The following is a 60948-nucleotide window of genomic DNA, read 5'->3' on the forward strand; positions in this document are numbered from 1 at the left end:
CAAAACGGTGCATTTTGGTTCAGTAAACTTCAATGGAGATGCTGCAGAAATGTGTTTTTGATTTTGCCCAAGTCAGCAAAAAAAAAAATGCACCAAAAACGCGTGGGAAAAAAACACAAAACGCAGCACAAAAAATCAATGCAGAAACGGATGACACGCAAACTGTATAGGTGTCAACCTAGCCTTAGGGGTGCATGCAGAGATGCACTGAAGACCTCTGTCAGGACCTGAAGCACATCTGCGCATGCGTACGCAATGACAAGGTAAATATATATATATATAAACCTGCGCTAATGAGAACCACAATGAGTAGTGAATAATCAAAATGAAGTGTGTAACCTATAGCAGCTGAACACAAAACCCTGATACTAGACAATAAACAATAAACACATAGGAGTGCAGCGCTTAAAAAAGTGACAACTAATCATCGGAAGACAGTGAGAAGTGTGTCAAAAAATAGTCCATCCAAAAATACAAAAAAAAGTCCCAGAGGCTGTGATACAACCAAAGAAATCCAAGGATAGTTGTTGTGTCATCAACCACTACTACAGAAGGCTCACCAGAAAGGCATGACCCCCTGTTAAGAGACCTCTTTCTGGTGAGCCTTCTGTAGTAGTGGTTGATGACACAACAACAGTCCTTGGATTTCTTTGGTTGTATCACAGCCTCTGGAACTTTTTTTTGTATTTTTGGATGGACTATTTTTTGACACCCTTCTCACTGTTTTCCTTTGATTATTTGTCACTTTTTTAAGCGCTGCACTTCTATGTTTTTTTGTAAATAAAAAGGTGCTTAAAAATGTATAGATCCAATTGTGGGAGAGGGAGGGGACTGGAACCCGGTGAAAACAACATTTTTTTGTGCGGGTGAAGGTCCATTTTTGGAAAATTCTCAGTAGTTGTTTCTAATTCTTGTAAACCCTTGGAAGCTCTATAAGGGGCGCACATGGCTGAGTTAGGTAGACTCATCTGCTTTTAGAAGCTCAGAAACATTTTATCCGGAATACATTCCACGAGGTGTAAAGCCTTCAGAAGCTACTATCAGCCCTATGGAGAGAATGGAGGTCATGTGACTAAGGGATGGACAGGACTTCACATCACGGATCACAGAGGAGAAAAGATCATCAGGGGGAGGATTTTCTTGTTATGGGGCTGTTTCTCACTCTGGAAGTGGTATTTCAGGGAAAGTCATCGGTTTCCCATCTGCAAAATAAAATATAAAAAAAATTAGTAAAGGTCTCATCTTCATCCAGACGTTCTCCATAAATGGAGCATTCATAAAACATAAATGAGTTTTGTAAGCCCTCCAATCCATTCTGGAGGACCAGAGGATGTTCCTTCCTATTTGCCACCATGAGGTTGGAGCTTGTACATAGAGCCCTGGTGACCTCACTCTCTGACCTTCAGGCAGAATATGGAGGAACCTATGAGAACATCTTAGGTGGTATCAAAAAGTTTCGGGACTAGTTTTGTAACACGCCAACAGATGGCAGCACCAGGCTGCAAGTCAGTGTATCAAAAGACATTGTCCTGAGTTACACAGGCTGTGTACATTGGGAGCTGTGCAACTGGTGCTAATCTGACTGTGTGCGTTACCATTAGTGATGGGCAGAACACCTCCATGTTCAGTTTGCGGTCAAACGTTCAAACCCAATGAAAGTTTGGCTGTGAACTTCAAACTCAATGCAAGTCTACGGGACATGATCATATCCCCCCTTATGTATCATACATGGAGATCATATCCCCCTTATGTATTATACATGGAGATCATATCCCCCCTTATGTATTATACATGGAGATCATATCCCCCCCTTATGTATTATACATGGAGATCATATCCCCCTTATGTATTATACATGGAGATCATATCCCCCCTTATGTATTATACATGGAGATCATATCCCCCCCCTTATGTATTATACATGGAGATCATATCCCCCTTATGTATTATACATGGAGATCATATCCCCCCTTATGTATTATACATGGAGATCATATCCCCCCCCCTATGTATTATACATGGAGATCATATCCCCCTTATGTATTATACATGGAGATCATGTCCCCCCTTATGTATTATACATGGAGATCATATCCCCCCTTATGTATTATACATGGAGATCATATCCCCCCCCTATGTATTATACATGGAGATCATATCCCCCTTATGTATTATACATGGAGATCATATCCCCCCTTATGTATTATACATGGAGATCATATCCCCCCTTATGTATTATACATGGAGATCACATCCCCCTTATGTATTATACATGGAGATCATATCCCCCCTTATGTATTATACATGGAGATCATATCCCCCTTATGTATTATACATGGAGATCATATCCCCCCTTATGTATTATACATGGAGATCATATCCCCCCTTATGTATTATACATGGAGATCATATCCCCCCTTATGTATTATACATGGAGATCATATCCCCCCTTATGTATTATACATGGAGATCATATCCCCCTTATGTATTATACATGGTGATCATATCCCCCCCTTATGTATTATACATGGAGATCATATCCCCCTTATGTATTATACATGGAGATCATATCCCCCCTTATGTATTATACATGGAGATCATATCCCCCCCTTATGTATTATACATGGAGATCATATCCCCCTTATGTATTATACATGGAGATCATATCCCTCCTTATGTATAATACATGGAGATCATACCCCCCCCCCTTATGTATTATACATGGAGATCATATCCCCCCCTTATGTATTATACATGGAGATCATATCCCCCCTTGTGTATTATACATGGAGATCAGATCCCCCCTTGTGTATTATACATGGAGATCATATCCCCCCTTATGTATTATACATGGAGATCATATCCCCCCTTATGTATTATACATGGAGATCATATCCCCCCTTATGTATTATATATGGAGATCATATCCCCCCTTATGTATTATACATGGAGATCATATCCCCACTTATGTATTATACATGGAGATCATATCCCCCCTTATGTATTATACATGGAGATCATATCCCCCCTTATGTATTATACATGGAGATCATATCCCCCTTATGTATTATACATGGTGATAATATCCCCCCTTATGTATTATACATGGAGATCATATCCCCCCTTATGCATTATACATGGAGATCACATCCCCCTTATGTATTATACATGGAGATCATATCCCCCTTATGTATTATACATGGAGATCATATCCCCCCTTATGTATTATACATGGAGATCATATCCCCCTTATGTATTATACATGGAGATCATATCCCCCCCTTATGTATTATACATGGTGATCATATCCCCCTTATGTATTATACATGGTGATAATATCCCCCCTTATGTATTATACATGGAGATCATATCCCCCCCTTATGTATTATACATGGAGATCATATCCCCCCTTATGTATTATACATGGTGATAATATCCCCCCTTATGCATTATACATGGAGATCATATCCCCCCCTTATGTATTATACATGGAGATCATATCCCCCCTTATGTATTATACATGGTGATCATATCGCCCCTTGTGTATTATACAGGGAGATCATACCCGCCTTATGTATTATACAGGGAGATAATAACCCCCCCCCTTATGTATTATACAGGGGGATCATATCCCCCTTATGTATTAAACATGGAGATCATATCCCCCCTTGTGTATTATATATGGAGATCATATCCCCCCTTATGTATTATACATGGAGATCATATCCCCACTTATGTATTATACATGGAGATCATATCCCCCCTTATGTATTATACATGGAGATCATATCCCCCCTTATGTATTATACATGGAGATCATATCCCCCCATGTGTATTATACATGGGGATCATATCCCCCCTTGTGTATTATACATGGAGATCATATCCCCCCTTATGTATTATACATGGAGATCATATCCCCCCTTATGTATTATACATGGAGATCATATCCCCCCTTGTGTATTATACATGGAGATCATATCCCCCTTATGTATTATACATGGAGATCATATCCCCCCTTATGTATTATACATGGAGATCATATCCCCCCTTATGTATTATACATGGAGATCATATCCCCTCTTATGTATTATATATGGAGATCATACCCCCCCCCCCTTATGTCTTATACATGGTGATCATATCCCCCCTTATGTCTTATACATGGTGATCATATCCCCCCTTATGTATTATACATGGAGATCAGATCCCCCCCTTATGTATTATACATGGAGATCAGATTCCCCCTTATGTATTATACATGTAGATCATATCCCCCCCCCCTTATGTATTATACATGGAGATCATATCCCCCCTTATGTATTATACATGGTGATCATACCCCCCCTTATGTATTATACATGGAGATCATACCCCCCCTTATGTATTATACATGGAGATCATATCCCCTCTTATGTATTATACATGGTGATCATATCCTCCCTTATGAATTATACATGGAGATCATATCCCCCCCTTATGTATTATACATGGAGATCATATCCCCCCTTATGTATTATACATGGTGATCATATCCCCCCTTATGTATTATACATGGAGATCATATCCCCCCTTATGTATTATACATGGAGATCATATCCCCCCTTATGTATTATACATGGAGATCATATCCCCCCCCAATGTATTATACATGGTGATCATATCCCCCTTATGTATTATACATGGTGATGATATCCCCCCTTAAGTATTATACATGGAGATCATATCCCCCCTTATGTATTATACATGGAGATCATATCCCCCCTATGTATTATACATGGAGATCATATCCCCCCCTATGTATTATACATGGTGATCATATCCCCCTTATGTATTATACATGGTGATCATATCCCCCCTTATGTATTATACATGGAGATCATATCCCCCCTTATGTATTATACATGGAGATCATATCCCCCCTTATGTATTATACATGGAGATCATATCCCCCCTATGTATTATACATGGAGATCATATCCCCCCCTATGTATTATACATGGTGATCATATCCCCCTTATGTATTATACATGGAGATCATATCCCCCCTTATGTATTATACATGGAGATCATATCCCCCCTTATGTATTATACATGGTGATCATACCCCCCCTTATGTATTATACATGGGGATCATATCCCCCCTTATGTATTATACATGGAGATCATACCCCCCCCCCCTTATGTCTTATACATGGAGATCATATCCCCCCTTATGTATTATACATGGAGATCATATCCCCCCCTTATGTATTATACATGGAGATCATATCCCCCCTTAAGTATTATACATGGAGATCATACCCCCCCCCCCCTTATGTCTTATACATGGAGATCATATCCCCCCCTTATGTATTATACATGGAGATCATATCCCCCCCCCCCCTTATGTATTATACATGGAGATCATATCCCCCTTATGTATTATACATGGTGATCATATCCCCCCCTATGTATTATACATGGTGATCATATCCCCCCTTATGTATTATACATGGAGATCATACCCCCCCCCCTTATGTCTTATACATGGAGATCATATCCCCCCCTTATGTATTATACATGGAGATCATATCCCCCCCTTATGTATTATACATGGAGATCATATCCCCCCTTAAGTATTATACATGGTGATCATATCCCCCCTTATGTATTATACATGGAGATCATATCCCCCCTTATGTATTATACATGGAGATCATATCCCCCTTATGTATTATACATGGAGATCATATCCCCCCTTATGTATTATACATGGAGATCATATCCCCCCTTATGTATTATACACGGAGATCATATCCCCCCTTATGTATTATACACGGAGATCATATCCCACCTTATGTATTATACATGGAGATCATATCCCCCCTTATGTATTATACATGGAGATCATATCCCCCTTAATCTCCTCTTCTCAGTAGAGAATACATTCAGTTCCTCTTATCTTATCATGGTGTCCCTTATCTCTACCCAACAGTGTCTAGTGTGAACCACAGCAGCAGGTCCTGATCACCACCACACAAGCGGGTCCTGATCACCGCCGCACCAGTAGGTCCTGATCACCACCACACAAGCGGGTCCTGATCACCGCCGCACCAGTAGGTCCTGATCACCACCACACAAGCGGGTCCTGATCACCGCCGCACCAGTAGGTCTGATCACCACCACACAAGCGGGTCCTGATCACCACCACACCAATAGGTCCTGATCGCCGCCTCACCAGTAGGTCCTGATCACTGCCACACCAGGGGGTCCTGATATCTGTGAAGGGGAAAATGAAACAGCCCTTTTATTTATAAATAAAATACATTAGTAATGAAGCAGATGGCCTAACATCCCCTCTTTCTGTATGAGAAAACCAGTTTCACACCAGTTGTCACCCCTTCATTTGCAGGATTGTTCTAACAGCCTTTGAAGACCTGTTAACCCAAAGAGCCACCAGAAGAGACAAGCATATGTGAACAATTACTCGCATCTCAAGGAGTTCACCAAAGACACAGATAGCTGGGTACCACCCACTCTAGAGCATATAAATTGTATTAGAACTCCCTAGTTAGTCAGAGCAGACATTTTTTTGAAAACAATTCTCTGTATTTCTTGCTGCTCTCCCTGCATGCTTGTATAATAAATATCTTCATTTTATTTAAAATTTGGCTTCACCGGTCAAAGTTACTGAAACCCATTGTGTTTTGGGTTTTCCCCAACAGCCGCCACATGAACGGGTCTTGATTGCCGCCACACCAACGGGTCCTGATCATTGCCACACCAGCAGTTCCTGATAGCCGCCACACCAGCGGATCTTGATCACCGCCACACCAGCGGGTCCTGATCGTCGCCACACCAGCGGGTCTTGATCTCCGCCACACCAGCGGGTCTTGATCTCCGCCACACCAGCGGGTCCTGATCGTCGCCACACCAGCGGGTCCGGATCACTGCCACACCAGCGGGTCCTGATCTCCGCCACACCAGCGGGTCTTGATCGCCACCACACTGGCGGATTCTGATCGCCACCACACCAGCAGGTCCTGATCGCCACCACACCAGCAGGTCCTGATCGCCACCACACCAGCAGGTCCTGATCGCCACCACACCAGCGGGTCCTGAAAACTGCCACACCAGGGGGTCCTGAAAACCACAATACCAGGGGTCTTGATCACCGCCATCATCTGGGACGAGAGTGATTTGAGCTAACAGTGAGTAATTTTTAGCCTTTGCAAACAGTTTACACACACAAAACATTGCCAGCCAGCTCAAGTTGTCCCTGATCTCTGCCCAACAGTGTCCAGTGTGAACCATACCAGCGGGTCCTCATCATCACCATACCAGGGGGTCCTGATCACTTCCATACCAGCCGGTCCTGATCACTGCCACACCAGTGGGCCCTGATCACTGCCACACCAGCAGGTCCTGATCACTGCCACACCAGCAGGTCCTGATCACCACCACACCAGCAGGTCCTGATCACCGCCATACCTGATCACCACCATCTTCTGTGACGAGAGAGAAAGATTACAGCTAACTGTGAGTAATTTTCAGCCTCTGCACACAATTTACACACACACAAATAATTGCTATCCAGCTCACGGTGTCCCTGATCTCTGCCCAACATTGTCCAGTGTGAACCATACCAAGGGGTCCTGATCACCACCACACCAGGGGGTCCTGATCACCACCACACCAGGGGGTCCTGATCACCACCACAGCAGGGGGTCCTGATCACCACCACACCAGGGGCTCCTGGTCATCACCATACCAGGGGGTCCTGATCACCACCACATTAGTGTCAACGCCATGTAAAAAAATCCTACACCAGCGAGGAGGTGTTCCAAATTCTGAGCATGATGGATGAGAGTAGCGGGGAACTCTCACTGTCAGACTCACATTCAGAATATGAACCTGTAGACGGCAGCAGTTCAGAATCTGATTGAGAAGAAGAAGAGCTTCCAACTACAAGAATGAGGTATTCCAAGGAGCATCAGGCAACAACCAGCAGCTCAATACCTCCCAGTGACATGGCTAGCACTAGTAGTGCAGTTCATCCACCACATCCACGTCAGCCACCAAGGATGAAGGTCCAAATTGGGCATGCTGGCTCCACTTTCACACCTGAGGACTCTATCCAGGAAATGAAAATCCCCCCATAGATAAATAGGGCAGTGGATGTCCCGACACATACACTCTCCGAGCCTCTGACAGAATACCTTCTTTTATTGGCAATCACACTCTGAAAGAAAAAACAACATAATGCATATGTAACGGAACCGGACCCCAGACCGCACTTGGGTATATTCCGTTATCCCGCAGCTTCCCTGTCCGAACACCATCCACGGACCACACCCCTGAAATCCCTCAGGAAATAGACAGCACCCGACTCTTCTTAAAACAGGAAGTCAAATGCTTTATTTTTACACACACAACAAGTTATATACACAGGGCGGGGAAACACAACCAGGAACAGGAAATACATCATCAGCTCGCCCCATCAGTGGGAAGGGCTACAGGAAATACATCATCAGCCTGCCCCATCAGTGGGAAGGGCTACAGCACATGGCAAAGGACAATGGACAGCCATGTGGCTGAGAACAAAGGACAACACACCAATACACAATACTAGGACATTCACATTCACACCCTGTACCCCTTAACAGGCACAGGGTGGTTAAACATAAGAATTTGGGAAGATGATACAGAGGTCCCCCCACCCCCAAACATCACTCCCGTCACAGCATACACTACATTTCTACATGATACCATATTACCCATACCTCTCCAACAATCATCCATACACTATTATTATCCCTGCTTCAGTCTATCCTGAACTCAGCGGCCAGACTCATCCATCTCACCAACCGCTCTGCTTCTGCCACCCCCCTCTGTCATTCCCTCCATTGGCCTCCACTCTGTGTCCTCCACCCCCCTCTGCCAATCCCGTCACTGGCCTCCATTCAGTGTCCTCCACCCCCCTCTGTCATTCCCTCCACTGGCTCCCGATTGCCCAACGCATTAAATTCAAATGACTAACACTGACATACAAAGCCATTCATAACGCCGCCCCAAACTACCTCACCGACCTGATACCCAAATACCACCCAACCCGTACTCTTCGCTCCTCACAGGACCTCCTACTCTCCAGCTCCCTGGTCTCCATCTCCCACGCCCGATTGCAGGACTTCTCCAGGACTTCCCCCATCCTCTGGAACTCACTACCCCAATCCATCAGACTGTCACCAACCCTCCTCACCTTTAGGTGCACCCTGAAAACCCATCTCTTCATCGAAGCCTACCCCACCCTCACCTAACAGCCGATCTCCTCCACTCCTCCTACCACTCCATCCCCCACAGCCACTTCCTCCTGTACCACTATCCCCTCCCTCCTAGATTGTAAGCTCCAAGAATCAGGGCCCTTGAACCCCTCGTGTATTGTATTGTTACTGTATTGTCTCATGTTCTGTCCCCACTATAATGTACAGCGCTGAGCACACCTTCTGCCGCTATATAAATACTGTGTAATAATAATAATAATAATAATTATAATATTATAAGACGACGTAAAGGTATGATGGCGTACCTATCAGATGCTAATAATAAATTCAGTAAACTCCAACCCCTAACCCCCCCCCCCCTTCCCATTTTTTTCTTATGGTGTCTCCAAGGCAAGAAACACAGGGAAATGTCCCCATGGGCACCCAGCAACAATAAAACCCACCATTCTCCAGCCTACTTTGAACAAGTTTTATACTGTATACAGTGACGGAAATGTGTATTTGCTCCCCGGCTGATGGTGAATGTTCGCCCCTCACACAGAAATGATCGGTCTAACAATGGAATGTTCGCCCCTCACACAGAAATGATCGGTCTAACAATGGAATGTTCGCTGTAACACTGAGAGACAGAATACAACAACAAATTCAGCAGAAATGCATCTAACAAATGATGACTGATCTGCATGTTCATGAGGGAAAGAAGGATTTGATCCCCTATCATTCAGCAGGATTTCTGGCTCCCAGGTGTCTCTCATACAGGTAACAAGCTGAGATTAGAAGCAGTCTCTTAAAGGGAGTGCTGCTAATCTCATTGTGTTACCTGTATAAAAGACACCTGTCCACAGGAGCCATCAAACCATCATATTCCAAACTCTCCACCATGGCAAACACCAAAGAGCTGTCCAAGGATTTCAGGGACAAGATGGTAGACCTACACAAGGCTGGACTGGGCTACCAAACTATGGCCAAGCAGCTTGGTGAGAAGGTGACAACAGTTGGTGCAATCATTCACAAATGGAAGAAACACAAAACAAGTGTCAGTCTCCCTAGGTCTGGTGCACCATGCAAGATCTCACCTCGTGGAGTGTCAATGATCATGAGAACAGTGAGGAATCATCCCAGAACTACACGTGAGGATCTTGTCAATGATCTCCAGGCAGCTGGGACCACAGTCACCAAGAAAACAATTGGTAACACACTACGCCGACAAGGACTGAAATCCTGCAGTGCCGCAAGGTCCCTCTGCTCAAGAAAGCCCATGTCCAGCCTGTCTGAAGTCTGCCACTGAACATCTGAATGATGCAGAGGAGGACTGGTGGGAAGTGTTGTGGTCAGAGGAGATCAAAATCCAGCTCTTTGGCATCAACTCAACTCGCCATGTTTGGAGGAGGAGGAATGCTGCCTATGACCCCAAGAACACCATCCCAACTGTGAAACATGTTGCTGGAAACATTCTGCTTTGGGGGTGTTTTTCTGCTAAGGGGACAGGACAACTGCACCGCATCAAAGGGACGATGGACAGGGCAATGTACCCTCAAATCTTGGGTGAGAACCTTCTTCCCTCAGCCAGGGCATTGAAAATGGGTGGTGGATGGGTGTTCCAGCATGACAATGACCCAAAACACACGGCCAAGGCAACAAAGGAGCGGCTCAAGAAGAAGCACATTAAGGTCCTGGAGTGGCCTAGCCAGTCTCCAGACCTTCATCCGATTGAAAATCTGTGGAGGAGCTGAAAGTTCGAGTTGCCAAACGTCAGCCACCGAACCTTAATGACTTGGAGAAGATCTGCCAAGAGGATTGGGCCAAAATCCCTCCTGAGATGTGTGCGAACCTGGGGGCCAACTCCAGGAAACATCTGACCTCTGTGATTGCCAACAAGGGATTGGCCACCAAGTACTAAGTCATGTTTTGTGAAGGGGATCAAATCCTTCTTTCCCTCATGAACATGCAGATCCGTCATCATTTGTTAGACGCATTTCTGCTGAATTTGTTGTTGTATTCTGTCTCTCAGTGTTACACCGAACATTCCATTGTTAGACCGATCGTTTCTGTGTGAGGGGCGAACATTCCATTGTTAGACCGATCATTTCTGTGTGAGGGGCGAACATTCCATTGTTAGACCGATCATTTCTGTGTGAGGGGCGAACATTCCATTGTTAGACCGATCATTTCTGTGTGAGGGGCGAACATTCAGCATCAGCCGGGGAGCAAATACGCATTTCCTTCACTGTACATATATATGGATCGTCAATTTGCACCCCAAGTTGTATCAGTCTTTTTCCTCTTCATACATCCTGTTACGAGGGGCATAATGCGATTGGTGGATTATATTTTCCTTAAAACGTCATATTATGGAAATTATGTGAACATGCAGATGGTGAATACAATACACTGCTCTGACCATGATGGGAAAGGGGGGTTGAGGAACTGTTCCAGGATGAATGTACCTACTTGAATACCTACCTAAGAGACACAAGCCACTCCTCTCATCCCATGCTGCGGGTCACAATAGTTAGGTCAGGCACTGGAACTCTAAAATAGCCATTGAGCGGATATCAATCCACCTGGTGGTACTCAGTGCTGGTGCCTATAAGGGGAACACCGATGTGTAGGCACTACTTTCTCCCCTGCAGGTATTGCATTGCAGTTGGAGAGGAAGTCAAGAGGAACATGTTTCCTCTATGGATTCCTGGGTCACTGGGGAAACTATCCAATTGGATGACTTTAGCAGCCATCTTGGATCAGGCATAGCCTATTTAAGTCCCTGGCTCCCAGGCTTGGCGTGCATTTTGCAGTGGGGAGAGTAGGAATAGGTACCCCACCTGGTATGTACAGAGCTAGTGGCAGAGAAAGGTTCCTGATGAGGAGGGAAAGCATAGAGCTTGCCTGGGTATGAGATGGCCAGGCCACAGTCTGCCCATCCTAATTGTCAGGTTGTCTACATGTTGGTGGACCTGTGAGTGTTCCCGGCTGGGTTGTCTTCCCACTCAGCTTATGGTGAACTGTCTGTTCATTATTCCAATACATGTTCTTTCCTCACACTACAACTGTGTGCGTCATTGCCCCCACACCACACCTACAGGTGCCACCACTGAGCAGATCTGAATCAGCTGCAATGGTGGCCAGCAGCACAACCTCTGGGGGTCTCTTGCGAACATCGGATGATGGCACCTAGGGGTTGACTTACTACAACTGGAGAGTACACAATCTGGTGCAGCTCTGCATAGGAACCAATCAGCTTCTAACTTCAGTTTGTTCAATCAGGCTTTGACAATAATACCTGGAAGCTGATTGGTTTCTATGCAGAGCCGCACCAGATTCTGCACTCTCTGGTTTTAGTAAATCAACCCCTATATGTCATTGATTTCCATCATTAAAGTGTATGTATAGACGATGTTCGTAGATTTGGGTGGAGTAAGTGAGGGTTAGAACCCCACCGAGTTATTTTCTTCTGACTTCCTGTCTTACTTTTCTGAAACACAACAGGTAGTTAGAGCAAAGTTAGTGATGGGATTCCCTCTCTTAGCCAGTTGTCCCCGTTACAAGTGCCCCCCTGTGAGATGTCCCCTCTCTTCTTGTTCTGGGGACAACTCTAACATTTTGGGTTCCCCGTCGCTTTCTTTCTTGTTGACAATCGTCACCAATACAAACAAAGGGGGTGAATCTTCCATATGGGAACACAGATAGGGATAAAAATCTAACAGACGGCTTTACCCTCCCCCCCTCTATCCAAAATCAAAACAAAAAGGTTTTTCCTAGAGATACACTGTCATATCTGCACTGGTGGTGTCCGGGTCTTCTAGTTGCTCCTCTGGCCTTTCTCTTTGTTTCTGTGTTGTGATTCCCCCATTACATCAGACTTTATTGGGTCATAATACCTGATATCACAGCTCGGGCGGTCCTCTTCAGTCTCCCCTCTTTCACCACACAGAAGTAATGTTTATTTGTTTCCACATCCATGTTCAGCACGGACTCCACCTTCTTCCGGCCATTACTGATGTCAGTTACATTACGTGTTCCATGTTGGGACAGATCCGTCTTCTGCTCATCGTACCACTTGACCCACGGATTCCTGAACACGCCAATATCCATACATTTCAGACGCTTCTTCCCATCAATGTGAATGACGGTAACTGTTGAATCAGCTGCATTTAAATCTAAAAATAAAAAAAACTTAACGTTACATTCGAACTTCAGATTTACATTTTGTTTAATCGATACGTTGATCAGTCATTTCAAGAATGAAACGTGGTTGCTGCAGTACCCAACATGTCTCCAGCACTGACCCCTTCAGAAAGTCCTCTCCAGTCCGGTCCTCCTTTGTGTCATTGAAAATAAAGCCCGAGGGGGGGGGGGGGGTACTCCAGGGGGAAAAGGGGGAAATTTGTTCTTACAATGGAGAAGGCAATCACATTAAAATAGTTGGCATTTATTAATTGCATATAATCAGTACTTAGTAGAACCAGCTTTGGTTGCAGTTTAAACTCTTTGGGGTCATTTGTCTTTGGGGTACCAGCTTTGCACATTTAGGATCTGATCCTTTTTTTTTTTTAACAGTTCTCCATATCCAAATAGCTAAAACTCTGTTGGGTTGGATGGAGGCCATTGATGAACTGCAACCTTCAGGTCTTAGTTTCTCAGATGGACTTAGGTCTTTGACTGGTTTCAATCCTAATATACTATGAGCTGTTTCCCCGAGTAAACTGAGGGGCCTTGGAAATGGTAGGAGCGAGCTTGTAGCACAAGGATTGAGCAAGTTGAGTCTGTTTGGACCCTATGAGAACCGTAGGTTGCATATTCTGGATGAGAATCCAACTGCATGGGGTTCCAGCATGATGGTGGTTGTGAAGTGGATTTGTACAAGCACATGTAGCACTATTTTGTGAGCATTGTATTTATAATTCATGTAATGTAACACCCTCCTAGTTATGCTATGTGGAGCAAGATTCACAATGGGTAGACAGGAGCTGATCAGCAGCCCAGGTGTAATAGTCAGAGGGGTCAAATTGTAGTCAGGGCTGAGAGGCTCTGCAGGCCAGCCCCTCTGGAATTTCCCCCTGCTCTGGGGCTTTTGCAAGGAAGGCCTTGGAGACAGTGGTTGGATCTGAGGAGTGGCCGGCTGCACTCTTAAGGAACCTCAGCCCATCCCCAACTGAAGGCTTGGCAAGGGGCTGGTCTCCCCTGAAAGTGTGAGAGCTTGCTTAGTGGCAGGAGTGTGAGAATATTCGGGTGGAAGTGTCAGGAAGTGAGAAAGATGTAGACTGTAAGGAAGGAGTCTCCCCAGGAGGCCTGATGGGATGGGGCCTGCCTGTGAGACTGGAGCTGGAGAGGAGGAAAACTTGGCCCCCTGAGACAGGACCACCTGTATGGCAGGAAATAAGAAGCCCAGCTGATAGACTTGGTAGCAGCAACCTACCCACCAGAGGTACAGGAATACACCTGCACCCCATGGGTGGATTGGGGAAGGAGCACTCTGGTGGGAAACCAGATTAGCCCTCTACTAGTGACTGTGCATTTTTAAAATGACAGGAGCCAGATCCCCTGCTCAGGAATAGCCCCCAGATTGCTGAAAGAAAAGAAGTTCATCTAGGGTTTGGGGTGGTACACTAAGGAGACTCTGGCTAGCTCTCCAACAGAGACTGTGCTGAGAAGGAAAAACTTGTAGATAGTTCAGGAGGATTGTCCTCAGTTTTCGGTATCCTTGTGCATCTTATACTTCCCCTTACCCTATCCAAGTTCTAATCCACCTAAATAAACATAAAAACAAAGCTCAAGGACTGATTTCTGACTCCGCATTCAAGCTTGTGTGGGAAAAACTGTTCCCCTGGCTGTGCTGGACTATAGGGGGACACAATTAATCGGTAACCCCTAAGGGGGTAGTGCTACAGACAGCATAATGTTTTGTATTACACTTGTTAATATGATATGCTACACTATGGATGCAATATGATACAAGGACAGTGGAATATATGGGGATTCTCAAGAAGAAAGAGGGGAACATCTGGAAGAGAGGAAGATATTTGTATCATGCCTGATTTCACCCATTCATACAAAAGGGTCATAATAATCTAATAAATGAATCTGCGATCTATTGTTCCACAGACATGAAAGGAAGACCATTACCTTGTAGTCCCACTGAATGAATGTCTGTTTCTATCTGTGTGCTGCATGGGGCTGAGAGCTGTGGTCACGTTGGGCCTTGCCTGATCATAAATGCAATCTGCTGTGTATCTGGCCTTCTCCCAACCTGGTAAGCTGATCCTTCATATGAGTTCTTCCCACTCCCACAACCATGACTGTGTAACAGCGTGTATTCCTGGCTCTGGGATTTACGAGTTCCCCAGAAAGTGTTTTGAGTTACCCCAAAAGTGTTCTGAATTACTCTGAAAGTATTCTGAGTTCCAAGTTACTCTGAGAGTGTTCTGAGTTATTCTGAGAGTATTCCAAGTTACCCCAAAGAGAATTCAGAGTTCCAAGTTACTTTGAGAGTGTTTCAAATTACCCCAAATGTGCTCCGAGTTACCTCAAGAGAATTCCAAGTTTCAGGTTACTCTGAGAGTGTTCTGTGTTAGCCCAAGAGAATTCCGAGTTCCAAATGACTCTGAGAGTGTTCCAAGCTATCCCAAAAGTGTTCTGAGTTACCCCAAGAGAATTCAGAGTTCCAAGTTACTCTGAAAGTGTCCTTAGTTATCCTAAGAGTGTTCCACTTTATTGTAAGAGTATTCTAAGCTACCCTGAGAGAGTTCTGAGTTACCCCAAGAGAATTCCGAGTTCCAAGTTACTCTGAAAGTGTTCCAAGTTACATCAAAAGTGTTCTGAGTTACTCCAAGAGAATCCAAAGTTCCAGGTTACTCTAAGAGTGTTCCAAGTTACCCTGAGTGTGTTCTGAGTTACTCCAGGAGAATTCCAAGCTCCAGGTTACTCTGAGAGTGTTCAGAGTTACCCCAAGAGAATTATGACTTACAAGTTACTCTGGAAGTGTTCCAAGTTACCCCGAATGTGTTCTGAGTTACTCTAAGAGAATGCAAAGTTCCAAGTTGTTATCAGAGTGTTGCATGTTTCCCTGAGTGTTCCAAGAGAAATCTGAGTTTCAAGTTACTCTAAAAGAGTGTTCCAAGTTACCCCAAGAGTGTTCTGAGTTATCCTGAGAGTATTCTCAGTTACCCCCAGAGTGCTCCAAGTTCCTCCAAGAGTCACCTAAGAGTGCCCCCAGTTCCTTGTGACCCCAAGTTCCAAGCTATACTATTTTCCATGTGACTCCAGAGTGACCCTTGTGTACTCCACTTGTCTCCAGCATTCCAGTCTTCTTGCATCTTCTGTGACATCTGTATCTTCTAAATGCCACTTTGTATGTCTTCAGTGACCTCCAGAGTTCTGTGACCCCCCCAGCACCTCTGTGTGCTCCGGTAGTACTGAGTGTCTCCCCGGTTTAAGCGAACCCTTACATTTTGTGTGCATGTCCAATTTCCTTCCATCCGTGAGGCCTGTACACTCCCAGAGAGCTTCCTGCAGTCCAGCAGGGTGTTTTGTATACTCTCTATGAGCTTCCAGCATTCCTGCACCGATGTGCCTTTGAACTTCTAGTGAGTTTTCTGTGTTCCGAGTATCTCACTGCTGCATGAGACTCGGATTCCTGCCTTCCTGTGATCCAACATCCCAGAGACCCTTGCACTCCTGCCTTTCCATGTGTTTAGCACCCCAGTGTTTTATGTACTGATATTCCTTAGTGCACTCCTGTGTGTTACCTCAGAACCTCCAAGAACCCCACTTCTTTTGTGATATCCATGCATTCCTGTATCGGGTCAGCTGTAACATACATGGGTGCAATGGAGGGCTGCAACCTGGGAGCTGTCCAGCAGATAGTCTGGTAAATACCCGAAGCTCATTAGACTCTGCGCCTTAAACACACATCTATCATACATGCAGGCTGCATGGTGGGCCCACAATTCCCAGCCATATATGACAGTATAGAGATGGTGAACCGGGAAAACAGAAAAGCTGTGTATGTAAGGCCATAGACTGGAACAGAACTTACTGCCTATGGTCAATTCCACCTTCTGGTCATCATGGCCTCTTCTATTGGCTGCTCTGCAGTAATACGTTCCTTCATCACTGAAGGTGACCTCTCGCAGTGTCAGGTCCAACGTTCCCTTAGAGACATCTTCAGACAAGGCTATGCGTCCTGTGTAGCGTAGATCTTGATCCTTGACATTATCCCGGCCATCTTTGTACTTGAGTGCGATAAAACCTCTTTTATCCGGACCAATCTTCTCCCAGACCACTACCAGACCTTCCAGCCCACGTATGAAGGGAAATGAGCAGCGGAGGATGACCGTGTCATAGAGGGAAGCAACCACTTTTGTCTGATCTGTGGAGGGGAGCAGAAATATTTGCTAAAAATGAATCCTTTGTACAATCAGCCTCATTCTGAATATATTTCACATGATCTCTGTTTGATACATTGTGTAATGATTAGTATTTGTTCCTTTATAACAATGATAAACATGTACATATACGATCATTTTCAATTTCCTATCAAACCTTAGTAGCTCAACCAACAAACCGCACAGAAAGCAACCAGGCAACAGAGAGGGATTCACATTCTGCCTGGCCAATCCTTGAAATCAGTGGGGGTTCAGGATACTGTTCTGTGGCCAGGAAGGATATTGTCTGGTGGCCAGAAATGATATTGTCCTGTGTCCACAAAGGATAGTTTCTGGCGGCCAAGAAATATATTGTCTGGTGGCCTGGAAGGATATTGTCTGGTGCCCAGGAAGGAAATTTTCTGGCAGCCAGGAAGGATATTGCTCAGTGGCCAGGAAGGATACTATCCTGTGGACAGAGAGAACATATTCAGTGGCCAGGAAAGATATTATCTGGTGACCAAAATGGATATTGCCTGTTGGCCAGGAAGGATATTGTCTTGCGGCCAGGAAGGATATTGCCTGGTGGAAAGGAGGGATATTGCATGGTCTGGAAAGGGTGTATGGTGGCCAGGAAGGAAGTTATCAGTTGGCCAGGAAGGATATTATCTCGTGGCCAGGAAGGCTATTGCAGAGTGTCCAGGAAGGATATTGCCTGGTGGCCAGGAAGGATATTGCCTGGTGGCCAGGAAGGATATTGCCTGGTGGCCAGGCGGGATATTGCCTGGTGGCCAGGAGGGATATTGCCTGGTGGCCAGGAGGGATATTGCCTGGTGGCCAGGAGGGATATTGCCTGGTGGCCAGGAAGGATATTGCCTGGTGGCCAGGAGGGATATTGCCTGGTGGCCAAGAGGGATATTGCCTGGCCTAGAAAGGGTGTATGGTGGCCAGGAAGGAAGTTATCAGTTGGCCAGGAAGACACTGTATAGTGGCCAGGAAGGATATTGCCCTGTGGCAGAGGTGGCATTGCAATGATGTCACTCCGTGCTCCATAATGTAGGGTAGTGCCTGTCTCCACTGTAGTTTGCAGCTGCAGAAGTGCGAACTATAAAAGAAATTTGACAAATGATATGAATCACAAGTTTATTACTATTATTGAGCGAACTTAAGAATGGAAGTAACTCTCTCTCTGGTCCCGCCCAGATGAAAAACAATCATCAATAAATCTTTTGTAAAGCAATAATTTGTTTTTATTATATTTAAAGACAAATTTATCCTCCCACTCAGCCATAAAGAGGTTGGCAATACTGGGCGCAAATCTCACACCCATTGCAACTCCCCCCTTCTGGGAGAAAACTTCATTTTGGTACCAAAAATAATTATGAGAAAGACAAAAATCAAGAGATTCAAGACATCCCTCTTACTCAATGCCCAATGTAAAGCTAATAAAGCCTCATTGTGCTGAGTAATGGTGTACAGGGATGAGACATCCTGTCAGGAACCATCACGACGCATGGGTCTACACATGCGTAGGTGTCTGCCGAGACGTATAGGTGGCAGGGCACTAGGACCCAGGCGCACCCGTCGTCTGGACAGTACTAGGCAGGCACTGGGACCCAGGCTACACCTGTCAGGTGCAGGGCGGGCTACTTAAGCCAGCCCTGCACAGACACTTGTTGCCGAATGGTCTTTGTATCCTGTTACCTGTGTGTGAGTACTTCTGATCTGGATTGTTTGACCTTGTTGCCTTCTCCCGTCCTGACCCCTTGGCTTGCCTGACTCTGCTCCTGGATGTTCCCGTTTAGATCTGACCTCCTGGTATTGACCCTGCGTGTGACCCGACTATCCTTTGCCTACCGTTTTGTACCTTACCGATCCGCTAGTTGCCGACCCGGCCTGCATGACTCTGATTTAGCTCATCCATCCACCCACCCCGCAGGGATCAGTAGGCTCCCTTACATCAGACTCCTAGCTCTCTGGAGCCCCTGTCAGACTCCTCTACCCCTGTTGGAGATACCTGGTAGTTGCGACCTGGTACCGGAGCGCTCCAAGTCCATCCCCACCATCAGGGGCCCTGGTGAACAAGTGCTCCGGTGCTTAGACTCCGCACTCTGGGGAGGCTCTACCAGGGGACTGATAGAGGTGCTGTCAGGCGGCCCGTTACACATCCGCTGTGACCACAAAAAATTCTGCTATACCATCCAATTGGACATCTTCCAAAAGTTGTAATACATTTTTTGTATCCTTCTAATAAGCTTTAGTTTGCAGAAAGACATCTAAATATTGACCTAATCTTGCTGATCCTGACCCGATACCGGGGACAACTGGTCTAGCCGCAAGGGTTCAAATGATCTTTATGTATCTTGGGAAATGTATATATAGTTGGTATCCTACAACTAATTGGAATGAAATATTTACTTTCTTTTTTGGTAATCACTTGAGTTTGATTTCTACTAATCCCCTAAGCTCTTCTTTATATTGCCTAGTGGGATCGTTAGCCAACTTTACATATGTTTTCTGATTGGATAACATCCCAGCTAACTAACCATGGTAAACGGATATATCCAAAACAACTACCCCACCCCCCCTTATCCGCAGTCTGGATTACTATGTCTTTTCTCTCCTCCAAAGACTGAATACCGTCCTGTATACACCTAGGGGTCACCCCTTTCTTTGGAACTACTGTTGATAAATCTCTCAATACTGGGTGTTTAAACACCTCCACATGCTGATTAGAAGAAATATCTGGATTCAATAGGGATTTGTTTTTTAAACCTCTGTTTAGGGTATTGCCAGCTGGCGGATGACTAGGTTGCGATCTAATTCCATCCCCCACAAAATATTTTTTTCATATTCAATTTCCATATAAATGTATGTGTATCTACTGTATATATACATCAGATTTATTGATTGGTATTTTTAATGCGCATTTAAAACCGGTATTTAATATATGAAGTTCCCTGTGTGTGAGATCTACACCATAAATACCATTTAATCTGTTCCCTTCTTCTTTTTTATGATATTGGACCCTTCTCCCCACCCTACATCCTCGTCCTCCCTTCTTGGGGTTCTTCCCTTATGTAGCCTTGTCTCCCTCCATATGGGGGTGCTTGCCGATTTTGTATTCTGGGGGGGGGTCGATGGTATAATGGTGGCCATTATACCCCCATATGACATATAATTGCGATGTCCCCAACCCCTTCCTCTTCCTTTCCTCAACTGCCTAAAAAAAGGCCTCGAAGAGTTATGGTATTGGGGAGGATCCCTATAATTGGTAATAAAGGTTCAAACCCGTTGTATGTAGGAACATATCATTTATAGATTTTATTTATTCTGACCTTTCATTATTATGTGTTTATTATTGTTATTATTGCAAGAAAATTATTATGGCTATGATAGGTGGAGCGCTGTTACTTGTGACTCATATCATTTGTCTTTTTTGTTTGTTGAAAACAGCAGCTCATTGGGTTAATATTTCATAGTCTTGAATTACCAGTACGTAAGCGCATAGTTTCCACTGATAGAGCGACAAATTGTGTATAATAGTCAATCATGTGATTCTGGTGTTCCAATCCCCTCTTAATCATGTGATTTAGGTGTTCCAATCCCCTTCATATCATGTGATTCAGGTGTTTCAATACCCTCAATATCATGTGATTCAGGTGTTCCAATCCCCTCCATATCATGTGATTCAGGTGTTCCAATCCCCTCAATATCATGTGATTCAGGTGTTCCAATCCCCTCCATATCATGTGATTCAGGTGTTCCAATCCCCTCCATATCATGTGATTCAGGTGTTCCAATCCCCTCCATATCATGTGATTCAGGTGTTCCAATCCCCTCCATATCATGTGATTCAGGTGTTCCAATCCCCTCCATATCATGTGATTCAGGTGTTCCAATCCCCTCCCAATCATGTGATTCAGGTGTTCCAATCCCCTCCATATCATGTGATTCAGGTGCTCCAATCCCCTCCATATCATGTGATTCAGGTGTTCCAATCCCCTCCATGGACACAGGTGTATACAATCAAGCCCATAGGCATGCAGACTGCTTCTACAAACATTGCTGAAAGAATGGGTCGCTCTCAGGAGCTCAGTGACTCCAAGCGTGGTCCCGTGATAGGTGGCCACCTGGGCAATAAGTCCATCCGTGACATTTCCTGGCTACTAAATATTCCACGCTCAGCTGTTAGTGGGATTATAACAAAATGGAAGCAACTGGGAACAACAGCCACTCAGCCACCAAGTGGTAGGCCACATCACATGACAGCGCATGCTGAAGTGCACAGTGTGCAGAAGTTGCCAACTGTCTGCAGAGTCAATAGCTGGTGGCAGAGACCAGCAAACCCAGTGTACAGCTGAATTTCTATCTATAGAAATGATCCTTGTCCTTCCTATTGGTATTGGAGAGATGGTTCCAGCCAGTGGTGTATTTAGGTTTTGTTCTGGCCTAGGCAACACAAAAAATCTGCGCTGCCCCCCTGAAAAATGCCACCCAAGGCAAACACTTTGTGCACACCCCTGGTTCCAGCAAACAACATACTTGGCCAGGACTAAGTCCCATTCAGCTGCCCAAAGATTTATTCCATGACATCAAGTTACAGCCCAGACTACCTCAGTGATGGGTATACTTGAGGATAGATATGACATCAAAGCATACTATTTGCTGTTCCTCTAGTTTCATCCCATGATCCCTGATAAACTCCTTCAGTTGTGAACGTGGTTGCATTTTTGTCTTGGTTTTGCTGGAGCAGAGGGCTGTCCTGTCACTGGCCAGGAATTTGCTTCAGCTTCTCTAATAACCCCTACCAGACTCAGTGCCAGATACTTCACAAGGCAAGGTAGGAGGGCTTAGCCGTGGCCTTCATGTTCCTTCAGTAATCCAGGAGGAGACCACAACTGGTTAAAGCTGTGCACCTGCCTGACACTTTATAGTGGAGGATGTAGTCAGAGGCAGTTGGTGTCTGATGGGGCCATGAGACATCGAGGTCCCAACTAGGCTTAGCTGGGAGGGCCTATTTGCAAGTTCAGGTCCAAGGATAAAGTTGGGTCAGGAAAAGCTCACAGGAGAAAGAACCAGGAGGACGTTGTAGGAGAGAACGCAAGCTGTCCTGTGGTGGTGTGAGTCTACATCTGCCTCACTAGGAAGAGCCTGGTGGATATCAGCAGGAGGCAACTGATGATACTGTGGCTAAGTGAGAACACGAACCAGTGCTGAGGAGTTTTGATATTGTGTAGCTTGGAAACTATGGAAGGAGTGCAGGTCACCATCAGCCTAGAGGTGGGGCATTTCTTGGTGCACATGAAGTCAGAAGTGGATCAGTCCTCAAGTTGTACAGTATTACAGTTTTGGGGTATCCCATGTTCCCCATATCTATCAAAGTTCTTTGTTCTCAATATCAAAGTTCTTTGTTTCCAATAAAACCCCTAGACTGTTCTTTGGAACCAGAGGAAGAGTGCAGTTGTCAGGGCCTGGACTTGAACCTGGGACCTCTACTGTGTCAGGCAGTAATTCTTCTCACTGAGCTACCTGGGATGCTGGACAATACTCTGCCTGATCTATTGGAAAATCCTACCTTGCGTCTTGTTTTCTGAAGAACCTTGAACTCCTTGCTCCTCCTATGAACTTCCTGATTTAAGCCATGTCTCTGCACTTCCTGGTTGCCAGATTATTGAGCCTTCCCAGCCAGTATCTCGCTTGTCTCTTCTGCTGCCGTCTATACCTTCACTACCGACCTTTGGCTTGTTCCTGGACTACGATTCTGCCTCGTCCCATCTACTACTGCTTGTTACCGACCCTTGGCTTGTTGACTGACTCTGCTTCTGCACGATCCCTACCTGCTCTATCTGCTATTCGATTCCGGCTTTCTCATTCCCTGGTGGGGTGATCCTGAGATCTGCGCCCTGGTACTAACACGCAGCCAAATCCATCTCCACCATTAGGAGCTCTGGGGAAAACTGGTTAGTGCTTAGACCCCGCACCTCAGGTGAGTCTGCGTACTTTCCCAGGGGGATCCGCTGGTGTACCTATCCTGCTGGTTTCAGGTAAGCCTTACACTGCTGTAGCAACTGGTCTCTGAACCTGACCCAGACCGTGACAGCAGTATGTCTGGCTGTGTGTGCTCCAAGGGGGAAATAGGACTCCATTTACCAGCGGTTCTTTAGGGGGTGCACGACATATACAGTGCAGGAAATGTGTATTTGCTCCCCTGCTGATGTTGAATGTTCGCCCCTCACACAGAAACGATCGGTCTAACAATGGAATGTTCGCCCCTCACACAGAAATGATCGGTCTAACAATGGAATGTTCGCCCCTCACACAGAAATGATCGGTCTAACAATGGAATGTTCGCCCCTCACACAGAAATGATCGGTCTAACAATGGAATGTTCGCCCCTCACACAGAAATGATCGGTCTAACAATGGAATGTTCGCCCCTCACACAGAAACGATCGGTCTAACAATGGAATGTTCGCTGTAACACTGAGAGACAGAATACAACAACAAATTCAGCAGAAATGCGTCTAACAAATGATGACGGATCTGCATGTTCATGAGGGAAAGAAGGATTTGATCCCCTATCATTCAGCAGGATTTCTGGCTCCCAGGTGTCTCTCATACAGGTAACAAGCTGAGATTAGAAGCAGTCTCTTAAAGGGAGTGCTGCTAATCTCATTGTGTTACCTGTATAAAAGACACCTGTCCACAGGAGCCATCAAACCATCAGATTCCAAACTCTCCACCATGGCAAAGACCAAAGAGCTGTCCAAGGATGTCAGGGACAAGATGGTAGACCTACACAAGGCTGGACTGGGCTACCAAACTATGGCCAAGCAGCTTGGTGAGAAGGTGACAACAGTTGGTGCAATCATTCACAAATGGAAGAAACACAAAACAAGTGTCAGTCTCCCTAGGTCTGGTGCACCATGCAAGATCTCCCCTCGTGGAGTGTCAATGATCATGAGAACAGTGAGGAATCATCCCAGAACTACACGTGAGGATCTTGTCAATGATCTCCAGGCAGCTGGGACCACAGTCACCAAGAAAACAATTGGTAACACACTACGCCGACAAGGACTGAAATCCTGCAGTGCCCGCACGGTCCCTCTGCTCAAGAAAGCCCATGTCCAGGCCCATCTGAAGTCTGCCACTGAACATCTGAATGATGCAGAGGAGGACTGGTGGGAAGTGTTGTGGTCAGATGGGACCAAAATCCAGCTCTTTGGCATCAACTCAACTCACCATGTTTGGAGGAGGAGGAATGCTCCCTATGACCCCAAGAACACCATCCCAACTGTGAAACATGGTGGTGGAAACATTCTGCTTTGGGGGGGGTTCTGCTAAGGGGACAGGACAACTGCACCGCATCAAAGGGACGATGGACGGGGCAATGTACCCTCAAATCTTGGGTGAGAACCTTCTTCCCTCAGCCAGGGCATTGAAAATGGGTGGTGGATGGGTGTTCCAGCATGACAATGACCCAAAACACACGGCCAAGGCAACAAAGGAGCGGCTCAAGAAGAAGCACATTAAGGTCCTGGAGTGGCCTAGCCAGTCTCCAGACCTTCATCCGATTGAAAATCTGTGGAGGGAGCTGAAAGTTTGAGTTGCCAACCGTCAGCCACCGAATCTTAATGACTTGGAGAGGATCTGCCAAGAGGAGTGGGCCAAAATCCCTCCTGAGATGTGTGCGAACCTGGGGACCAACTCCAGGAAACGTCTGACCTCTGTGATGGCCAACAAGGGATTGGCCACCAAGTACTAAGTCATGTTTTGTGAAGGAGATCAAATCCTTCTTTCCCTCATGAACATGCAGATCAGTCATCATTTGTTAGACGCATTTCTGCTGAATGTGTTGTTGTATTCTGTCTCTCAGTGTTACACCGAACATTCCATTGTTAGACCGATCATTTCTGTGTGAGGGGCGAACATTCCATTGTTAGACCGATCATTTCTGTGTGAGGGGCGAACATTCCATTGTTAGACCGATCATTTCTGTGTGAGGGGCGAACATTCCATTGTTAGACCGATCATTTCTGTGTGAGGGGCGAACATTCCATTGTTAGACCGATCATTTCTGTGTGAGGGGCGAACATTCCATTGTTAGACCGATCATTTCTGTGTGAGGGGCGAACATTCCATTGTTAGACCGATCGTTTCTGTGTGAGGGGCGAACATTCACCATCAGGGGGAGCAAATACACATTTCCTTCACTGTAGTTCACACCTAACAACACAGATGTAAGAGGTCAAGTAGTGGATACCACTTATGTTCATGTTCTTCTTTTCTGTCTGCCTGTACAAGTAGACTGACGTCTGGGTCTAGGTAGGAGCCATTAACAATACACCGGAACAGCGAGTTCCTTTACTGTCTGAGTGACACTGGGCCTATTTGGGTTGCTCCTCAATCCTCAAGATTTTGTTCCCTTCAGGATGTGTTACAACCTTCCCAAATCTTCTTCAGACCCTCAGTGAATGTTAATCACTGAGAAGCAGATAGCTGGGTAAAGCCTACAGCGGGTCGCTTCTCTAGTTCTGAATGCTTAAGCTATTGCATGGACTGGTAATAGGACCATCACCCCAAGGTTACTGCCATGCAAGACATGAAAGCGCTGCTACTGTGCACCACCTCTGACCAGTGACCTTCACGTCATTCCCACCTATCCCACTAAAGATGACAAAATGGCTTCAGTCCACATTTTCTATCATGCCTACTGAAGAGCGTACTTCCAACCATGGGTATGTATTGTCGTTTACCTCTTACACCCATCTGGTCTGTCTTCTTTAAGACCTCATGCATACTGGACATTTTTGAAGTTACGGCTAGGGGTGTCAGGTTCTCTTTTTTTCTGCCTCTAAACTCCCCTGACCCTTCAGAGTCCCGGTGCAAGAACCATGAAGGACTCCCCTGACCCCCAGCTGGGGCCCTTCCTTCCAAGCCCGGTGGTGTGATGCCAGGGCACAGTCACAAGTGTGTCCCTGGTAGTTCCACCACTGGTGTCAGTAGTTTTTTTTTTAAATATTATTTTTTACAATTTGTTTAGGAACCTTGTTGGGGGGGCTTAGGTGTGATGTCAGGGGTCTAAAAAGAAAGTAAGGAAGGAAAGAAAGAAAGAGAAAAGAGAGAAAAAAAAAAGAAAACGAGAAAAGAAAGAAAAGGAAAAACAAAGAAAAGAGTAGAGAAGAAAAAGAAAGAGAAGAATAAAGGAAGAGAAGAAAGAAAAGAGAAGAAAACAGAAAGAGAAGAAAAAAGAAAGGGAAAGGATGAAAGGAAAGAAAGGGAGGAAGTAAAGGAAAGGAAAAGGAATGGGCCCCCTGCAGCATGGGGCTGGGTCACAATTGCAACCCCTGCAACCCCTGTAGCTACGCCCCTGCCCCTGCATGCTATCCCGTGTCCATGCCCACATAGGATTTTAGCAGCATTTTGTGGCTGGAGGGTTTATTGGCAAAAAAAAACAAAACAAGCATAAAACATTAACTCAGTAAAAAAATAAAAAACATTATATACAGTCAGGTCAGAAACTATTATAGTATGAACACCCTGCTGACATGTAATGGAATGCTGCACATGTGAGGGAGCGCTCACACATCAACACACCAGTGAAAAGCAGTAAAGGTCATTTGGGAGTCCCGGAGGTAAAAGAAACAAAAAAAACCAGTCTTTTTGGTTTGCAATGTCAGTGGAAACCTGGCTGCCTCCTAGAATGGGCTGGGAACCCGCACACTGGAAATTGACGCTTGATGCTGGTAAATGCATGTAAACGCAGTACACACTTTAACAAGCGTCAGGCATTTTTTTGGCCAAAATTAAATTAAACGTCAACGTGCGACCCGACCTAAATATTATCCAAGTAGAATTCTAACTTTTGGCCTCACGACGCACCAAGTATTCTGTTTCCCAGGTATCTTAGAGAGTGGTCATCCACGGTGAGGAAGTGGTAAGACTCAGTGGATGGTCTCCAGATTACTCCCTTCATATATAATTTATATACAAGTTGTAAAGAGCTACACAAACTGTTGGCGCTATATAAATCCTGAATAATATGTGGAAGTTCCTGCGTTATGTAAAACTATTAGAATAGGTTTTTATATTTTAGAATGGAGGGGTGCCTCAAGACAGTCCAAAATTTTAGAGGGTGCCTCAGGACTGTCCATAATTTTAGAGGGTGCCTCAGGACTGTCCATAATTTTAGAGGGTGCCTCAAGACCATCCATAATTTTAGAAGGTGCCTCAAGACAGTCCATAATTTTAGAGGGTGCCTCAAGACAGTCCATAATTTTAGAGGGTGCCTCAAGACTGTCCATAATTTTAGAGGGTGCCTCAAGACAGTCCATAATTTTAGAGGGTGCCTCAAGACAGTCCATAATTTTAGAGGGTGCCTCAAGACTGTCCATAATTTTAGAGGGTGCCTTGAAATTGTCCATAATTTTAGAGGGTGGCTCAATACTGTCCATAATTTTAGAGGGCGCCTCAAGACTGTCCATAATTTTAGAGGGTGGCTCAAGACTGTCCATAATTTTAGAGGGTGCCTCAAGACTGTCCATAATTTTAGAGGGTGCTTCAAGACTGTCCATAATTTTAGAGGGTGCCTCAAGACTGTCCATAATTTTAGAGGGTGCCTTGAAATTGTCCATAATTTTAGAGGGTGCCTCGAAATTGTCCATAATTTTAGAGGGTGCCTTGAAATTGTCCATAATTTTAGAGGGTGCCTTGAAATTGTCCATAATTTTAGAGGGTGCCTTGAAATTGTCCATAATTTTAGAGGGTGCCTCAATACTGTCCATAATTTTAGAGGGTGGCTTGAAATTGTCCATAATTTTAGATGGTGCCTCAAGACTGTCCATAAATTTAGAGGGTGGCTCAATACTATCCATAATTTTAGAGGGCACCTCAAGACTGTCCATAATTTTAGAGGGTGCCTCAAGACCATAAATAATTTTAGAGGGTGGCTTGAAATTGTTCATAATTTTAGAGGGCGCCTCAAGACTGTCCATAATTTTAGAGGGTGCCTCAAGACTGTCCATAATTTTAGAGGGTGCCTCAAGACTGTCCATAATTTTAGAGGGTACCTCAAGACTGTCCATAATTTTAGAGGGTGCCTCAAGACTGTCCATAATTTTAGAGGGTGCCTCAAGACTGTCCATAATTTTAGAGGGTGCCTCAAGACCATAAATAATTTTAGAGGGTGCCTCAAGACTGTCCATAATTTTAGAGGGTACCTCAAGACTGTCCATAATTTTAGAGGGTGCCTCAAGACTGTCCATAATTTTAGAGGGTGCCTCAAGACTGTCCATAATTTTAGAGGGTGCCTCAAGACCATAAATAATTTTAGAGGGTGCCTTGGCTGAAGGAAGGTCGTGAAACACTGGTCTATTCTTTATCTGCAAATGTCAAAGTTTCACTTACCTGAGGTCTTCACAGACAGTAAAAGCAGGAATGCTACCAGTCCCACCTACAACATATAAATGTTTCTGCAGTCAGCACATTGATACTAAATAATGAATAAAGAATACAAAAACAGAAATACGGATCTCTTATTGTTTGGCTTTTACACAGTATATGGTGTCATGGAGATAAATCAGAACAAGGACCACAGAGTCCACAATGATTGTTGGATGAGGAACTCTTCTGTGGACAAAGGCAGAACAAATCCATGCAGACCTGGGGGACAGATAAAAGCTCCTGGGTGTGTATGGCCATGGGGGAGGGGAATTCAATCACTTTACACAGCTTTTTTTCAGTCAGTTGGAATGTGCCACAAATATCTTTCACAATTTTACCGTTTTACAGTTTTGCTGTTTATTGGGGTTTTTTTTGTACAAAATAGGGGAAAAAAGGCATAAAAATAGTCATCTGTAATTTGTAAAGAGACAGTATGCAAGAATGTAACACATTGTCCTACAAGAAGCAACGAAACACTCAAAAAATTAAAAAAATGTACTTTGTGTCCTGTTTTTAGATTTCTATTTTATGCTTTTTTTTCTGCTTGTGCCTTCATTGCCACCCTTCCGGAAAGTGGTTTGCATTTGACAGGTGTCTGGGAGGAGTTATGTCCCATTTGACAGGTGTCTGGGAGGAGTTATGTCCCATTTGACAGGTGTCTGGGAGGAGTTATGTCCCATTTGACAGGTGGCTGGGAGGAGTTATGTCCCATTTGACAGGTGGCTGGGAGGAGTTATGTCCCATTTGACAGGTGGCTGGGAGGAGTTATGTCGCTTCCTCTCTGCCTGTGTTAACCTGTAAAAGCTGCAGGACAGCACCACATGCACTACATGCAGGTCAGATGTGGCCGGCCCCATTCACGTACCCCAGGTTCACACCTAGGCGATTTTCTGCCGCATTTTGCAGAAACACAGTACAGTCCATTTAACATAATTTCCTATGGGACCGGTTCATATCTCCGTTTTTTTCTCACCCCGGTGTGATTTTTGGAAAGGGTCGGGGACTTTTCTGAATGCAAAACATTGCATTTTTGGTTCTATAAACTTCATTGGGAATGCTTCAGAAAAGCATGTATTGAGTTTTTGGTGCAGTTTTGCTGCGTTTTGTGTTTAAAATCTGCCTAGAAACATGAAAAGAAAAGTTAAAAAAAAGCAAAACGCATCAAAAATGTGGCAAAAATGCAAAACGCAACACAACACAATGCAGAAACTCAACCTGCGTAGGTGTGAACCTAGATGTAAATGGATTGTATGGCTGCAGTACTTTCTGCCAGGTACGACCTGTTGTATACATTTTGTAGCAGCATGTGCACTGCCCCCTCCGGACGCCATGTTAGGCAGCGGGGCTGGACACTGTGCTTGTACCTTCCACTTATACGTAGCACCAAGTACCCGACTCCCGGTATCCTAGCTCCAGATTCCCACCAGTCTGCTGACTGGTTTTCTTGGTTACAACCTTGCTTGTTCATGTTTACCAACCACATCTGCCTGCTGCCCACCTCGACCTCCGGCCTTACCCCAACTCTGTGTCTACTTGATGGTTTGGTGAATTTCCCTCGTTTTGTTTTTGATGTCAACCATCTATAGTAGGGTGAGCTGGAAGTTTACACCCATGGGGTATCTGCCGCACAAGACCAACTCCCTGTGGGACATTCCTTACTTCCTTTGGCTCTCTTGTCCTTAGACAAGCCTGCCCCATCATTGGGAGACCCAGATGGTCCACCATCTATGTTCAGCCTGAATCTGTCCTTGGTGCCCTACTAGCTGCATTGAGGTAAGCCAATCCCAGTCCCGCCCCCCCGCCCGCCATAGGAACAAACATACATGTTCACCTTGTGTAAATGTGAGTCTGTAGAATGGAAGGTCATTGAATGAATAGATTGTCTATGATGACCAAACCCCATCTCATGTGCGTTAGACTTTGTTCCTCAAGGATGAATAAACACAAATCATCCCAACGTCTGTCCAGCCCTTCCTGGAGCACCTCTACATCTTCACTCCTCGCCTATGTGGTTTCATCACATTCAGTGTTCCAGAAGGAAATGGATGATCAGAACTTTACATAAATCCAATAAATCTTCAGAATCTCACCTGAAGGAATGACTTCATAGTAGATCGTGATGCGACTTCTCTTCCTGGATGAAATATACACGAGTCAGTTATATACGGAAGAGTTTCTATCATTCTATGGCAGTGACTTCTCACTTACTAAGAAAAGGTTACAGCTGTTGGGTCTGGTTAGGGATGGGAAGGGTTCAGTCAGGTATATATATATATATATATATATATTTTGGTAGATTTGAATTAGCTGCAGTAACTCTACTACACAGGAAACCTATAGAGGTCCCACCTGAGGGTGTGCAACCAGCCGGAAGGACTGTAGGACATGCATGGTACATTCTAGATCAGGGGTGGGCAACTGTGGCCCTCCAGCTGTTGTAGAACTACAAGTCCCATGAGGCATTGCAAGACTGAGAGTTACAAGCATGACTCCCAAAGGCAGAGGCATGATGGGAATTGTAGTTCACCATAGCTGGAGGGCCACAGTTGCCCACCCCTGTTCTAGATGATTAAATGGTCAACATCAGGTTATGCTTTTATTGGGAAAGGCTTGCCCATAGCGCAGGTGAAGTTTCTAGGTGCATACATATGTGCATGCGCAGACCGGCACCTTGCCGGGCAGATGTGCCCAAATATGTGCGCAGGCATGTGAACGTGCGAGCTGACGCCAAACTGACTATTTACGGAGCTACTGCACTTGCTAATTGCTGTTTGTCATGCAGCTTCTGTGTGTATCCGGATTCCTGTGTTGATCTCTGATCTTGACCCGGCTTTCTTCTGACTCCACTTGTCTGTTACCTGCCCTGACCTCGGCTTGTTCCCCAGATTTTGCCTACTGCCTCTACCAGGGGCGGACTGACCATTTGGAAACTTGGGCACTGCCTGAGAGCCCGGGGTCAGTAGGGGGCCCCATGAGATGCCCCTGGTACCTTTTTCATAGGCTTTTTTGAGTTTGGGCAAGGACACAGGGGCCCCATGATCCCCTATTGCCCGGGGGTCCCATGAGTTGTCAGTCCGCCCCTGGCCTCTACTTGATCTGCTTCCACCATTGCTGACACTGGCCTGTGACCCCGACTTCTCCCTTGTCTGCCGTTTATGCTTGATCTGCCTGTCTGTTGCTGACCCGGCTCGTCTAATCCTGCATCCTGCTCATCCAGCCTGCTACAGCTCCACAGTACAGCACGCCTTCATCTTTTACATCTGCCTGCTGCCAGCCTGCCCTGCTGTGATGTCTGCCTGCTGTCAGCCTGCCCAGTAGTGATGTCTGCTTGCTGCCAGCCTGCCCTGCTGTGAGTCTTGCTTTCTGCCAGCCTGCCCTGCTGTGACGTCTGCTTGCTGCCAGCCTGCCCTGCTGTGACATCTTCCCACTACCAGCCTGCCCTGCTGTGACATCTGCTTGCTGCCAGCCTGCCCTGCTGAGACATCTGCCTGCTGCCAGCCTGCTCTACTATGATGTCTGCTTTCTGCCAGCCTTCTCTGCTGTAACATCTTCCTACTACCAGCCTGCCCTGCTGTGACATCTGCTTGCTGCCAGTCTGCCCTGCTGTGACATCTGCTTGCTGCCAGCCTGCCCTGCTGTGACGTCTGCTTGCTGCCAGCCTGCCCTGCTGTGATATCTGCTTGCTACCAGCCTGCCTTGCTGTGATGTCTGCTTGCTACCAGCTGACTTTGCTGTGACGTCTGCTTGCTGCCAGCCTGCCTTGCTGTGATATCTGCTTGCTACCAGCCTGCCTTGCTGTGATGTCTGCTTGCTACCAGCTGACTTTGCTGTGACGTCTGCTTGCTACCAGCCTGCCTTGCTGTGATGTCTGCTTGCTACCAGCTGACTTTGCTGTGACATCTGCTTGCTGCCAGCCTGCCTTGCTGTGACGTCTGCTTGCTGCCAGCCTGCCTTGCTGTGATGTCTGCTTGCTGCCAGCCTTCTCTGCTGTGACATCTTCCTACTACCAGCCTGCCCTGCTGTGACATCTGCTTGCTGCCAGCCTGCCCTGCTGTGACATCTGCTTGCTGCCAGCCTGCCCTGCTGTGACATCTGCTTGCTGCCAGCCTGCCTTGCTGTGATGTCTGCTTGCTGCCAGCTGTCCTATTCCAGGCATCCTGCCAGCAAGACCTCGGCTCGCAGATCACCGGACTCATGATGTCACTCATACCTCGCCGCGCTCTCGTGGTTACTTTTCCTCTATCGGTGACCCCCTGAGCCGAAGATGTATGAGAGGTCTTCCTCTGCAGGTCAGCCTCACTACCAGGTACATGACAGCATTTTTCATGTTTGTTCCCTTTCTGGAGAAAGCATGCAGCCAGTGAAGGATAACAAAGACTGATCTGCTATCTTGCATGCTGATTCCAGGTCACTGACTTACTAGAGTCCAGGATCAGGATGTGGCCCCATATTTATATATTGACTTTGCCCTAAATAAAAAATTAAATTCCCCAGACTATCTTACATGTGCCATCCCAAGGGTGCTGTGAGCTGCACTCAGGGACGGACTGACCATTTATAAACTCGGGGACTGCCTGAGGGCCCGGGGTCAGTAGGGGTCCCCATGAGATGCCCCTGGTACCTTTTTCATGGGCTTTTTTGAGTTTGGGCAAGGACACAGGGGCCCCATGATCCCCTATTGCCCGGGGGCCCCATGAGTTGTCAGTCTGCCCCTGGCTGCACTGTGCACGGCTGGCAGGGGGAAACAATCTGGGGGCTAGAAGAATGAAGTGAAGAGGTTTGGAAAGATGACCATAAGAAGACCTGAGTGTGACCAATAAATGGACTTCTTAATGACGTCACCCAGAAGGGTCCAGCATTTACCTGCCGTACTAATGGAGACATAACTGTCATGGCCGAAAATCCTGCCCCCCCCCTTCCCCATTTCTGTCCGATAACCCACCACTACACCCAGAAAATTGCTGCCATGACAAATGTTTCGGCATTCTCGTGTTTCTTTCTTTGGTTTGTATCGGTGACACAAAAAAGTGGAGAAACAAAAAGCCAAATATGACCCATTCCACGCAAACGCCAAAAATGGACCGGACGGAATTATTGGCACCTTCTCAGAATTGTAAGAAATAATTGCGTTCCCAGTCTGTGATGTTCCTGTCATTTGTCATTAAACTCACCTGTATCCATGACTACGCGCTGATAACATCACAGCAGCCACAACAGGGACAAATGGCCTCCATCTTTCTTTTGCGTGTCTCTCTGTGGCACATGGAGTATGGAGAAGAGAAAGAGCCGCAAAGGATTATCTGAGGATTGGAGAACAAAAATAGTGGAAAAGCATGGTCCATCTCAAGGTTACATTTCAAGAGATCCTAATGTTCCTGTGTCCACTGTGCGCAACATTGTCAGGAAGTTTACAGCCCATGGCACTTTAGCTAATCTCCCTGGATGTGGATGAAAGAGAAAAATTGATGAAAGATTGCAACGGAAGGTTGTTGGGATGGTGGATAAAGAACCTCCATCAACTTCCAGACAAATCCAAGCTGACCTTCAGGCACCGGGGACAACTGTGTCCACTCCCACTATACATCACCATCTGAAGGAAAAGGGGCGCTATGGTAGGAGACCCAGGAGGACCCCACTGCTGACACAGAAATATGGTAGGAGACCCAGGAGGCCCCACTGCTGACACAGAAACATGGGAGGAGACCCAGGAGGACCCCACTGCTGACAGAAAAATGGTAGGAGACCCAGGAGGACCCCACTGCTGACACAGAAACATGGGAGAAGACCCAGGAGGACCCCACTGCTGACACAGAAACATGGGAGGAGACCCAGGAGGACCCCACTGCTGACACAGAAACATGGGAGGAGACCCAGGAGGACCCCACTGCTGACACAGAAATATGGTAGGTGATCCAGGAGGACCCCACTGGTGACACAGAAATATGGTAGGAGACCCAGGAAGACCCCACTGCTGACACAGAAATATGGTAGGAGACCCAGGAGAACCCCACTGGTGACACAGAAATATGGTAGGAGACCCAGGAGGACCCCACCGCTGACACAGAGATATGGTAGGAGTCCCAGGAGGACCCCACTGGTGACACAGAAATATGGTAGGAGTCCCAGGAGGACCCCACTGCTGACACAGAAATATGGTAGGAGACCCAGGAGGACCCCACTGGTGACACAGGAACATATTGGAAGCCAGATTGGAGTTTGCCAAAACTTACCAAAATTCTTCTCGGACAATATGCTGTGGACAGACAAAACAAAATGTCAGTGTCACAATATAGGTGCTCTGGCAGCCCCAATTATTAATTTCTTCCTTAATCCCATACTTAATTCCTTGTGCCCAAATGAAGTACATCCTTAATTAATTCCTTACGTTCTTGTGCCAAATGTTCCCAAATTCAATCAATGCATTTCCCCCCTCTCATCCTGCCAAATGTTCCCAAATTCAGTCAATCTATTTCCTCCACTGTCATTCTGCTTTATGTTCTCAAATTCAATTAATGCCTTTCCTCCCCTGCAATAATGCATTCCAACCCAAACTTCGTTAACAATTTCCTCTCTGTCATTTGTGTATTCTAGCCCAAACTTTGTTAACCACTCCCCCCCTTTCAGGATGACCGCCCCCCTGCTGCCTCTCGTCCTGCCTCGGTTCTTTGAAGCTGAGCCTCATTGCCCAGCAACAAGGCATGCCGTCCACGGCCCGCCCCTGGTTTAAGAGACCGTTGCTGGGCTCTTCCCGATCCTCCTCCTCTGCTGCGCAGCCATCGAGGGAGCCCAGCTGCGGCGGGACCCTCATGGCTAAACTCTGCCAAGACCCCAAGGATAAAGGGGAGACCGCACGCCAGCCCTGCCTGAGACCCCAGCCAGAGAGGAGACCACACGCTAGCCCTGCCTGAGACCCCAGCCAGAGGAGAGACCGCATACAAGCCCTGCCTGAGACCCCAGCCAGAGAGGAGACCACACGCTAGCCCTGCCTGAGACCCCAGCCAGAGGAGAGACCGCATGCAAGCCCTGCCTGAGACCCCAGCCAGAGGGGAGACTGCACGCTAGCCCTGCCTGAGACCCCAGCCAAGGGAGAGACCACACGCATACTCCGAACTCCAGCAGGTACCTGTGTCATACTATCTTGTCCCCTGGGAGACCAGGCACCCTGTTGGATCTGTGAGTCCATACTTCCCCTGTTTTGCCTGAACTGTTCTTGAACTGTTCCTCTGCCTCACGGTTGGATTACAAACTGTCTGCAGAGATTTTAACTTGCCCTTGGGGCTGGACTACAAGTGTTTTGGCCCTCTCCTTACTATTCCCCTAGTGGCGAGGTCACCCTCTCTGCAATCCCTCCATTGAGTGACTGTCATTTTGTCTCAATAAAGCTTTGTGTGTTCTGTCTTGCCTACCCTCCATCACAGTCAACTTTTGGTAAAGCCCATCATTCTACTGTTTTCAGAAAAAGCAATGAGGCCTTTAAAGAAAAGAATCCAGTCCCTCCAGTCACACATGGTGGGGGGTCACAGTCCCTCCAGTCACACATGGTGGGGGGTCACATTCCCTCCAGTCACACATGGTGGGGGGTCACAGTCCCTCCAGTCACACATGGTGGGGGGTCACAGTCCCTCCAGTCACACATGGTGGGGGGGTCACAGTCCCTCCAGTCACACATGGTGGGGGGTCACAGTCCCTCCAGTCACACATGGTGGGGGGTCACAGTCCCTCCAGTCACACATGGTGGGGGGGTCACAGTCCCTCCAATCACACATGGTGGGGGGTCACAGTCCCTCCAGTCACACATGGTGGGGGGTCACTGATGTTTTGGGGTGGCTTTGCTGCTTCAGGCACTGGATGTCTTGGCCGTGTGCATGGAATTATGAAATCTGAAGACTATCAAAGAATTCTGGGGTGCAATGTAGGGCCCAGTGTCAGGAAGTTGGGTCTCCAGTGTCAGAGGTCATGAGTCTTCCAGCAGGACAATGACCCCAAAGCACATGTCACAAAGCCCCCAGAAATGGTGTCAGACAAAGCGCTGGAGAGGACTGAACTGGCCAGCAATGAGTCCAGATCTCCATCCCATAGAGCTCCTGTGGAGAGCAGAGGTGTGGAAATTATTTTGGAATTGTGTGTGAAGCCGTGTAGCAGTGAAGGGGTCAGGTGTAGAGGGCTGGGTCTGGCGTGTGAAGCCGTGTGGCAGTGAAGGGGTTAGGTGTAGCGGGCTGGGTCTGGCGTGTGAAGCCGTGTGGCAGTGAAGGGGTTAGGCGTAGCGGGCTGGGTCTGGCGTGTGAAGCCGTGTAGCAGTGAAGGGGTTAGGCGTAGCGGGCTGGGTCTGGCGTGTGAAGCCGTGTGGCAGTGAAGGGGTTAGGTGTAGAGGGCTGGGTCTGGCGTGTGAAGCCGTGTAGCAGTGAAGGGGTTAGGCGTTGCGGGGCTGGGTCTGGCGTGTGAAGCCGTGTAGCAGTGAAAGGGTTAGGCGTAGCGGGCTGGGTCTGGCGTGTGAAGCCGTGTGGCAGTGAAGGGGTTAGGCGTAGAGGGCTGGGTCTGGCGTGTGAAGCCGTGTAGCAGTGAGGGATTAGGTGTAGCAGGCTGGGTCTGGCGTGTGAAGCCGTGTAGCTGTGAAGGGGTTAGGTGTAGCGGGCTGGGTCTGGCGTGTGAAGCCGTGTAGCAGTGAAGGGGTTAGGTGTAGCGGGCTGGGTCTGGCGTGTGAAGCCGTGTAGCAGTGAAGGGGTTAGGCGTTGCGGGGCTGGGTCTGGCGTGTGAAGCCGTGTAGCAGTGAAAGTGTTAGGCGTAGCGGGCTGGGTCTGGCGTGTGAAGCAGTGTGGCAGTGAAGGGGTTAGGCGTAGAGGGCTGGGTCTGGCGTGTGAAGCCGTGTAGCAGTGAGGGATTAGGTGTAGCAGGCTGGGTCTGGCGTGTGAAGCCGTGTAGCTGTGAAGGGGTTAGGTGTAGCGGGCTGGGTCTGGCGTGTGAAGCCGTGTAGCAGTGAAGGGGTTAGGTGTAGCGGGCTGGGTCTGGCGTGTGAAGCCGTGTGGCAGTGAAGGGGTTAGGTGTAGAGGGCTGGGTCTGGCGTGTGAAGCCGAGTAGCAGTGAAGGGGTTAGGTGTAGAGGGCTGGGTCTGGCGAGTGAAGCCGTGTAGCAGTGAAGGGGTTAGGTGTAGCGGGCTGGGTCTGGCGTGTGAAGCCGTGTAGCAGTGAAGGGGTTAGCTGTAGAGGGCTGGGTCTGGCGTGTGAAGCCGTGTGGCAGTGAAGGGGTTAGGTGTAGCGGGTTGGGTCTGGCGTGTGAAGCCGTGTGGCAGTGAAGGGGTTAGGTGTAGCGGGTTGGGTCTGGCGTGTGAAGCCGTGTGGCAGTGAAGGGGTTAGGTGTAGCGGGCTGGGTCTGGCGTGTGAAGCCGTGTGGCAGTGAAGGGGTTAGGTGTAGGGGACTGGGTCTGGCGTGTGAAGCCGTGTGGCAGTGAAGTGGTTAGGTGTAGCGGGCAGGGTCTGGCGTGTGAAGCCGTGTGGCAGTGAAGGGGTTAGGTGTAGCGGGCTGGGTCTGGCGTGTGAAGCCGTGTGGCAGTGAAGGGGTTAGGTGTAGCGGGCTTGGTCTGGCGTGTGAAGCCGTGTGGCAGTGAAGGGGTTAGGTGTAGCGGGCTGGGTGTGGCGTGTGAAGCCGTGTGGCAGTGAAGTGGTTAGGTGTAGCGGGCAGGGTCTGGCGTGTGAAGCCGTGTAGCAGTGAAGGGGTTAGGTGTAGCGGGCTGGGTCTGGCGTGTGAAGCCGTGTGGCAGTGAAGGGGTTAGGTGTAGCGGGCTGGGTCTGGCGTGTGAAGCCGTGTGGCAGTGAAGGGGTTAGGTGTTGCGGGCTGGGGCTGGCGTGTGAAGCCGTGTGGCAGTGAAGGGGTTAGGTGTAGCAGGCTGGGTCTGGCGTGTGAAGCCGTGTAGCAGTGAAGGGGTTAGGTGTAGAGGGCTGGGTCTGGCGTGTGAAGCCGTGTGGCAGTGAAGGGGTTAGGTGTAGCGGGTTGGGTCTGGCGTGTGAAGCCGTGTGGCAGTGAAGGGGTTAGGTGTAGCGGGTTGGGTCTGGCGTGTGAAGCCGTGTGGCAGTGAAGGGGTTAGGTGTAGCGGGCTGGGTCTGGCGTGTGAAGCCGTGTGGCAGTGAAGGGGTTAGGTGTAGCGGACTGGGTCTGGCGTGTGAAGCCGTGTGGCAGTGAAGGGGTTAGGTGTAGCGGGCTGGGTGTGGCGTGTGAAGCCGTGTGGCAGTGAAGTGGTTAGGTGTAGCGGGCAGGGTCTGGCGTGTGAAGCCGTGTAGCAGTGAAGGGGTTAGGTGTAGCGGGCTGGGTCTGGCGTGTGAAGCCGTGTGGCAGTGAAGGGGTTAGGTGTAGCGGGCTGGGTCTGGCGTGTGAAGCCGTGTGGCAGTGAAGGGGTTAGGTGTTGCGGGCTGGGGCTGGCGTGTGAAGCCGTGTGGCAGTGAAGGGGTTAGGTGTAGCAGGCTGGGTCTGGCGTGTGAAGCCGTGTAGCAGTGAAGGGGTTAGGTGTAGAGGGCTGGGTCTGGCGTGTGAAGCCGTGTAGCAGTGAAGGGGTTAGGTGTAGAGGGCTGGGTCTGGCGTGTGAAGCCGTATAGCAGTGAAGGGGTTAGGTGTAGCGGGCTGGGTCTGGCGTGTGAAGCCGTGTAGCAGTGAAGGGGTTAGCTGTAGAGGGCTGGCTCTGGCGTGTGAAGCCGTGTAGCAGTGAAGGGGTTAGGTGTAGAGGGCTGGGTCTGGCGTGTGAAGCCGTGTAGCAGTGAAGGGGTTAGGTGTAGAGGGCTGGGTCTGGCGTGTGAAGCCGTGTGGCAGTGAAGGGGTTAGGTGTAGCGGGTTGGGTCTGGCGTGTGAAGCCGTGTGGCAGTGAAGGGGTTAGGTGTAGCGGGTTGGGTCTGGCGTGTGAAGCCGTGTGGCAGTGAAGGGGTTAGGTGTAGCGGGCTGGGTCTGGCGTGTGAAGCCGTGTGGCAGTGAAGGGGTTAGGTGTAGCGGACTGGGTCTGGCGTGTGAAGCCGTGTGGCAGTGAAGTGGTTAGGTGTAGCGGGCAGGGTCTGGCGTGTGAAGCCGTGTGGCAGTGAAGGGGTTAGGTGTAGCGGGCTGGGTCTGGCGTGTGAAGCCGTGTGGCAGTGAAGGGGTTAGGTGTAGCGGGCTTGGTCTGGCGTGTGAAGCCGTGTGGCAGTGAAGGGGTTAGGTGTAGCGGGCTGGGTGTGGCGTGTGAAGCCGTGTGGCAGTGAAGGGGTTAGGTGTAGCGGGCTGGGTGTGGCGTGTGAAGCCGTGTGGCAGTGAAGGGGTTAGGTGTAGCGGGCTGGGTGTGGCGTGTGAAGCCGTGTAGCAGTGAAGGGGTTAGGTGTAGCGGGCTGGGTCTGGCGTGTGAAGCCGTGTAGCAGTGAAGGGGTTAGGTGTAGCGGGCAGGGTCTGGCGTGTGAAGCCGTGTGGCAGTAAAGGGGTTAGGTGTAGCGGGCAGGGTCTGGCGTGTGAAGCCGTGTGGCAGTAAAGGGGTTAGGTGTAGCGGGCTGGGTCTGGCGTGTGAAGCCGTGTAGCAGTGAAGGGGTTAGGTGTAGCGGGCTGGGTCTGGCGTGTGAAACCGTGTGGCAGTGAAGGGGTTAGGTGTAGAGGGCTGGGTCTGGCGTGTGAAGCCGTGTAGCAGTGAAGGGGTTAGGTGTAGCGGGCTGGGTCTGGCGTGTGAAGCCATAGACATACATTCCCGTGTGATTCACATCCGCATGGACATACATTCCCGTGTGATTCACATCCGCATGGACATACATTCCCGTGTGATTCACATCCGCATAGACATACATTCCCGTGTGATTAACATCCGCATAGACATACATTCCCGTGTGATTCACATCCGCATGGATATACATTCCCGTGTGATTCACATCCGCATAGACATACATTCCCGTGTGATTAACATCCGCATAGACATACATTCCCGTGTGATTCACATCCGCATGGACATACATTCCTGTGTGATTCCCATCCGCATGGACATACATTCCCACGTGATTCCCATCCGCATGGACATACATTCCCGTGTGATTCACATCCGCGTGCACATACATTCCCATGTGATTCACATGCAATTCCCAGCATGACACGGTCCTAAATCCTATGGGACTCTACATTCCCAGCTGCGGTCAAAAGACAATCAAAAATATCCAATATAACATGTAACTTTGTATTCTATTCTATTCTATTCTATTTGTGTTTTGATTCTATCTGGTCTGCTGAGCTCTCTACATTCCCAGTTATGGTCAAAAGACAACCCAGAATATCCAGCATAACATGTAACATTCTATTCTATTCTATTCCTGTTTTGATTCTGCTCTGTCCTCTGTATCTCCAGTGAGGGTATAAACACAATACAAAGGATTACAAAAAACAAACAAACCCCCCATATAAGAGAACAAGATCTAGTTGTATGGAATGCACTCACTGGGTGCGGCTCTGCTGCTGTGTATTCCTCTAGATCAGCGGTTCCCAACCTGGGGGTCGGGGCCCCTTTGGGGGTCGAACAACCCTTTCACAGGGGTCTCCTAAGACCATCGGAAAACACATATTTCCGATGGTCTTAGGAACCGAGACACCGCTCCGCTATCAGTCTCCAGGCGGCTCCGCCCACATGCAGATACGCCCACATTTCCCTGGACCGCGATGTGTGCGCGGGATGACATGCCGCTCCTGTCATCTGGCCACATCCCCGGGATCACTCAACAGCTCCGCCTCCTCGCCAGTGATTGGCCACCGGAACTGTAGCTCAGGAGAGGCACACAGGCGGCCAATCACCGGCGAGGAGGTGGAGCTTGGAGAGGAGGAGCCGAGCAGCAGCGCAAAGAGCAAAGAAGATCGAGAGAGGGAGCGGCCGGAGAAGGAAGACAGCTGACAGGTAAGTGTCTGTAGCGTGCAGATGGTGCTGCTGCAGCCAGGTATGCTGGCTGTAGATGGGAGAGGGAGGGAGCGAGCCCAGGCTGGAGCAGGGGTCAGCAAGGTAAGTATCATTGGTGTCAGTGGGAGGAATAGTGCCCCATCATCGGTGTCACTAATACCAATGATGGGGCACTATTCCTCCCACTGACACCAATGATGGGGCACTATTCCTCCCACTGACACCAATGATGGGGCACTATTCCTCCCACTGACACCAATGATGGGGCACTATTCCTCCCACTGATACCAATGATGGGGCACTATTCCTCCCACTGACACCAATGATGGGGCACTATTCCTCCCACTGACACCAATGATGGGGCACTATTCCTCCCACTGACACCAATGATGGGGCACTATTCCTCCCACTGACACCAATGATGGGGCACTATTCCTCCCACTGACACCAATGATGGGGCACTATTCCCCCCACTGATACCAATGATGGGGCACTATTCCTCCCACTGACACCAATGATGGGGCACTATTCCTCCCACTGACACCAATGATGGGGCACTATTCCTCCCACTGACACCAATGATGGGGCACTATTCCTCCCACTGACACCAATGATGGGGCACTATTCCTCCCACTGGTACCAATGATGGGGCACTATTCCTCCCACTGACACCAATGATGGGGCACTATTCCCCCCACTGATACCAATGATGGGGCACTATTCCTCCCACTGACACCAATGATGGGACACTATTCCTCCCACTGACACCAATGATGGGACACTATTCCTCCCACTGACACCAATGATGGGGCACTATTCCTTCCACTGACACCACTGATGGGGCACTATTCCTCCCACTGACACCAATGATGGCGCACTATTCCTCCAACTGATACCAATGATGGGGCACTATTCCTCCCACTGATACCAATGATGGGGCACTATTCCTCCCACTGACACCAATGATGGGGCACTATTCCTCCCACTGACACCAATGATGGGGCACTATTCCTCCAACTGATACCAATGATGGGGCACTATTCCTCCCACTGATACCAATGATGGGGCACTATTCCTCCCACTGACACCAATGATGGGGCACTATTCCTCTCACTGACACCAATGATGGGGCACTATTCCTCCCACTGATACCAATGATGGGGCACTATTCCTCCCACTGACACCAATGATGGGGCACTATTCCTCCCACTGATACCAATGATGGGGCACTATTCCTCCCACTGACACCAATGGTGGGGCACTATTCCTCCAACTGATACTAATGATGGGGCACTATTCCTCCCACTGACACCAATGATGGGACACTATTCCTCCCACTGACACCAATGATGGGACACTATTCCTCCCACTGACACCAATGATGGGGCACTATTCCTTCCACTGACACCACTGATGGGACACTATTCCTCCAACTGATACCAATGATGGGACACTATTCCTTCCACTGACACCAATGATGTGGCACTATTCCTCCCACTGACACCAATGATGGGACACTATTCCTCCCACTGACACCAATGATGGGGCACTATTCCTCCCACTGACACCAATGATGGGGCACTATTCCTCCCACTGACACCAGAGATGGGGCACTATTCCTCCCACCGACACCAATGATGTGGCACTATTCCTCCCACTGACACCAATGATGGGGCACTATTCCTCCCACTGACACCAATGATGGGGCACTATTCCTCCCACCGACACCAATGATGTGGCACTATTCCTCCCACTGACACCACTGATGGGACACTATTCCTCCAACTGATACCAATGATGGGACACTATTCCTTCCACTGACACCACTGATGGGACACTATTCCTCCAACTGATACCAATGATGGGACACTATTCCTTCCACTGACACCAATGATGTGGCACTATTCCTCCCACTGACACCAATGATGGGACACTATTCCTCCCACTGACACCAATGATGGGGCACTATTCCTCCCACTGACACCAATGATGGGGCACTATTCCTCCCACTGACACCAGAGATGGGGCACTATTCCTCCCACCGACACCAATGATGTGGCACTATTCCTCCCACCGACACCAATGATGTGGCACTATTCCTCCCACTGACACCAATGATGGGGCACTATTCCTCCCACCGACACCAATGATGTGGCACTATTCCTCCCACTGACACCAATGATGGGACACTATTCCTCCCACTGGTACCAATGATGGGACACTATTCCTCCCACTGGTACCAATGATGGGACACTATTCCTCCCACTGACACCAATGATGTGGCACTATTCCTCCCACTGACACCAATGATGGGGCACTATTCCTCCCACTGACACCAATGATGGGGCACTTTTCCTCCCACTGACACCAATGATGAGGCACTATTCCTCCCACTGACACCAATGATGGGGCACTTTTCCTCCCACTGCAAAATTACAGTTATGAAGTAGCAACAAAAATAATTTGATGGTTGGGGGTCACCACAACATGACAAACTGTATTAAAGGGTCGCGCATTAGGAAGGTTGAGAACCACTGCTGTAAATGTACAGCCTCACCCTGATCATAGAATGTGTAAAATTTCAGAACTGGTTAAACTTCTGTGAAATCACATGACCACTTCTAGTTCTCCTGACATTCACTTGTTTCACCCCATGGCCCATCCCACGCCTGGAATCTACCTCCTGGTCTCAGCCTCCTCCAGCACTCCACTATGGTTGTGGGAGATGCATTCGGGTAGGGCTGGTGCTAGACTACTCTGCACCCTGGGCAAGGCCAGCTACTTGACCCCCGCCCAAAAAAAAATAAAAATTAAAAACAAATTAAACTGCAGAAAATATTAAATCAGCAAAACTAGCGCTACATTATTATTATTATTATTATTATACAGTATTTATAAAGCGCCAATAGTTGGCTCAGCGCTGTACATTACAAAGGGGGACAGAACATGTGACAGTACAATACCAATACAATGCAAAACATGAGGGGATCGAGGGCCCTGATCCTTGGAGCTTACAATCTAGGAGGGGGGGGATGGTGGCACAGGAGGAGATAGCTGTGGGGGATGGAGTGGTAGGAAGAGTGGAGGAGGTCGGCAAGTTAGCAGGGGGTGGGGTAGGCTTCCCTGAAGAGATGGGTTTTCAGGGTGCGCCTAAAGGAGAGGAGAGTAGGTGATAATCTGATGGGTTGGGGCAGGGAGTTCCAGAGGATGGGTGACACCCTGGAGAAGTCCTGGGTGGAGGAGACCAGGGAACTAGAGAGAAGGAGGTCTTGTGAGGAGCGGAGTGTGCATGTTGGGTGGTACTTGGATATTAGGTCGGTGATGTAGTTCGGGGCAGTATGGTGGACGGCATTGTACGTCAGTGTTAGGATTTTGAATTTGATCCGTTGCGCAATCGGAAGCCAGTGGAGGGATTGGCAGAGGGGGGTGGAGGACACTGAGTGGAGGCCAGTGGAGGGATTGGCAGAGGGGGGTGGAGGACACTGAGTGGAGGCCAGTGGAGGGATTGGCAGAGGGGGGTGGAGGACACTGAGTGGAGGCCAGTGGAGGGATTGGCAGAGGGGGGTGGAGGACACTGAGTGGAGGCCAGTGGAGGGATTGGCAGAGGGGGGTGGAGGACACTGAGTGGAGGCCAGTGGAGGGATTGGCAGAGGGGGGTGGAGGACACTGAGTGGAGGCCAGTGGAGGGATTGGCAGAGGGGGGTGGCGGAGATGGAGCGGTTGGAAAGGTGAATGAGTCTGGCAGCCGTATTCAGGATGGACTGAAGCGGGGATAGCCTGTGGCGAGGCAGGCCAGTGAGGAGGGAGTTGCAGTAGTCGAGTCGTGATATGATGAGGGAGTAGATGAGCTGTTTAGTGGTTTCTGGGGTTAGAAACGCGCGTATTTTGGCGATGTTGCGGAGGTGGAGTCTGCATGTTGTGGAGGTGGAGTCTGCATGTTGTGGAGGTGGAGTCTGCATGTTGTGGAGGTGGAGTCTGCATGTTGCGGAGGCGGAGTCTGCATGTTGTGGAGGTGGAGTCTGCATGTTGCGGAGGTGGAGTCTGCACGAGTTTGTTAAAGATTGGACTTGGGGCTGGAAGGATAGGTTGGAGTCCAGAATGACACCAAGTACTCTGGCCTGCGGGGCGGGTTTGATGGTGGCGTTGTTGGATGTGATGGAGAAGTCAATGGGGGGTGGTGTCCAGGCTGGGGGGGAAGACTAGGAGGTCGGTTTTGGAGAGGTTCAGTTTAAGGAAGTGGAGTGACATCCAGTCTGATATGTCGCTCAGTAGGTGTGTGATTCGGGCGGAGACTGAAGGGGTGAGGTGGGGGGTGGAGAGATAGATTTGCGTGTCGTCGGCATAGAGGTGATAGTTGAAGCCGTGAGAGTGTATGAGTTGGCCAAGGGAGGAGGTATAGATGGAGAAGAGAAGGGGCCCGAGGATGGAGCCTTGAGGGACCCCAACAGAGAGGGGGAGTGAGGGGGAGGTGGTAGCATTACATTTCTTTTTATTTGCAAAAATAAGTTCCATAAGATGCCACCAGAACCGATATCAAGACGAAACATCTATTAACCAAATGTATAAATGGTCAGCACTTCCGCCTGGCAGTACTCGGGTCGTTGGTTCGCATCCCAACCACGGCACCACCTGCATGGAGTTTGCATGTTCTCCCTGTCCCTCTTGGTACCAGTACACCCTCCCGGGGTAAAGGGAAAAGCATAGTCTGACCTGGCATTTTGGGTCAAACCTGAAGGTGAGCGCAATAGTGTATCAGAGGTGGATGAGCACTGAAGGGGGACACAGGAGCACCGCACATGCGTGTACACAGTAGTGTGATCACACAGACTCACCCGAAGGACAGCGGATTTAAAGGGGCTGAGCGCCAGTCTGGACTCACTATTCCTCTGTACACATTGGGTATCAGTAGCGTCGTATTTCAGGTTCTAGGACTGCGCTGCATTTTGTGTGATTTCTGGTTGACATGCGGGAACACATGCGAGCTGCGAGATTTCCCTGGTAGGAGGTCCATTGTGCTGAGGGTTCTCATACACATTTTGTGTGTTAAAGTGGAGTTCCGTCCAAAAGGGGAAGTTCCGCTTTAAAGATTGGTCCCCCGCTCCTCATTGAGGATTGGCACCTTTGGGGAGGGGGTACCCGAAATTGACAGGTACCCGCTCCCACTTCGCCCACTGGGTGGTTCAGAACTTGGGCTGTGCAAAGTTTCAAGTCAATTGATTGAGATTTCGGCACATTATGGAACGTTCAGCTCTTTTACATTAAGCTGTTTGTATTAAATGTTTTATCATTGTAAAATATAACTGTGTGAATACCTTTTGGTGTGATTAACCATTTCCATACCGGGCACTCTCCCCCCCTTCCATACCGGGCACTCTCCCCCCCTTCCATACCGGGCACTCTCCCCCCCTTCCATACCGGGCACTCTCCCCCCCTTCCATACCGGCACTCTCCCCCCCTTCCATACCGGGCACTCTCCCCCCCTTCCATACCGGCACTCTCCCCCCCTTCCATACCGGGCACTCTCCCCCCCTTCCATACCGGCACTCTCCCCCCCTTCCATACCGGGCACTCTCCCCCCCTTCCATACCGGCACTCTCCCCCCCTTCCATACCGGCACTCTCCCCCCCCTTCCATACCGGGCACTCTCCCCCCCTTCCATACCGGCACTCTCCCCCCCTTCCATACCGGCACTCTCCCCCCCTTCCATACCGGCACTCTCCCCCCCTTCCATACCGGCACTCTCCCCCCCTTCCATACCGGGCACTCTCCCCCCCTTCCATACCGGCACTCTCCCCCCCTTCCATACCGGCACTCTCCCCCCCTTCCATACCGGGCACTCTCCCCCCCTTCCATACCGGGCACTCTCCCCCCCTTCCATACCGGGCACTCTCCCCCCCTTCCATACCGGGCACTCTCCCCCCCTTCCATACCGGGCACTCTCCCCCCCTTCCATACCGGGCACTCTCCCCCCCTTCCATACCGGGCACTCTCCCCCCCTTCCATACCGGCACTCTCCCCCCCTTCCATACCAAGCACTCTCCCCCCCTTCCATACCAAGCACTCTCCCCCCCTTCCATACCGGGCACTCTCCCCCCTTCAATACCAGGCACTCTCCCCCCCTTCAATACCAGGCACTCTCCCCCCCTTCCATACCGGGCACTCTCCCCCCCTTCCATACCAAGCACTCTCCCCCCCTTCCATACCAAGCACTCTCCCCCCCTTCCATACCGGGCACTCTCCCCCCCTTCCATACCGGGCACTCTCCCCCCCCTTCCATACCGGGCACTCTCCCCCCTTCCATACCGGGCACTCTCCCCCCTTCCATGCCGGGCACTCTCCCCCCTTCCATGCCGGGCACTCTCCCCCCTTCCATGCCGGGGCACTCTCCCCCCCTTCCATACCAGGCATTCTCCCCCCCTTCCATGCCGGGCACTCTCCCCCCCTTCCATACCGGGGCACTGTCCCCCCTTCCATACAAGGCACTTCCCACCCTTCCTGCCCAGGCCAGTTTTCAGGTTTCAGCGCTCTCACACTTTGAATGACAATTGCGCGGTCATACAACATTGTACCCAAACTAAAAATTTTTTCACACAACTAGAGCTTTCTTTTGGTGGCATTTAATCACCACTGGGGTTTTTTATTTTTTGCTAAATTAACAAAAAAACAAAAATTTTGAAAAAAATAACCTTTTTCTTTGTTTCTGTTATAAAAGTTTACAAATAAAGAATTGTTCTTCATAAATTTAGGCCGAGATGTATTCTGCTCCATGTCTTTGGTGAAAATAACCCAAATTAGGATGTATTATTTAGTTTGTAGGGAAGTTATAGAGTTCACAAACTATGGTATAGATCTGAATATTGATCAATCCTGAAGTACTGACGGCCAATCTCATTTCTTGAGGTCCAAGAATGTCAGAACAGTACAGATATCCCCCAAATGTCAGGACAGTACAGATATCCCCCAAATGTCAGGACGGTACAGATATCCCCCAAATGTCAGAACAGTACAGATATCCCCCAAATGTCAGGACAGTACAGATATCCCCCAAATGTCAGGACGGTACAGATATCCCCCAAATGTCAGGACGGTACAGATATCCCCCAAATGTCAGGACGGTACAGATATCCCCCAAATGTCAGGACGGTACAGATATCCCCCAAATGTCAGGACGGTACAGATATCCCCCAAATGTCAGGACGGTACAGATATCCCCTAAATGTCAGAACAGTACAGATATCCCCCAAATGTCAGGACAGTACAGATATCCCCCAAATGTCAGGACAGTACAGATATCCCCCAAATGTCAGGACGGTACAGATATCCCCCAAATGTCAGCACGGTACAGATATCCCCCAAATGTCAGGACGGTACAGATATCCCCCAAATGTCAGGACAGGACAGATATCCCCCAAATGTCAGGACAGGACAGATATCCCCAAATGTCAGGACGGTACAGATATCCCCCAAATGTCAGGACGGTACAGATATCCCCCAAATGTCAGGACGGTACAGATATCCCCCAAATGTCAGGACAGTACAGATATCCCCCAAATGTCAGGACAGGACAGATATCCCCCAAATGTCAGGACGGTACAGATATCCCCCAAATGTCAGGACGGTACAGATATCCCCCAAATGTCAGGACGGTACAGATATCCCCCAAATGACCCCTTTTTGCAGAGTAGACAGTCCGACGCACTTCATAAGAGGAATGGCAAATTTTTTGAAAATGTTTTTTTTTTGTCATAATTTTTCGGAAAATGAAAAAATTCGAAAAAATGTTTTCACTATTTTTTTTTTTTAAATATTGTCACCAGTGCAGTACAGCGTCATCATATAACTGGCATGGCGGTGATCAGGGACACTGACTGGTGACAGTATGAAAAACAATTTTTTTTTTTAAATTTTTTTATTATTTTAAATTTTTTATTACATTTTTTTTCTTTTTTTTTAAGATTTTTTATCATATTTCACTATGACCAAAGTAGTACAATGTTACCATAGTAACATTGTACTACTTTGGGGAAGTGATCAGTATTTTTCTTTTTTTTACACAACTTGCTTATAGTAAAGAATTACTTTGCTATAAGCAAGCATTTACCTGAATGAAATCGATTCATCCAGGGCTTTTTTTTTTGGGGAGGGGGGGGGGGGGGTTGTGCTTAGCTGTGATTTGGCCACAGCTAATCACATGACATGTGCATGTGACCTGCTGTGACCATTCACAGCTAGACACACTAGTATACAATGGATGGCATGAATGAAGCCATCCATTGTATACAACTGTCATGTGACCTGCTGTGATTGGTCACAGCAGGTCACATGGTACCGGCAACGGGGCTGATACTCAGATCTGTCATTGGCCGTGTCCGAGGTACACAGCCGGTGACAGATTGCGCGGCTCTGCAAGCGTGCAAACTGCGCATGCCCTGGAGTACACCATATGGACACCATATTTCCACCCGGAAATCTAAAGCATTTTTCCGGCCGCCAAGCGGCTATTGGCCGGGCGACTAATGGTTAACCAAATGATCTGAAATTTTCAGAATATTTAAGTGTTCTTCCATGGTGACCACTTCCTGTTATCTCACATATATATTCTTATTATTATAGCCAAATTTACCCCCCTAACTCCTCCCACAGACAGTAATATACGGAAACGTGCGGATTGTTCCCGATAGGATTGCTATTACTTTGTGGAACGTTTCACGGAATGGTTCACGAAATATCGCCGTTTTTGTGGTGAAATTGGTCCCATAGGAATGAATGGCGGAATGTTCAAAACTAGAGTGGGAGCTGAAAAAATCAGGACATGATTTCTAAACTGCCATCACTCTGTCGTTTTCAAGGCCACCTACACAAATCTTATATCAAAACGTGCAGCTATCCCGGCTGCCTCTAAAAATGTCCACAGCTAAGCCGTAGTCCTGATAGTTTTCACAATATGACCATTTGTTTGCAACTCACGCCGCCTATTGACATTCATTGAAACTCCACTCTAGCCACCTCAAATTTGAAGGGCAATTTCTAAACTGTGACTGTGCCTTTATTTTTAATATTTCAGAGACATACTATGCATCAAAATGTAGGTCTGGGTCTTGTGATTCTCACAATATAAAGCTCTTTGGTGTAGGATTTATAATTTTTTTTAACTACAACCGTTTGAAGATGGCAACCGCCAGTGAAGTGAGCAAGTTGGAGCAGTTTGTTTTTAACCGCTCTTCTCTGCCCTTGCTGTAGAGTGAGTTGCCATAGGAACCCAGGTGTGTGAGCAGGAAGCAGAGTGACAAAAGCTAGTTTCTCAAGCCACTCCACCCAGTTACTCCGCCCAGTAACTCCGCCTAGTTGTAGACTACTGGTGGAGGCAAGAACACTTCACACAATTTCCCCAGAAATTGGAGCTTTTCTAGTTATTATTATTACTATACAGGATTTATGGCGCCAACAGTTTGCTCAGCGCTGTACAATATACAGGGAGACAATACAGCACCAATACAGTTCAATACAAGAGGGGTAGGAGGGCCTGATTCTGGGAGCTTACACTCTAAGAGGGAGGGGCTGATCCTGGGAGCTTACAATCTAAGAGGGAGGGGCTGATCCTGGGAGCTTACAATCTAAGAGGGAGTGGCTGATCCTGGGAGCTTACAATCTAAGAGGGAGGGCCTGATCCTGAGAGCTTACAATCTAAGAGGGAGGGCCTGATCCTGGGAGCTTACAATCTAAGAGGGAGGGGCTGATCCTGGGAGCTTACAATCTAAGAGGGAGAGGCTGATCCTGGGAGCTTACAATCTAAGAGGGAGGGGCTGATCCTGGGAGCTTACAATCTAAGAGGGAGAGGCTGATCCTGGGAGCTTACAATCTAAGAGGGAGAGGCTGATCCTGGGAGCTTACAATCTAGGAGGGAGGGGTTGATCCTGGGAGCTGACAATCTAGGAGGGAGGGGTTGATCCTGGGAGCTGACAATCTAAGAGGGAGGGGCCTGATCCTGGGAGCTTACAATCTAGGAGAGAGGGCCTGATCCTAGGAGCTTACAATCTAAGAGGGAGGGGCCTGATCCTGGGAGCTTACAATCTAGGAGAGAGGGCCTGATCCTAGGAGCTTACAATCTAAGAGGGAGGGGCTGATCCTGGGAGCTTACAATCTAAGAGGGAGGGCCCTGAACCTGGGAGCTTAGAATCTAAGAGGAAGGGCCCTGATCCCGGGAGCTTACAATCTAAGAGGAAGGGCCCTGATCCTGGGAGCTTACAATCTAAGAGAGAGAGGCTGATCCTGGGAGCTTACAATCTAAGAGGGAGGGGCCTGATCCTGGGAGTTTACAATGTAAGAAGGAGGGCCTGATCCTGGGAGCTCACAATCTAAGAGGGAGGGGCCTGATCCTGGGAGTTTACAATCTAAGAGGGAGGGGCTGATCCTGGGAGCTTACAATCTAAGAGGGAGAGGCTGATCCTGGGAGCTTACAATCTAAGAGGGAGGGGCTGATCCTGGGAGCTTACAATCTAAGAGGGAGGGGCTGATCCTGGGAGCCTACAATCTAGGAGGGAGGGGCTGATCCGGGGAGCTTACAATCTAAGAGGGAGAGGCTGATCCTGGGAGCTTACAATCTAAGAGGGAGGGGCTGATCCTGGGAGCTTACACTCTAAGAGGGAGGGGCTGATCCTGGGAGTTTACAATGTAAGAAGGAGGGCCTGATCCTGGGAGCTCACAATCTAAGAGGGAGGGGCCTGATCCTGGGAGTTTACAATCTAAGAGGGAGGGGCTGATCCTGGGAGCTTACAATCTAAGAGGGAGAGGCTGATCCTGGGAGCTTACAATCTAAGAGGGAGGGGCTGATCCTGGGAGCTTACAATCTAAGAGGGAGGGGCTGATCCTGGGAGCCTACAATCTAGGAGGGAGGGGCTGATCCGGGGAGCTTACAATCTAAGAGGGAGAGGCTGATCCTGGGAGCTTACAATCTAAGAGGGAGGGGCTGATATTGGGAGCTTACACTCTAAGAGGGAGGGGCTGATCCTGGGAGTTTACAATGTAAGAAGGAGGGCGTGATCCTGGGAGCTAACAATCTAAGAGGGAGGGGCCTGATCCTGGGAGTTTACAATCTAAGAGGGAGGGGCTGATCCTGGGAGCTTACAATCTAAGAGAGAGGGGCTGATCCTGGGAGCCTACAATCTAGGAGGGAGGGGCTGATCCGGGGAGCTTACAATCTAAGAGGGAGAGGCTGATCCTGGGAGCTTACAATCTAAGAGGGAGGGGCTGATCCTGGGAGCTTACAATCTAAGAGGGAGGGGCTGATCCTGGGAACTTACAATCTAAGAGGGAGGGGCTGATCCTGGGAGCTTACAATCTAAGAGGGAGGGGCTGATCCTGGGAGCTTACAATCTAAGAGGGAGGGGCTGATCCTGGGAACTTACAATCTAAGAGGGAGGGGCTGATCCTGGGAGCTTACACTCTAAGTGATGTTTGGAAATTGCAATCTCTGAATAAACAAAAATTTGAATTTCAGACTGAAACGAATTGCACATGTCTAGTAGTTGTAAATATTTTCTCCCTAAATCCCCCCTCCTAATTTCCCCTCTTAGCACAACCCCCCCCCCCCCCCAAATCCCCACTCCCTGCACACACCCTTCCCACTCCCAAACCCCTAAAATTCCACCATCCTAGCACAACCCCCCCCCCCCCCCCATCCCCACTCCACTCCTAGCTCAACCCCCCAAATAACCCCTTCTACCACAACCCCCCCGAATCTCTCCTCCTAGCACAAACCCCTCAAATTCTCCCTCCTAGTACAAACCCCTCCCCAACCCAAATTCCCCTCCCCAAATCCCCTTTCCTAGCACAACCCCCCCAACCCATTACCCCCCTCCTCAATCCAAATCTCCCCTCCTCCAAACCCCTCTCCTAGCACAAACTCCTCCCCAACCCAAATCCCCCCTCCCCCAAACCCCTCTCCTAGCACAGCCCCCCATCTCACCCCACCCCCACGTCCCCCCTCCTATCACAAATCCCCCAAGTTCCTCCTCCTAGCACAACCCCCCTTCCAAATCCCCCACTCCTTGCTCCCCAAATCCTCCCACCTAACACAACCCCCTCCCAAATCCCCCCTCCTAGCACATCCTCCATCTTAATATCCCCTCCTAGCACAGAGCTGCAGCACCCCAGTAGAAACACTATTCAATTCTACATTTGTTTCATCCTAGTCTATATTGGCATAGACAGATTCTTCTCTTGGGTGAAGTTTGGGGGATATTGGTCGACATCTAAGCTCTTTTTTGTACGTTAAGCCACATTAGGCCCCCCAAAAAACAAGCTTAATGTCCCCCATTTTCTTTGTGGAAGGCTGAAATCTATGAAACTTCTAGGACATGTTTGGGATGTTGAGAACTTGGGCTGTGCGACGATTCAAGTCAATTGATTGAGGTTTCAGCAGTTTATTACACGTGAAGCCACATGAAGCCATGTTCACATGGAATGTTTTAGTCTGTCCCCTTTGATTTCTTTACAGAGTGAGTGGAACTCCGCTTAGAAAAAAGAAGCTGGAAAAAAGCTACTAGGAGCGTTTAGGAGCACTCAGCATTTTTTTTTTGTCAGCAACTCCCCCCCCCCCCAAAAAAAAAAAACTTCTGCTTTTGAATGCTGAGATGGAAGAACCCTTCCGGCCTTTTTGCACGGACACAGGAGATCTCTCATCAGCTTCTAGGAGCAGATAGGAGTTGTAGTGTTCATGGATCCTCGCATGACGTCCTCATGGAATCCTGGAAGACGTGACGGTGTACTCACCCCTCCGAATGGTGCGAATGGACTGGAAGCCTGGAGATGGACTGAGCTCCCCCCCCCCCACTCCGTGTATATATATCAGATGTTAGTTTCACTTTCTGTGTCTCAGGTGACCAACTGACATTCCTCTTCTGCATTCACTTGTCACATATTTCCCTTCATCATTACATTCACACGGGAGGGTCTGGAGGCGGTACTTAACCCCTTCCAGTCCGGACACTTCCCCCCCCCCTTGCAGTCTGGACACTTTCACCCCCCTTCCAGTCTGGACACTTTCACCCCCCCCCCTTCCAGTCCGGACACTTTCCCTCCCTTCCAGTCCGGACACTTTCCCCCCCTTCCAGTCCGGACACTTTCACCCCTTCCAGCCCGGACACTTTCCCCCCCTTCCAGTCCGGACACTTCCCCCCCCCCCTTCCAGTCCGGACACTTTCACCCCCTTCCAGTCCGGACACTTTCCCCCCCCCCCTTCCAGTCCGGACACTTTCCCCCCCTTCCAGTCCGGACACTTTCCCCCCCCCCTTCCAGTCCGGACACTTTCACCCCCTTCCAGTCCGGACACTTTCCCCCCCTTCCAGCCTGGACACTTTCCCCCCCTTCCAGTCCGGACACTTTCCCCACCTTCCAGTCCGGACACTCCCCCCCTTCCAGTCCGGACACTTTCCCCCCCTTCAGGTCTGGACACTTTCACCCCACTTCCAGTCCGGACACTTTCACCCCCCCCCCTTCCAGTCCGGACACTTTCACCCCCTTCCAGTCCGGACACTTTCCCCCCCTTCAGGTCTGGACACTTTCACCCCACTTCCAGTCCGGACACTTTCACCCCCCCCCCTTCCAGTCCGGACACTTTCCCCACCTTCCAGTCCGGACAATTTCCCCCCTTCCAGTCTGGACACTTCCCCCCCTTCCAGTCTGGACACTTTCCCCCCCTTCCAGTCCGGACACTTTCCCCCCTTCCAGTCCGGACACTTTCACCCCCCCCCTTCCAGTCCGGACACTTCCACCCCCTTCCAGTCCGGACACCCCCCACCTTCCAGTCCGGACACTTTCCCCCCCTTCCAGTCCGGACACTTTCCCCACCTTCCAGTCCGGACACTTTCACCCCTTTCCAGTCCGGACACTTTCACCCCCTTCCAGTCCGGACACTTTCCCCCCTTCCAGTCCGGACACTTTCCCCCCCTTCCAGTCCGGACACTTTCACCCCCTTCCAGTTCGGACACTTTCCCCCCCTTCCAGCCCGGATACTTTCAGCCCCTTCCAGTCCGGACACTTTCCCCCCCCTTCCAGTCCGGACACTTTCACCCCCTTCCAGTCCGGACACTTTCACCCCCTTCCAGTCCGGACACTTTCACCCCATTCCAGTCCGGACACTTTCACCCTCTTCCAGTCCAGATGCTTCCCCCCCCTTCCAGTCCGGACACTTTCACCCCCTTCTAGTCCAGGCCAGTTTTCAGCTCTCAGCACTGTCACACTTTGAATGACAATTGTGCGGTCGTGCAACACTGTACCCATATGAAATTTTTTAGCATTTTTTTTGAGACAGATAAAACTTTATTTTGGGGTTTTTATTCACCGCTGGGATTTTAATTTTTTTTGTTATATATGTGAAAAAGTACAAACATTTTTTTTTTAAGTGTTTTCCTTATAAAATTTTGCAAATAAATAATCTTTCTTCATAAATCTCGGCCAAAATTTTCTCCGTTATCTTTTTAGTAAAAAAAAAAAAAATAACCCAAATTAGTTTATAACCAAAAATTATAATTAAAACAATTTTTTTTTACATGTTTATTTTATCTTTTTATATTATTTATTTATTTATTTTACATACTGTCACCCTAGCAGTGTGGGGTTACCATGGTGACCCTGTACTACTTGTGGGGGGTGATGAAGATTTTTTATTTTTTTTACACTGATTGTTTTTACACCCATAAAGGCTGTAAGAGGAATCATTTCTCCTTCTCTCTGGCTGCATTCTTGCAGCCATTGAGAAATACTGAGTGAGCTGTGATTGGTCACAGCTTGTCACATGGTACAGGGCTGTTGTGAATAGCCCTGTACCATGTGATCTCTGTGATCATTCACAGATTTCACACGTAGTAAGCAATGTTGTCAGAAGTGACATCTTGATTACTACTGTTCATGTGATCACTGATTGGCCAATCAGTGATCACATGATCGGGATCTCACACAGAGGTCCCGTACGACGATCGGTGTTCGGAGGACACAGCGGGCACCGGATCGTGGTGCGGTGTGCTTCCAGGGAGCATGCACAGGCAATGGAGGCAGGAGGACGCTTATAAACACCCACCCGCTCCTGCACTTCTCCTGTCCGGCCGTTTATGTACATGGGCCGAGCGGAAAGTGGTTAAGTGTCGTTTTGGTTGTTACTTTTTTGGAATATTTTAGAGGACTCTCTGTATCCATGATGTCACCAATGTCCTAGAGCAGGGGCGGACTGATGACTCATGGGGCCCCCGGGCAATAGGGGATCATGGGGCCCCTGTGTCCTTGCCCAAACTCAAAAAAGCCTATGAAAAAGGTACCAGGGGCATCTCATGGGGCCCCCTACTGACCCCCGGCCCTCAGAGAGTGCCCGAGTTTCCAAATGGTTAGTCCGCCCCTGTCCTAGAGAGTGTTGATTGACCACTCTTAGGAAGGGGGTCCCCCCGGTAAGCCTTGAATGGGAGTGGATGGTGTCACTGATTCTAGGAAGTTCTCGGGTTCCATCGCGGCACGTGGGGCTGATTCAGTGTGACTATTAGAGACGTTGCGCTGCACCATCGTTATTTATCACGTGTAATTCTTGAGATTAACCGCTTCCCGACCGCCCTCTAGCAAATATACTGCTACAGGGCGGCACAAAGTCAAGTATATATACGTGACTTTGCCGTCCTGGGTAGGGGACGCGCGTGCGCGCCCTACTTGCGCCACCATTTGCGGCCACAGCTGTCAATCACTGGGTCCTGACCGGTGATTACTCACCGGTGCCCGGTGATTTCCAAGGATCGGAGAACTGTTTTGTTTACTAACAGTCCTCCTCCCTGTCGGCTCAGGCACACTGCACAGCACAGCCAACCAGAGCAGTGTGAGTACAGTGAAGCACACAGACCCCGCCCCCTAGTAAACACTCCCGGCACACAGTTAACCCTTTGATCACCCCTCATGTTAACCCCTTCCTGCCCAGTGCCATTAGTACAGAGGCAGTACTTTTTATGTAGCACTGATCAGGGGCGGACTGACAACTCATGGGGCCCCCGGGCAATAGGGGATCATGGGGCCCCTGTGTCCTTGCCCAAACTCAAAAAAGCCTATGAAAAAGGTACCAGGGGTATCTCATGGGGCCCCCTACTGACCCCGGGCCCTCGGGCAGTGCACGAGTTTCCAAATGGTCAGTCCGCCCCTGGCACTGATCACTGTATTGGTGTCACTGGGGATATCATTGACACCAAGTCAGTCCCCTAAGTGTCAGAATGCCCGCCGCAGTCCCGCTATAATGGCTGATCGTCGCCATTACTAGTAGAAATGACGAAAAAAAATCCTAGTCTCTATACCGCCATTTGTAAACGTTATAACTTTCACGTAAACCAATTAATTTACACGTATTGAGACTTTTTTTTTTAGCGAAGACACGGAGCGGGAGACATTTTGGCCAAATTAGATTTTTTTACTGGACGCGTTTAATAGCCAAAAGTCAAAAATATAGTTTTTTTCTCAAAATTGTCACTTTTTTTTTTATACATAGCACAAAAAATAAAAACCGCACAGGAGATCAAATACGGCCGAAAGAAAGCTCAATTTGTGGGAAAAAAAGTATATAAATTTCATCTGGGTGAAGTGTTGCACAACCGCGCAATTGTCAGTTAAAGTAACGCAGTGCCGTAACGCAAAAAATGGCCTGGTCAGGAAGGGGGGGAGGGAATCCTCAGGAGGGGGGAGCTAAATCCTCTTGATTTATACACTGGTTGAGCACTGCTGACAATCACAACCAGTCAGCCAATGAGGAGAGAGAGGGGGCGGGGCCAATTCAATGGACACACGGAGCAGAGGGTGCCTCCATAGCAAGCTGCTTGCTATGGGGGCACCCAATAGACAGGAGGAGCCAGGAGCACCGGTGGGGGTAAGAGGAGGATCCAGGCTGCTTTGTGCAAAACCACTATACACAGCAGGTAAGTACAGACAGGCCTGGACTGGCCATAGGGCACACCAGGCATTTGCCCTGGGGGCGGGGCTGCTGGGCTTAGGAAGAGAGGCCTGTTGATGTCCGGGCCGCACAGCGGGAGGTAAGTGGGGACCATGGTCTGGACAGGGCTAACACAGACCGCGGCCACCGCTCACCTCCCACTGCGGCTATGCCTAAGGCTCCATTCACACGAGGGCATTTTTCAGCTCAATGCCTGATGCAAAAAAACACTCAACAAGCAAAATCGAATTCATTTTTATGGCCCTTGTTCACATATGAGCGTTTTGTCGCCTATAGCAAGACGCCTGTCACTCAAAAATTTACTTGCGCTACTTTTCAGGCAGATCTGAGCATTTTGTCCCCATAGACATGAATGGGAAACGCCTGAACAGTGGGAATGAGCGCTTTTCAAGTGTTTTTTTCAGGCGTTTTCAGCTCAAACAGCAGCTATTTCTATTGGCCGCAGCAGAAACACCTAAATGACAAACACCTGAAAAAATGCTTAAAGATGCCTGAAGAAAAAAAAGCTTGAATAAACACCTGAAAAATGCTCAGCTCAGTGTGAATGGAACCCAAAACAGGGCCGATAGGAGGGGAGACAGAGACGGCTCCAGCGACAAGAAGGAAATGCCGCCGAGGACACACAGACACCTCCTCGAGCAGCCGCTGCACTGAAGGGACAATGGCGGCCTCTCTCCTTCACCGGCCGGAGCACTGTGACAGCTATGTAGCGGCGAAGGATTGAGCCATCTCTTTGCTGGATAGGATGTGTCTTTGCTGGTTGGGCTGTCTCTATACTGATTGAGCTATCTCTTTGCTGGTTGGGATGTCTCTTTGCTGGATGGGATGTCTCTTTGCTGCAGGGAAGACATTAAGGTAAAAAAATGTCCCGCCTTCAGGACCACTTCAAAGTTCCCCCGCGCTTTTCCTATGCCGGGAGAGAATGCAGCTTCACCGTAATACCGATCCCACTGCCGGCACATGCTTTCACTTTACTCCCCATTCAGCAACTGGGAGCGGACAGAAATGACCAGGACAGGTAATCCGGTATCAGCGCTGATTGTGAGCCCCTACAATGCCATTACATAGGGGACTCTGGTTTCTCCCTCTTTTGTTTAGTGCTAGTTAGTTCAATCCCAGCGAGATCCCCCCTCTTTCATCCATGTCCCCCCCAGTCAGTGGTAGTACTTTGCAGATGTAGAGCTACCCCCTTAGGGGTTGTCGATGAATCTGGGTCTCCCTATAGTCCTGCACAGCCAGGCAATCTGCATCTTCCACGCTCACTTGCATCCAGAGTCAGTAAACCAGTCCTTCAGCTTTTTGTTTTGTATTTTATTGAGGGGATTTAACTGGGATGGGGAAGGGGGGGGGGGTACAGGATCCCCAAGGGAACCGATAACTGAGGACAAACTTCTTAGAACGATTCACAATCTTCTCTCCTCCAGCGCAGTCTCTGTTCGGGAGGTAGCCAGCGTCTCCCTGATTTACCCCCCCCAGACCCCCTCCTCACCCAACAGGTTAGGGATTGTCCTGAGCAGGGGATCTGGCTCCTGCCCCTTTAAGTGGGTGCACAGTCACTAGTAGGGGGTAATCTGGTTTCCCACTGGAGTGCTCCATCCCCCATTCAGCCCAGGAGGGGGGGGGGGGGTGAACTCAGATCCTCTCCTGTACCGCTTGCGGGTTGGCTGCTGCTACCAGGCCAATCAGCTGGGCCGCTCCTTCCCTGCCCTACAGGTGGTCCTCTCTCATGGACCAGTCAGTTCTGAGCTTTCTCTCATTCCAGCTCCAGACTCACAGATAGGCCCCATCCCACTAGGCCTCCTGGCAGCCTCCTTCCTCCTCCAGCCTCATATCTTGCTCTCTCTCCCTCTTCCACCTGACTCTTCTACCACTGAGCACGCTCCAAACACTTTTAAGGGAGTCTCAGCCCCTTGCCAAGCCTTCTGTTGCGGATTGGCCAAGGACCCTCAAGAAGGCAGCCAGCCAGCCCACTCTTCAGATCCACCCACTGCCTCCAAGACCCTCCTCCAAAAGCCTCAGAGCAGGGGGAGCAGGAGCCTGC

General features: G+C 48.7%; 1 protein-coding gene across 2 annotated transcripts; it reads right to left on the reverse strand.

Annotated features, from left to right (window-relative positions):
- Positions 1-746: 746 nt before the first annotated feature.
- On the reverse strand, positions 747-54762 carry LOC149435237 (butyrophilin subfamily 2 member A1-like). 2 transcript variants are annotated; one of them, XM_089662868.1, is made up of 9 exons: positions 54710-54762; positions 35301-35323; positions 34242-34370; positions 31161-31204; positions 29035-29080; positions 17299-17631; positions 13142-13420; positions 6221-6261; positions 747-1202 (listed from the first exon to the last, which is right to left on the reverse strand). In XM_089662868.1, the coding sequence occupies exons 3-9, from the start codon at positions 34249-34251 to the stop codon at positions 1188-1190; spliced, it is 768 nt and encodes a 255-aa protein (XP_089518994.1). In that variant the 5' UTR covers positions 34252-34370; positions 35301-35323; positions 54710-54762; the 3' UTR covers positions 747-1187. The 2 variants fall into 2 exon arrangements, with proteins under 2 accessions (XP_089518994.1, XP_089518995.1); XM_089662869.1 differs by lacking the exon at positions 6221-6261.
- Positions 54763-60948: the final 6186 nt, after the last annotated feature.

This window comes from Staurois parvus, unplaced genomic scaffold, assembly GCF_062004578.1.
Source record: "Staurois parvus isolate SC_StPar_1 unplaced genomic scaffold, SC_StPar_1.0 ptg001572l, whole genome shotgun sequence".
In the NCBI taxonomy this organism is placed as follows: Eukaryota; Metazoa; Chordata; class Amphibia; order Anura; family Ranidae; genus Staurois; species Staurois parvus.

Bases quoted from the DNA above. Each gene is read 5' to 3' on its own strand.
- LOC149435237 (XM_089662868.1), bottom strand. The intron at 17,632-29,034 runs GTAAGTGAAACT...TCCCCTCCACAG, and splicing joins ACTGTCTGTGAAGACCTCAG to ATCAGACAAAAGTGGTTGCT. The intron at 6,262-13,141 runs GTATTATGACCC...TCCCCTTCACAG, and splicing joins CGCCCGAGCTGTGATATCAG to ATATCAGGACCCCCTGGTGT.